Source organism: Artibeus jamaicensis, unplaced genomic scaffold (assembly GCF_021234435.1).
Source record: "Artibeus jamaicensis isolate MK-2021 breed Jamaican fruit bat unplaced genomic scaffold, CSHL_Jam_final contig_415, whole genome shotgun sequence".
Classification (NCBI taxonomy): domain Eukaryota; kingdom Metazoa; phylum Chordata; class Mammalia; order Chiroptera; family Phyllostomidae; genus Artibeus; species Artibeus jamaicensis.
Genome location: NW_026521823.1, coordinates 41032859 through 41086791, shown reverse-complemented (window position 1 = coordinate 41086791; position 53933 = coordinate 41032859). Strand labels below are relative to the sequence as shown.

Here is a 53933-nt window from a genome sequence, read left to right as displayed (position 1 = left end):
TTTTCTTAAAACTAGATATTTTAATTACTGGCTGCCAATTAAAACCCTGCAAAATCATTCTCATTTCTTTCTCTCGACCTGGATGGCGACTGACAACATTCAGGAATCAAACACACGGACCCAAATGAAGCAAGTGCTTGGGTAACGGTCGGGATGTAAAGGAAAAAAAATGATGAGTTAAGAGGAATCAACATCATGTTCCAAGGAAGCAGTCACGTTTCAGCCAAAGCCGTAGGCAAATGTACTCTTCTAATATCCAATAATCCTGACTAATAAGTCTGGGATTCAGTGGAGTGAATGTCCATTTCCATACCTTTTTTGGGGGGAGAGAGAGATGTGAGAGAGAAACATTGATCGGTTGCCTCCCACGTGCGTCCTGACCAGGAATTGAACCTGCAACCCAAGTATGTGCCCTGACCAGGAATCGAACCTGCAACCTTTTGGTGCATGGGGAGGATACTCCAACTAAGTCAATGGCCCAGGAGTGAAAAGTATTTCCTTTGTTTAGCGTTACTATTATCATTTTTTTCTTGTCTTACATTCTCTAAAAGTTACCTTCCAGTAATCATAGAATTTAGAATTTTAAGATCTCTGGCAATGTTCTTAAATTCAACTTCAAAAATATTCTTTCACAAAATACTACAATGCATTTTGTTTACATCACATGGCTTTTAAAAAATTAGATCCATGTTAAACAAGTTATCCATAAATAACTGGAGAAATGAATCCTGGGGGTACTCACCATAGTTACCCAAACATACTCAGCTTCTGAGTGGTTGAATTGTATGTTAAAGGAAAAACAATTCATCTGGATATTTGGATGAGATATTTGGTCATAAAAGTCTTGACTAAGGAATTTTTATTTTTTTTAGAATTTTGTCCTCCTCTTCAGTAGGAAATATTTATAGTTGTTCAAAGTTTCCACAGCTAAAATTCAGAATTAGTATTGTAATATCTTCTTGCCCCCATAAAATTATGTCCACAGATTTTTAAAATAAGCTGGTTTCTTATTCCCCTCTAAAACACAGTTCCTCACTCTCATTTCAACTGTAGATTTGGTGACAATTCTTTATGCACACTGGCAACAATAAAATGCATTCAACAGTATCAAGGCTTTTCAATGGAAAAATGATAGAGCTGGAAAGTAGGAACCAAGACCAAGGTCATGGGACCAGGCCAGATGTGGCCGTGCTAACCCTGAGCTCACGAACTGTGAAACTGTCTTCTGCCCATGAACTTCACCAGAGGCAAACACAACTGTCCAGCATGGCTGCCACTGTCCACCTGTGGTTACTGCGCACTTGAACTGGGGCTCTGATGTAAAACACATCCTGGATTTCAAAAACTACATAAGAAAACAGTGTAAAATAGTCCATCTTCTAGTGACTGTGTGTCCAGGGATAACACCTTGGATGCACCAGGTCAAAATATGCTCATTAAATTAGTTTCGTATTTGTTGTCACTCTTTAATATAGCTTCTAGAAAATTTAAAACTATGCATGTGGCGTGTGGGTGTAACTCAGCGCATTTCCCCCAGATGGCGCTGCAGTCGAGCACCCCTCTTTGCTTCGATCAGTTCATGGGGTGCCGTCATCTCAGTTTCACGAGTTAAACCTGTGTATTCGACTAGTCAAAAACCTGGTTCCACTAAAATCAGTCAGCTCTCCTGGGCCCCAGTCTCCTAACGAAGTCGCTGCTCACAGTCTGCTGGTTTTCATGGGTGTCCTTGCCTAAGCAAATATAAATAGATGTGCACATTTAGGTTTCGATTTCTATCATTTTCACCCAGAAGGGATTATAGGTTCCTATAACTGGGTGACTTGTTTTCCCTATGAGAGGGCACCACGGGGGCCTTTTCTACAGCCACTTAATATGGACGAGCCGTAGGAATCCATCCAAAGAGATTTCTTTATGCGTTGTTTTGCCTACGGAAATTTGCTCATGGGCTGTTTAAAACCCCTGCGGAAGAGCTCCTTACGGGGCAAAGCGGGAGGCTTTGCGGAGTAATTGAGAAACAAGGCGTCTGAAAGGCGAATGTGCTCGTTTCTTTCCTCCTGCAGAAGGTCGTTTTCCTCGCAGTGAAATGCGGCTTCCACGCCGAGACCTCCACCACGCGGCCGCGGCCCAGGTGCAGGCGTCGCTGCTCCACACACGACACCTGCCGTTCTGAAGTCCTCTTAGCTGTTTAAAACGATAGTAGTCCTCCTTCCCCAACACCTGCGAATACTGTCCCCCAGGCTTGGGCCATAACCAGACCACAAGGGTACATAGGTACTGGATATACACACACATACACACACACACACACACACACACACACACACCACTAACTCAAATGGGACTTTCCTTGTTATTATAGTGAATAAATGAAAATACCAGGAGCTGTTCCAATCCAAATGTGTTCACCAGAATCCTCTGCTTGACTATTGGACTTGAAAGCAAGAAGTTCCGTTTCCAGGTTTACTATATTCTTTATTGGCTCGTTTGTAAAATGAGAAAATAGCAGCTTAGCCGCTCCCAACCAAGCAGCCCAATTATCATGATTAAAATTCAAAAGTAAGTGGAAAACATTTCATTCAGTATAAGGAACTCCGTGTGCACGACTTTCTTTTCACCCGCCAAGACGGCACTAAGAAAGGACAAAGAATTTAGAGTTAAGTGATGTGTATGTTTCCTCTCTTAGAACTCGGATCCAGGAAACGCTGAAAACCCCCTCGGCAGCCAGAATGAGCCGCAGGCAGGGGTTCCACGCAGCCTGGTCGGACGTCCAGCGCGGCAGAGCCCAGGGTGGTGTCCCGGTGAGAGTGGGGGCGGCACGGTCTGGAGAAGCGTCAGAGAGAGGAGGGGAAGGAGCGTCAGGGCAGCCCACCGTGGTCTTTCCCAACCACCTGCCGCCGTGGAACAGGAGGAGGCTCAGCCCGTGGGCGTGGGGCTGTCAGATCCTGGGGGTAAAGCCGACCCAGCCGTGGAGGTGGATGAACGAAGGCGTGTTAGCTCCATGCCTGAAATTGTACTTTTTAGTCCTAGTGAGGCTGCAGTCTTATTCATGAAGCGAATGTCCTGCTCACGTGCGGTTATGTGTTTGTGGCTGACTGGGCAGCTGTAACCGTGGAAACAGAGAGCGGGCATCTTGATTCCAGAAAGCAGGCTCCCCGCTTCGGCAACTCGAGCGCATGAGAGGTGGGCCTTCGAAGACCAAAGTTATTCCACCCCAAACCCCCCAAAGTAAAAGGATCACAGAGGCCATCCACGTGGCTTTGAGCTCATTCTGAAACTACAGAAACAAAACAATATGTAGATGCTGACGAAACCTATTCACACTCCAGTGTTCGATGGTGAAGAGTGCCTTAAGCTGGTGGTGGGAGGACAGGAAGCCGAGAAGCGTGCGCACATCTCTGATGTGGGCAGGTGAGTAATCAGAGGGATGCGCAGAATGGAAGGAAATGACTGGACGGCCGAAAGGCCGTGGAAGATCAGGAGCCGTGAGAAGGGGATGTGTCTCTAGGAGAAAGCGGCCTCCGTTGGCAGGAGCTTCGAGAGGTCAAATAGCGTGAAGACAGAATTTCTCTGTGGACAACAGAAATGAAGGGTGGAGTGGGTTACGGGGAGTTAACGGGGGGCTCAGGGCGGAGCAGAGGTTCTGAAGGGCGCCTGGGAGCCTGGAAGAGCGTTGCACCTCCAAGTTTCCGCGGCAAGATCTGTGGGCTCCGGAGACTGCAGCACGCCCCCCCCCCAAGGGCCTCCGGGAGGCGGGGGGACCAAGGTTCAGAAGTGGAAAATGGGCTGAGTTGTTTTTAACATGAAGGGTGATTGTTTAAAATTCATTTTTTACTCATGAGATGAGTGAAGAAGTAGTTGTTCCAGAGTTTAAGACAGAAGGGTGTAGGGACGAAGTCACAAGAGAAGACTAGACCGGGGAGGACAACGCTGAGGTGGTGAACTATGGGCTGAGAGTATAAGCCAGGTGGTTCGGGTGCGTTGCAAGATTGCCTGAAATAATCGATGTTCCAAGTTCCCGGTGGATTTGGGAACAGAATGGGACGCTCTGAGGTACAGTCTGCTCCCCGGGAACGAGAACCTCACCCTGACCCACGGTGTCTGGAAGGGCCTCGCCCGCAGGCCTGTTAGGGGCTCAGTCGGAGAGGAGGGGGCTACCCCGAGCTCTGCGCAGCGGCACCTGCCTTCGCTGCAATAAATCGAATGAAAGCAGTAACTGAAACCCACATCTTTTGTATGTTGAGAATTGTTGCTGAGAAAACAAGGAAGGAAACAGAAATTAGGTTGGTTAAATCAGTGATATAAGTTTATTCCAGAGGAATTAAGGGATCCAGTGAGTTTTTAAGGGTAAGTTCATTTGGAGCTCTCGACTTTATGACAGTATTCAAAAAGCACCATACTATGTAAAATTTTCTATCCAGAAACTTTTAAAATCATTGCTTCTCTTGTATTTTCTGCCTCTTTGTCTTTAAAAATACCGTTTGTCTCCAAAAGACCCCATGCAGGTGGGGCCTTGGTCCATGTGGTTCACGCCTGGAATAGTGCCCGGGACAGGAGGGTGTGCCTGCGACCGGAATCTGAGTGGCGTCCTCAGACATCCCTTCATGCGGTCAGGTTCGCTCGCCGCCCCAATTTCCTCCGTCGGTAAGTCAAGGGAAGAAATGGGGTAAAGTGCGTGTAAAGTCAATGGTGTCCAGAATGAAAGTTTTATAGGAAGTTTAACAAAGAAATAAAGGGAGGAAAAGAAATCTCTTGTTGAACACTAGTTTTCTAGGAAACTTTCACACATATATTTTACATAATGTAACTCACAAAGGTTGTTATTACGTTTTGTAGACAAAGGGAAGAGATTGGGAAGGTCTCGGACTGTGCCCCGGTTTTAAAGGGCAGGTTGGTGGCACAGGATTGATTGTAGCAGATGCGCCCCGCTTCTGGGAGGAAGAAGAGGAGGGCGTGGGAGCAAAGGCACAGGGCGGGGGGAGAGGAGAAGAAATAGCCACGAAAAGGAACCATTCTTGGAATAAACACTAACTCATAATTTTCACAAGAATTAGCTATGGGCTGATTGGAGCCCATTGGAACTCCATTCTCCTCTCAGTGATGATTGTAGCAATTTTGTGATTTTCCCCCCAAGTGATTCATAACTAAAAGATGGTGGGGCTCGGATTCGAACCAGGGTATTTTCAATCCCCAAACCCAGGTTCTTCTGATTGTATCGCAGTTCATGGCAGTAGAGAGGAAAAAATGGCAGAATATATTCAGTCTTATTTAGAGCCCAAACTGATTTTGCAAAGTACTATTCCTTCTGGTTCTTACAGATTGTAGTTTTGGGAAAAGCCAGAAGTTGCAGGACGCCAAATCTGGGCTATAGGGGGACTGAGTCACCTGGGGGATTTAATGTTTTGCCAAAAAACTCTGCTTGAGATGAGGTGCATGAGCGGGTGTGTTGTCGTGATGAAGCTGCCCATCACCAGCTGCCCACAGCTGCGGCCTCTGAATCATCTGAATAGTTTCTGCAGAGGAAGGTCCAAGCTTAATGACAAATTGGATGCAGATTTGTTGCTCTCCTCAGTCATTTTGAATGTGACAACCACACAGTACGCATGTTCACTTAATGGCATCCACACCCCCACTGACGAGTACAGTGAAGTCGTCATTGTTCACGCACGTGTGTTCCAGTCCCCTCTCCTTGGCTGCCAGGTTTGGTTACACCGATGTCACACAAACCGTTCTCGTTAACGAGTGCTGGACTTTTCCCAGACAGACATTGTGTGTGTGTGTGTGTGTGTGTGTGTGTGCATTCTTCATCTGTGTACACACATTCTCTGTCCACCACCAGTCTGTAGACACTGAGGCCGTTTCCATGTTGGGCTGTTGCGAGGAATGCAATGAGGCTGCGGTAAACGTGGGCTGCAGCTGTCTCTGTGAGACAGCGGTTCGTTTGGGCGTCTACCAGGGTCTGGGATTTCTACGTCACAGGGCAGCGCCATTTGTAACCTTTTCTCGAGCGCCCGCGCCGCTCTCCGCAGTGGCTGCCCCGTCCGCTTCCCCTGCGGCCGTGCGGGAGGGCGCCCAGCTCCCCACAGCCTCGCCGGCACTCGCCGTCTCCGGTCTTGCTGGCAAACCATTCTAAGGGCTGTGATGGGAGATTCACGGCGGTTTTCAGTTGCATGTCGCTCGTGGATGGCGATTTCGAGCAGTTGTATATTGGCGTGTCTTCTTCAGAGCAGTGTCTGTGCAAGTTCTTGGCCTATTTTTATCTTATTTTCTATTTTGCCAAAGAGCATTCATTGTTGATTTTGGTCCTGAATATCCCAAAATACAAGCCCTAAAATTTTGGATACTTGTTTGGTTGTATTCACACTTTCCTTTACAGAGAAGACAGACTTTTCCACAAAATGGCGCTTTTCCCAAGGGCTCCCAGAGCTGCAACCTGCCGCAAGCGCATTTTTGGACATGTTAATGTACGTTCGCTCCAGTTAGAGCCTAACATTTTCCCACCTCTATGTTCTCAGTTAAGTGCCTTGTTGACTTTGAGCCAGTGACCAGGGAAATATATGCGTGTTCATCCAGCTTAAACGTCTGATACACTAAAAAATAATAATACTCTTATTTTTTAGTTTTAGCATTGTTTGACATTCTTGATTTCTGGGCTTCCAAATTATTACCCTAATTACTATATTCCTTAATTAATGTGTCAGTAAAGCCAAGATAAGTCACTTGGCTTCTCTTCAAAGATTTAGGGGCTGCACAGCTCACTGAGACGAGACCACCTTAGCTCCCCTGAGATTGTGTCGACAAGTAACAAAGCCAGGATAAAACTTTTAAAATATTTTATTTATTTATTTTTAGAGAGAAGGGAAAGAGAAAGAGTGGGAGAGAAACATCAGTGTGTGGTTGCCTCTTACACACCCCCTACTGGGAACCTGGCCTGCAACCCAGGCATGTCCCCTGACTGGGAATCGAACTGGTGACCTTTTGGTTCACAGGCCAGTGCTCAATCCACTGAGCTACACCAGCCAGGGCAATAAAAATACTTTTGACAAAGTTTTAGTAATCAGGGCCCTAACAACTGACTTTTGACTTATCTGCGGATTCAGTGTTAAACCCTGACAAACGAGAGCGTCTATACTTAGGGAAGAGATTGCTGTGGCCATCATCCAGCTCACTGGGGCTTTTAAGCATCACTACACGAAATGTCTGGGTCGGTGGTCATCCGCCCTGCCTGCACTTCACCCTGACCTGAGGAGATTTAAAAATGCAGGTAGCCTGACCATCGCCCCAGAAGCCAAAACCAATCGTTTCCCGGAAAGCCAGCACTGCGCAGTCAGGACTGAGAACCGCCCGTTCAGGTGATTCCGGCGTGGAACACGCCAGCTGGATTTTGTTGTCCTCTCAGTTCGAACAATTGCTTTCAGGTTCTAATTAAGTTAGCACCCAAACATCTTGACTAGATAAAATACAGAGAACACAAACGTGTCTTGAGATCAGTTCAAAGTAAATAAAGCAATTTGATCAGATGATTCTTAGGATCGTGTTACGGTGTATTGTATACACGTGGAATCTAAAGAGTGAAGTAAGGGAACAAAATAAGACAAACTCGAGGATGCAGGGCGCAGACGGACGGTTGCCAGAGGGAAGGGGTTTTGGGCGGAGAAGGTGACATGATGAAGTGGCACAGATTGTGCTCCCAGAACAGACCGGGGTACGAGGAGCAGCACAGGTACAAAAGCCAACCGTGATAACCGTGTACGTTGCCAGGTGGGAACTCGAAATACCGGGGGGAACACTTTGTAAAGTACCCGATTGCTAACCACCATGCTACACACAGGAAACGAATACAAAATCATATTGAATGTAAAGCGTAGTCGAAAAATAAATTTAATAATAATTCGTGTTATGGAACCTCACATGGTTACCTTCCTGAAAAGCAGGAAGGTAGGACGGATTGAGTCTGGGTGTAGCCTGTAGCGAGGTAACGACCCAGTTCATTCAGTTGGAACACAGGGAGCCCGTGTGAAGTCCGAGTGGGGAAATGCAGCCGGGGCGTGGCCCCAGGAAACAGCCCTTCCCCCCCTTTCCAAAGTCTCCTCCTCCCAGGCTCCCGAGCTGGGTGGGGCGTGACTTCCACCCGACGAAAGGCTTCTTCTTCTTCTTTTAAGAATTTCGTCTGTCGAAGTGTGCTTTCTCTGAGAAGCAGGCAAAGAACTCTCCTCCACCACCAGCGGTTATTTTTGAAGGTAAACGTGTGCTGACCTCATTTTGTTCGACACGAGATTCTGGTACAACAAATTAGGAAAGAGTCTGAGTGAACATTGGAGATTCGCAGCCTGCCTGTCCCTCAGTGGAGGTCGTTTTCTCTTCATTCTTCTTTCATTCCTCTCCATTGCCTTTGTGTTAGATAAAGATGTATATTTACTGTTAAAATTGAAAGGGACAGCAACAAAAGTAAATAGAGTAAAAGTATTAAAGCTCAAGCACTTGAGGGAAGGAGACAGTGATATACCAGTATAGAGGGACGTGACTCAGCCACGAACAGGAGTCAGTCCTGTCATTCGCAATGACACGGACCGACCTGGAGAGCACCGTGCAAAGGGACGTCAGTCAGGCAGAGAAGGACGAACGTTGTGTGATGTCACATGTAGGGAATCTGGAAACACCGAGGTCACAGCCGCAGAGAGCAGACTGGCGGTTGCCAGGAAACGGGGGCGGGGCAAAGGGGCACGTTGGGCTCTGGGATGAATACGGTAGGATCCGGGGGGGTTAAGACTCGAGTGGTGACCGCAGTTAATAAAACGGCCGGGTTTACTTTAAAGAGGTCGGGAGAGTGAGGCTTGAAAGTGCTCATCGGAGCGACAACCGAAAGGTAACCGTGTGCGGTGGAGGATGGGCTGGCGGGCCTTGGGCGGTACTTTGTATCGGCTCGTCGTCTGCTGTGCCTTAAACTCACGTAGTGTTCGGGTGAATTGTATCTAAATACAGCTGGAAATAACAAATAGAGAAAGAGAAGAGAAGAGAATTTAAACTTGTTTAAATTCAAGTTTACAGAAAGCTGGGTCAGCTAATTTAATAATGAGAAAGCAAAATTCAAAACAACGACAGTTATCAGAGTTAAAGATTTACAATTCATAATTCTCCAAGGGTCAATTTATAAAGTAGACAGAAGAATCCTAAAAAAAACGTACTCAATATCGGAGCTTCAAAACACATGAGACGAAAATGGAAAGAACCGGATGCAGGAGGAAGCTCATCAGAGGATTTTGGAAAAACCAGGAAGAGGCTCGTCTCCCCCACGCCCCACCCCAGACCCCCCTGGGAGGGGGGGCCTGTCAGGAGAGGCCACGGGTCTGCTCTCTGCCCCTGGGGTTTCCAACAGGGCAGCTTCTGGGGGAACCTCCCGCCCTTTGGCCCCACCTTTTAAATGGGAACCCAGCCCCCCCAGTGTGCTCACCTGCTTACCAGATCCTGGATGAGCCCTCTTCCTCCTGGAAGCCCCCCAGGCTGTTAGTGCCAGGTAAGCTTGATTCTTATTTATTGGTAATGGCACGTGTCATCGGTCTCAACATCCCAATAAATTCCTAAGCAGACAATTATAGTGCCCCCCCCCCGCCGGGGACCAGGCAAAACAGTTCTCAACACTCCTTCCCCATGAATTAACACTACCCACCAATTCGATGTTAATGACACTTAACATTATTGAAATGGCACATTTATGATATGGCACAGACCGTATGTTGGATCAGAAAAAGTCACAGTGAATATCAAAAGACTGAAAGTATATGTAGGGTGTTCTATGGCCAGGTGGAATTAGATAGAAATCAATAACAAGACACATAGAGAATATCCACGGTTGCATAATACAAGACCAATATTTAAAATCAATTTTATTCATATGTATACTAGCAATGAACAAGTGAATATTTAAACTGAAAAACTTCTGTTTGTGATAGCATCACACAGCATAAAATACTCTGTGAAGTTACATCTTAAAAAAACACCAATTTAGGTTTAAAAAAATCGCTAGAGGTTTTTCTAGCGACCACCAGGGGTCAGACTTTTAGTTGCGGCTCCAATACCAAAGTCTCCCAGACTGGAGTCTTGCGTCCCGATTTTCAAATAGCTTCTAAATTTTCTTGCATTATTTAAAGTTGCTTCTTTTTAAAAAGCTCAAAACCTTCCCTGCTCGTGTGAAGAGGTGTTTTATACTATCTGTGATCCCAACCACAAAATTCCGAAGAGCAATGCGAACCCAGACACACGGGAAGAGAAAGCGAGCTCAGAGCGGTGATTGTCTGACAATAAAATGAACTTAAAGTAACCGTGAGCGGTTTGTGCTTCCTCCTGCAGTACCCGACGGATTTCCAGGTTCACCAGAGCCGGTCTGTCCCGACCACCAATGTGCTATCCTTCTGCCCAGGACGCGTGGGGCAGAGGGGCCGCCCCCACGAGGAGCTGGGCCGACTTGGAAGGAGCAGCAGGTACCCAGGGCTGCGCGGAGGTCCCCACGCTGGACAGCCCCACGGAGATGCTCCGCTGACGGCCACCCCCAGCCCCCGCCCCCCCCCACCGGCCCCCAGCCCGGCCTGCTGGGACCCGGAAGTTTTACAATCGTTCATATAAAAGACAGTTATTTTTTAATTTAATTTTTTATTGATTATGCTGTTACAGTTAAGTTGTTCTATTCCCCCCCTTCATTCCCCTCCACCCTACCCCCCGTCCCCACCATTACCCCCCTTAATTTATGACCATGTGTCTCAAGTTCTTTAGATTCTATGTTTCCCATACTATTCTTGCCCCCCCATCTATTTTCTATCTACTGTCTATGCTACTTATTTCTGTACCTTCTCCCCACTTCTCCTCCTCCCACTCCCCTGTTGCTAACCCTCCTTGAGATCTTCATTTCTATGTTTCCACTCCTGATCTAGCTGTCCTTTTAGTTTGCTTTTGTTTTAGGTGTGGTTGTTAATAACTGCGAGTTTATTGTCCTTTCACTGTTCATGTTTCTTTAACTTCTTTTTCTTAGATAAGTCCCTTTAACATTTCATATAATAAGGGCTTGGTGATGATGAACTCCTTGAATTTGATCTTATCTGAGAAGCACTTTATCTGTCCTTCCATTCTAAATGAAAGTTTTGCTGGATAGAGCAATCTTGTTGTAGGTCTTTGGATTTCATGACTTGGAATACCTCTTTCCAGCCCCTTCTTGCCTGTAAGGTCTCTTTTGAGAAATCCGCTGACAGTCTGATGGGGACTCCTTTGTAGGTGACTGTCCCCTTAGCTCTTGCTGCTTCTAGGATTCTCTCCTTCATTTTAATCTTGGCTAATGTAATGATGATGTGCCTTGGTGTGTTCCTTCTTGGCTCCAACTTCTTTGGGACTCTCTGAGCTTCCTGGATTTCCTGGAAGTCTATTTCCTTTGCCAGATTGGGGAAATTCTCCTTTATTATTTGTTCAAATAATTTTTCCACTGGTGGCTGTGCCTTTCCCCCCTTCTGGTACCCCTATAATTTGGATGTTGGAGCGTTTAAAGATGTCCTGGAAGTTCCTAAGACTCCTCATTTTTTTGAATTCTTGCTTCTTCACTCTTTTCTGTTTGGCCATTATTTGCTTTCTTCTAATCCACTCCATTGATTCGAGTCCCAGTTTCCTTTTCATTGCTATTGGTTTCCTGTGCAATTCCATTCATTTCAATTAGTTTCGCCTTCATATATTTGTCTAATTTGTCGGTATAATCAACCAGTTCTGTGAGGATCCTGATGACCAGTGTTTTAAACTGTGCGTCTGAGAGTTTTGCTATTTCTTCATCGCTTAGATTTATAGGCTCTGGGGCTTTGAGATCTTCTTGAGCCATTTTTGGTCTTTTCACACCCGTTAAGTATGAGGAGCGGAGCCTTGGACTCCCAGGTCGCTGGGTTGTGACGCTGTACGTGGGGGCGTGGTCAGAGCGGGGAAATGGCGACCCCCTCTGCTGCTTCTCACAGCTGGGTGATGAGAAGCTATGTAGCATGAGGGGGGTGGGAATGCGCACCGCTTGCCGCTGGGGCTGCTGGGTCCCATCCAATCGCCCACTCCCTCGCTTGTCTATTCCCGCAGGGATGCGAGACCACAGTCAACCCGCAGCCCTGCTCCCTCGCTGTTTCCCCGCGGTCGCTCGCTGAGTTGCCCACCAGGTCCAACCCTGCGCCTGGATTCCGCGTACCTGAGTCCGTCGGACTGAATTTTCCTGTGCTACCCCGCTCTGCCAGCTGCTGGTTTCGCTCCTCTTACCGGTCAGGCTGAAGAATTTGTTGTTAACGGACTTCTGAAAAGTTCAATTTTCCGTGTTCTGGCTGTGTTTTCTGTTGCTTTTATTTTGTCGTCTCTAAACTTGGTTGTGTGAGGAAGCACGGCGTCTCCACCTATGCTTCCATCTTGGCGGAAGTCCTCTAAAAGACAGTTATTAACCTTTGGTTGTTTGGCAATTGTATAGGCATGTAGAGGGTTTAAGATGACCTGCATTTGCATTTGAATGAAAATACAATCCCTGTTGCCTGTGCGTCTGGAAGTGTACCCTGTGCTCTGCCCACTAGATGGCTCCAGAGAAACGCCAGTCGCTGCTGCTGACCAGCAGGGCGGCTGATCTGCAGCCAGGGCTCCGGTAGGGAGGCACAGTTGCCATGGACGCACAGTTGCCATGGTTACTTCAGTCACCTGTAAGATCTGTCCTGGGCAGCACGCCACCCACATTTATTGACAAACCCCTCCAGCTTCCCTTCTAAACGAAGGAACGTTTAAGAGGCATCACTGATACTCACGGTCGGGTCAAACCAGCCACTTCTGTCTCCGGCACGATTTCATTAATTCAGCTCTGTGAGGCCGGTGGGTGTCTGGAAGCTGGACAGGAGTACAGGGGGACCCTCTGGAGATGCATTTACGAGGGGGCTCAGGAGGTCGCACCCTTCCTAGGCTCTACAGTGGGTCTGAGCCCCTCTGAGCCCCTACGGTGCCCTTCTGACCCCTTGAAGTCGGGCATTGTTATTGGGTTGCATTTCAGCAGTACGCATTTTTATAAAGGGAGAAATTGCAAAGTTTAAACTTTGTTCAATTCGAATTCCTCCTACGGTTGGCTCAGCCCGGCATAATCTAATAATTGTAAGAGGGCGCTTCCCTCGCTGAAAGGAACCGAGGGTCACGGTCTCTGTCAGGACCTCAGCCCCCAGTGCTACAAACCCAGGAGCCAGGCAGGGTCGGGACAGAGGGGCCGGCCCGGGCGGGGCTGCCCCAAGGATGTGCAGCCTCGACTTCGAGGCCTTTCCCCAGTTCACACGCAGGCCAGTGAGCAGGCCAAGCGGCCCTGGCAAGCGGGGAGACCGCACGGTGACAAGCAGAGGCTTGGCGACTCGGGGCAGATAACCAGTCTGGGACACTCAAACTGAGGATATTCTGTCCTGTGAAACCGAACTTGGCTTGAGCGTCCAGGGTTTTGAATCCACAGCTGTGCTGAGTGCCGGCCGCCTGCTGGTGACATCGCGTCCCAGGGCCTTCCCAGTTGCTGGAGGCGGAGAGCCCGCCTGTCAGCTGTGGGGGCCCTGATCAAGCGTGAGCCTCTCTGAAGCCGGGTTCTGCTAAGTAGTTGCTTGCACTGGTTCCCACGTTATCACATTTCTGGGCCGGGCTCAGCCTTTTAAGCTGCTGTGCTTTCACATGTTTTCTCATCTACCCTAAAATGTTCCTCCTGTCGGAATATTCTCCATCCTCCAAATGTGCGCGGAGTTTGCAGGCGCACCCCAGCCTCGTTTTCGGGGTCCCCCCCAGGGTGTTCCCATCTGGCCCGTGCATGTGGGCTGAGCTCCGGCCCTTGCGGACGTCCGAGGGGGCTTGGACAAGTTCCAGATGAGATGCTCCTGGATGTGGCACAGGCACCCGCGTCTGACACTCTGCAGGGAATGTCTGTGTCCTGGGTGCGCCCGTCTCCTGCCTTTTACCAAACGCGGCCCCGCACCTCCTGTGGGAAGGGACGAGCCCACCCTCGCGGCTCATCCTGGGCGATTGCCTGTCCTTTCACTGAAGGTCAGTGGTCACGAGGAACAAGGGGTCACAGTTTTCCGGAAAAGAACCACTGTGTTCTCAGTGTATCGCAGGCTCTGTGGAAGCAGGTGACGTGTCCGGAAGTCGCTGATTCTTCTTCGCTCCTATAACCATCGTACGTTTATCTGTCTTTCCTCTGGGCTGTATCTAAAAGCCCTTTTACTTTTAATTCGTATGATCCGTGTCTGTAGCTCTTTCTCGCTCCACCCCATCACTGGCTCTCCGATCAAACAGCACTGGATTCAGGCGGATTTTAGCTTCATCACGGCAGAGCTGACAGTTACCCCGACTGATGTGTAAAAGGCTGCACAATAGTAGTGAGCACGCCACCAAAGAGTAAGTCACTATCTACGGGGTGACGTTCGTGAGATTTCTCCATTCTGAGCTTGGTTTATTTTTCTGTAAGTCCCACACTCTGTTATCATGTCTTAACAAAATAAGTAATTGACATTATAATGCCTGGCCAGTCTAGAATTGAAGACTTTCATATAATTATGTCGTCAATAACGTTCTAACAGATAATTTGCTGAATTAAGTAGAAATTGTTTATGTAAGTTTTCACCCTACTCAGGAAGCAATTACTGATGCCCTACTGTGCGTGCAACATGAGAGTAATGGAACCCTACTGTGCAGAGCATGCCTGCAGCATGCAGGTGACGTTAGAGGAATTTCACCCACAGAAATATAAATAATAGGTTAATTCTCTCCTTCCCACAGGCAAAGAACATAATTTACCTTTAATGACATCTTCTCTTTGTCTCTGCCTTTTTTTTTTTTTAAATCCTCACCCTAGGACGTATTTATTTGTTTGGGAGAAAGAGAAAAAGGGAGAAAGAGTGACATGAGAGAGAGAAATAGCCATCCATCCCTTGCCGCCCATATCTACCCCAACCGGGAATCGAACCCGCAGCCTAGGTATGTGCCCTGACCAGAAATTGAACCCACGACCTTTGTTGTCATTTGAACCAACTGAGCAACTGGCCCTGATTGAATTACTGTTTTATTTTCTCCACCTGGTGACCAAACTTTGGGACCCGAAAAGAGCCAGCTGAATCACATCTCAGAATTGCAGTCTCGCTGCAGGCTTTCTTAGCAAACGAGCAGCGAGTTGAAGAATGATTTATTCCCCGCAGCAAGCTCAGTATGATTCTCCCGATAGGTGGGTTCTCTCGGGTCCGGTCCAGCCCCCCGACGGCCCTCCTGACTGGGCAGCACGGACGTCTGGTGTATACTTTCTCCGCATCGCCAGCGGGGAAGCGAAACAGAAGTGCCTTCACGGTGGGAGCCCTTTGCCACGAGAAATATTTGAATTACGTCCACTTTGAGTTCAGGGTAGTGCGTGGCTTGTTTATTCAAGGAGACTCCTTGCGGTGATCATTTTGGCTCATGGTCGACTTCTGAAATTCAGACTTTCTTACACCCAGAATGTTCTGCAGATTCGGCCTATCTATCCCAGCGTGCAGTGGGGAGAATGCACGCCCTTGGCCAGGAATTGCAGGGGGAAACCCTGAGAGCCTGTAGTCACTCCCGATAGAGTCAGAAGGATACTGCTGGCAGTGTTTGTCACCTGTTTTCCTGTTTCCTCGTCTGTATTTAAATGTCCTGTACAGCCCGGTCAGTAACGCCGGTTTCCGGCAGGGGCACCTCATTCCGGGCGTTAGCGGAGGGAGCCGGGCCTCCAGATCGCCCGCATCGGGGGAAGCACGCGATGAATAAACAGTACAGCCCGAGTGTCTTCCTCTTCTGCTTTGTTTCAGGAGTTGGGGACACTTGCCAGAAGCGGGTTCTGTTAACTCTGTCTACGCCTGGGTACTCCTGGCTATTAAAAGAAGCAGGAGGGACCTGGCCAGCAGGGTCTGTCGCAGGGGAAATGTTAAATACACTTCCCAGCTGTTTCTGCTCAACAGCCCGACGCTCCTGGGTCAGATTTACATCTTCCTTTGTTTTCTGGTGAAAATAACAGTAACTGTGCACTTCTGACGTGAACTGACCGTGACAAGAGGTGGCGAGATCACACAGTGACGTCACCCAGCTCAGGGACAGGTGCCCCTTTCAACCCCGAGGCAATGTTGCATCAAAGACCCGTCTGCAGCGCACGGCAGAATAACAGGGAAGGAGGCACTGCAGGGGCTGGGTGTCGCCATGGGGAGCAGTAGCCGCCACCTCCGTGTCGGTGTCTCCTGCCTCGTGAGTCAGAAGAGGCTCCGGGCCCAGCAGCCCCAGCCCAGCAGGGTCAGCTGGCGGCTGGCGGCCGACCTCCCTGCTCAGACTCCCTCCCACGCCCGGCATGTATATAAACGCCGAGCTCTCCGAAGCTGCCAGTCCTCTCGGGGAGGTGCTGCGAGCGGAGGCTGACATGACTCCTTCCCTGCCCGCACTGGCGCTGCTGCCGCTGCTGCTGCTGGGGGTCGTTAACCCCGCAAACGCCAACGGCCATTATGACAAGATCTTGGCCCACAGCCGGATCAGGGCCCGGGATCAGGGGTAAGTGGGGGGTCAGGGGGCTTTCTCCCCCCCTTTGCTCGTGGTCTGGACGAGTGGACTCCTATTGTTTCTCCTGATGACAAAGTTAGGAGGAGACAGGAAGCACTGAATAGTCTGTGGTTCTCGGATGCGTTTTGAACTTGAAGGATTCCTCGCAGCATAACTTGTGTATAATCGCTTTCTAGGAAACGTTACATTGTTCTACTCTAACCTCGAACAGGGCATTTCCTTATGGTACGGCTGACTTGTGTTTTTACTTTCTCCCAAAAGCAGCTGGGATGAGGTCTTCCAGATGAAAGCATCGGTGGTGGTTAGAGGCTGTCGTTAGGTAAACAGCATTGAGGTATCTCACAGGATGTTAGAGAAGCTTTTACTTAACTTCTGTCTAAAAATTAAGTAATTGGTAATGTAGTTCTCTGGCTTGTTTTAAGCACTTAAGACGCTTCTAAATTTTAGATTGGGTAAAAAATGCAAAACAAGTTTATGCTTCTTAGGAAAAATGCACCTACAATTGAGAATTTTATAAATTATGCCCTAATTTAGTGTCTTAACCGCACAGTTTCTGAAAGGGACCTTGGCACTTCCTCCCGTGTCTTAGGGCCTTCCAGGGCAAGCAAGACTTCTGTCTCTTTAAGAGGGAAAAAACTCTTAAAATTCTGGCAGAGGAAGTTCTGGTCTATTAGTTCCACTGAAAAACTGAATTTCCCTTGTGTGGCCACGTTACTGAACGTTACCTCCACGCAGTGGTGTGATGACTCACCGGAAAATCACAGAGTGAAACAGTGATTTCACGGTCATCGCTGTGCAGGCAGTAGTGCAAGGATCTGACCTCTGCTCTCTGACCTCTCACGGCTCCGGGGGCCCCGCAGGCTCCCCCACCCCGGGATGAGGCCACCCTTAGCTTGCAAAGGTCGATGGACTCTTTAGGTTGAAAGTACTAAGACACGTGAAAAGCTCCGTGGAGCCGGAGGCTCTCCGCCCCATCAGCGGGACTCCGGGACACTGGCAGCTTGCTCTCAGCGCCTGTCCCTTCTTCGCTCTCGTCTTCCCGGTGGCTCCGTGGGACCAGGAGTCAGGCTGGCGCGAGGCTAGACTCCCACCTTCGAAAGTCAGGCCCGCTCCTCGACTTTCTTTTCTTTGTGCATCTCCCCTGTGATGATGAAATAAAACGAGTTGCCATCGGAACATAACTCTCTTTCTTCTCTCCTGCCGCTCAAGCCCCAACGTGTGTGCGCTTCAGCAGATTCTGGGCACCAAGAAGAAGTACTTCAGCACCTGCCGGAACTGGTACCAGGGGGCCATCTGCGGGAAGAAGACGTGAGTCCCGCCGTTTTCTGCAGGGCCTTCCCTGGGGCGCACGCTGCATGTTTCTGGAAATACTCCCCCAGGTGGCGAGGGTCACACACACGAGTGACAGGTTCAGCCTGCGTTTCTCCGTGTACTGGGGGACTCTCATCCTGGACCAGTGTCAGGAGGCCCAGAGGCAGCTCATCACAGGCACATGGCAGTGTGACGTGGTGTAACGCGGGGTCGGGTGCGGGCCAGGTCATTTCTTTCTGTTTTTTTTTTTTAAAGATTTTATTTATTTATAGATAGAAGGGAGGGAGAGAAACATCAGCTGGTTATCTGTCATGCACCCCAACCACCAACCCGGCCCACAACCAAGGCATGTGCCGTGACTGGGAATAGAACCAGCAACCTTTCGGATTGCAGGCCGGCACTCAGGCCACCGAGCCACACCAGCTGGAGTGGACTCTGTCATTTCCACCCGCTCTTTATGCCGGAAGAACAAACTGCTCTAAAATATCAGAGGTTTTGAGGCATAAATAAATGTTTCCCTACAGTCATTTGGAAATTATCTAAAGTACTCCAACTGACGCCAGCGTTTTCATCAGATTTCAAGTTTTAAAGGATTTGAACTTTATCTCTTTATTTCATTCAGCCATTCTATTCCAAGCTGGGGTCCCAGGGGTCCCCAAGTTTCCCAGGGGTTCCCAAAGCCCACCCAAATATTCACTATTTCAAAAGTCAAAAAGACAATTACTCTTTAACTTAGTTATAGATGTCACTGATTAACTTACAGTTGGAAACCATGTTTTATTACTCGATAGACATGCTTATTGGTTGACTGTGTTAATAAGTATTAGCAGGAAAAATAGGACCCTGGGTGTGTAAACGTGAGAACTGTGTAGACGGTCCCAATTCTTCCTTTCGAAATGACGCACTGCGTCATAGAGTATGTCACATTGGAGATGCCCCCAGTCAAGACAACGGTGGCGATGACCCCTTGCTTCCCATCAGCTAGGGCACTGGCCACAGTGCAGACCCCTGGAGCGGCTGGGTGTGGGGAGATGGGGCAAGGGAGACCTGCTTAGCACATCATTGTTAAACACTGGTTACTCTAAATACGGCGGGAGGGTCAGAGGGTTATGGGAAACCTATTCTTCAATTTAAAATATTAGCACAGATAGTAAGTATGGAGTCATTTCACGAGTCTTCATTTCTTTTATGGATGAAGTGTGGATTTCATACTTACAGAGTTTCTGAAGGTAAATTGAATGGATGGATGTGAAATTGCTAAACAATACACAATATCAATTGTCCTTGTGTTTGAAGTATTTTAAACAGATGGATATATGCAGATGGGGAAAGGAGTGGCGAGCAGATGCCTATTTAAGATTTGTAGGACTATTTTTATTTCCAAATAAAGATCACGCGTTCAAGACCCCCTCCCCCTGAAGAATGCCACGAGCCATTCCCACTCACTGGCTTCACAGAGTTTCAGCTGGTGCTACTTTTTAAGCTGGGCATCATTCCCATTAGTTTCCAGACATCAGGTAGACTTGGGAGTCATTCGTGTGTTTATAGTTACAATTATAAGTCAGCAGTGGCAATGAACTTGACCAGAATGTACGGCAGGCCCCGGCTGGGAACTCCTAGGCTGTGGGTTCAAATATCTTTCTCCTTTTTCTTCTTGGTTTACTATGAGGCACCTTTGGGACGCACATTTGCTACATGAGAAAGGACCTGTTCCCTGAAATATTTAGGGGAAAATCTCCACTATATTCTCCCTGGAAGTTAATACATGTGATGTAATCTTATATTAACCATATAAATATATTAGAGATGCCAAGGCTTGCGCCAAACAGATGCCAAGATTCTTTCTTGCTTTCCATGAAAATTTTTTTTCCTGTTTTGAAGCCTGGCTTGTTACCAGAAATACAACAATGTCCCCTTTGTTTAATTGTATTAGCATATTTTGCCCCAAGTAGCTTCATTTTTTCACAAACACATTTATACCTGGGCTCTGGAATAAATGTAAACACCAGCTGCTCATCTCAGATAACCAAAGACGTCAGTAACTCTGACAGGAAGCACGCCTGATCTCCGTCTACTGTCAGCTGCTCAGATTGCCAGTGACACCTTTAGGACTTCACTGACTCAGTGGACAGAAATGTCTGTCTTCGGGGTGCACGGCTGCTTTAGAAATTTGGGGGATGAGTAGAGTCCTGCAGCGCCTCCTCTGCGCCCTGTGTTGCGTGTTCATCACCCGAGTCCCGTCTCCGTCCTAATAGTGGTCTCCTTCCGACCTGCAGGACCGTGCTGTACGAGTGTTGCCCCGGGTACATGAAGATGGAGGGGATGCAAGGCTGCCCGGCAGGTAAACCGCCGCTGCTGAGTGAGACGGGGGCTTGGCGTGTGGGGGGCGACTTCGAGGAAGCTTGCAGAGACGTCAGCTCCGTGTGTGTCTAGCATCCTTTAAGTCTTAGCTGTATCCCCATATATTCATACTGATGTTAATCATTAATTTATCGTGGTGGTAAAGTAACAAAACATGCTTTGCATGCACTGAATTCTGGACAAGGCAACAGAAGCTTCAACTGAATTAATTCAACTTTCCTTCAAGAACAAAAATTCTCTCCACCAAATTCCTCCCCTTGAACTTGTCTAGAAACAGGTGTAACTGGCCGCTTGGCTGAGGACCACCCTTCCTAATCGGACAGCTCTGGTTTTATAATGGCCCCCTATGGGAAGCTGGTTTCCTAAAACTCTGCCAGCTCAAGAAAAAAATGGCTCATCTCCTTCCTCTTTGAAATGACAGCTCTCCCGACCGCCAACTGTCACCCCTCCTCCGGCCACCCTCTCCCCCACCAGAAGCCCCTCCTGTCTGGGGGAGAAAGCCCACCCAACTCGCTCTGAGGCTGCATAGCCTTGGGCTCTCTCACCGGTGTGGACGCCACAGCCCATAGACGCCTGCAGCCCAGGCGTCTCGGTCTGACTGTGAACATCCCAGACGGGGCTTCATGAGCCACGTGGGTCGAAGCAGCTGAGAGGATTTGCAGGCAAAGACCTCACTCGGGGGGGCCCTGAACTTTGGTTACTGTAACTAGTGGTAATGTCCTATCCGTAGCTAATAATTTATTATGCAATTAGTTAAAATTGGTCTCCGGCCTTTTTCACACGAGCGATCTCAAGACAGGCCTTTCTCCGCAGTTTGAGCGGGGGGCTTTCGCGGAGCCTGGGAGTGTCGGCTCACTTCCCCCATCCTGTTGAGGTCTTTTAACTCCTGATTTTATAATTTAATGTGTTAATGATGCCACCCAGTCTCACTATAGTCACCAAAGTGATGGTCACTTGTCTGATGCTATTGTACGAACCAGACTTATTTTCGAATGTGACAGAGTTATAAAAATGAGCTGGCCACACCAGTCTTAGGTGGACAGTCATATATTAATCTCTCTTCTGGAAGCTCAAGGGAACTATTCTGGCTGTGCTGAGACTTTGACTTATTTTCTCCCTCAAACGATAATTAAAAGAAGTAGGTGTACATGTTTTTCAGCAGCCAAATCTGTAAAAATTTTGTTCCTGTACCTACAATATTATACTGTTTAGGAACTTTAAGGCAACATGACTGAATATGTTACCTTTGCCATGAAACAATCAGAAACATTTACTGATAATTATAACAGAGCTATCATTACTGGCATTGAAGGACACCTGAACAGACTCAGTGTTAGACCAGGATGGTCATTTAAAATTCATTTTCCTCACAGGGATGTACATACAGGTATGTAATTTTCCATAGTATTTCATTAATTGGCACCCAAAAGGCCAACTTGCATGCACAGTGGGTGAGTTTTACTGCTAAGATGATCAGTATTGTGGAAGTTCGTGTAGAGTTTAGACGACTGCGAAATACAGCTGCCGAAACGAAGCCCTAAGTCCGCCTCCTTGCTCTCCGCTTCCAGTGACGCCCATCGACCACGTGTACGGCACGCTGGGCATCGTGGGGGCCACCACCACGCAGCGCTACTCCGACATCTCCAAGCTGAGGGAGGAGATCGAAGGCAAAGGCTCCTTCACGTACTTCGCACCGAGTAACGACGCGTGGGACAACCTGGACCCTGTAATTCATCCTTCTTTCTAATACGATGATTGTGGCTGGTATTGTTACTTCGTTTTCATTGCTTGGTTAACTTGGAAGTTAACAGAAGTTTCGTTTTTTTGTGTTGTGCGTGTGTGAAGATGCATAAAAGGGTGAGTTTTAGAGGGTAAGGAGTAAATCATTTTAATGTATCCATAAATGAAATTACTTCCCAGTGCCTCATGGCCCAGGAAAAAAAGGGCCCGCCAAGAACGGAATGAATGAACACTTATTATTATTTGATTTTACTCCTTTTCTCTTTCCTTCTGGGCTCCGAAAAGGTACACGTAATTTTAATTGACATCTCTAGTGGAAAGGTAAGTTAAGCCTGGTGACATCTGAAATTTATTATGTTATATTATATAGGTATGCTTAATTATTATTTTAAGTATACGTGGGAATATTGGCTGTTCAGAGGTTGACAGATTTATAAACACACACGTGAATATTCAGATGAAGCATTGTAAACAGTGCCTCTGACTCTCATGTGTTGTGAATGGTCTGGTTTACAACGCACCAGGTTATGGGTGGACCCCCAAATCTGTGAAGCTGGCCTGGGGATCTACTTCCCTTTCTAGGTGATGTGAAGGTGAGTTGGTGACCGCCACCAGAGTCTGATAATGCCTGGTCAGACGTGGGCAGACTCTGGCGGACAGTGCCACGGTGTGTCCACAGTGCGTGGAACCACCAAGACACGGCTCCTGGTGGTGTCTGACCTCACCTCCCACGGCCCTTCCGTGCTGAAGGGCCGGCCGTAGGGAAGTCTGCCCGGGGGTCCACTTGGCTCTTTGCACAGACCTCCGATGACATGAGTGCTCACTTGGGGCAGTGACCCCGAAACCCGTGTTTCTTGGACTTGCTGTCCTTGGGTCCACGGGGGGGTATCTCTAATATCCACTGTCATGTCGCTCCTTGGGTACAGCTTTGTATCTTTAAACGAAAAGGTATCTGAAATATATGCCACTTTTTCTCCATAAACAACTGCTTTTCTGCTGGCTCCCACCGCCCCCCCCCCCCGCCCCGTAACTGACAGTGGGAATCTCAGTGTTCAGACTTGAAAACTCAGAGTCACCCCGCTGCTCTCTCTCCAGCTCTCCCCGACCACTCTTAGTCATCCACACTCTGTGCTTCCCAGTCTCCCTACCCTGTTTCTGCCCTGCGCCACCTCCCTGTCAACCTGCCCGAAGCCCAGTCTAAGTATCGTGACCTGAGGCCACGCCATCCCCGGTGGCTGCCACGGCCCGTTCAATCCGCACGTCACTCGGGCTCTAAAGCCGTACCTGTTACTGTCGCCCAGACTTCTCCCAACGTCTCTCTTAGGCTTCTCTGAGAAGCACGGAAGTGGGTGCGAGCCCCCCCGAGGGACACCTCTGCTCTCCTGCTCCGCCTGCTCCGCCGCTGGCCCTGGCCCGTCACCCCACCTCTCCCATCCCCGTGCCCCTCCGGGGCCCGTCCCCAAGCCTCCAAACGCTGGCCTTCCTCATTTGACCCCTGACATCATCGTTTCCTCCTCCTGCCCTTGACCTTGCAAAGTTCATGTTCACATGCTGCATGTGACCAGGATCTTCAGGGGGAGACTTCGCCTGACTTGTCGTTCCACGTCCCGTGGCTCTGTGCACCCTTCGCCACTGGAGAAGGAAGAGGGCGTTTGAATCTTAAATTTGCTTCTGAATGAACACAAAACCCTTGCTTAGATTCAAATACTGTAAACACATGAATGCTTTTTGTTCTATTGCTCACTACCATTTAAATATCTGATAATTCTCTATCCCCATAAGCCTTTACATTACATCAAGATAGTCACCTCATCAATACATGGATTTAAAGTTCGTTTCGTCTCTAAAAATGCCCCTGCACCCTACCAGATTCAGGACCTTAACTGAGCACCTGTGCCGACCAAATTCCTTAGTCGACTGAAGTACTATGAAATGAGTAATGCCGGTTTTGTTTGCCCAGCCGGCTGATGCAATGAGAAAGCAACGAGAGCAGAGATGGTGTAATTATCAGCCTATTAAGAATGAGCCACAATAAAATGAACCCTTGTCACTTTAATTTTTCCTAGGACATTCGCAGAGGTTTGGAGAGCAACGTGAACGTTGAGCTACTCAACGCTTTACACAGCCACATGGTCAACAAGAGGATGTTAACCAAGGACTTGAAGAACGGCATGATCGTGCCTTCGATGTACAACAATTTGGGACTTTTCATTAACCATTATCCTAATGGGGTAAGTTTCGTCAGGAACAGGGAGTGTCTGAGCAGCACTGCCCTCAGTCTCTCGGCGTTGTTGGTTGAACCACTGATTTCTACTAAAGAGTGATTGTGAGGGCTCAGTGAAATCGGCATAGACGCAGATGATCTAAGCGGGACATTTAGTAGCTATGTGTTTGAAAAAACAATAGCCAGAGAAAAATAATAAGTAAGAATTTATCAGAGAATTTATCAAAGAGTAGTCAGCGAATGAGAATTCCTGTCTTCAGCCTCTGGCTACTATACTGATGTAGGTTCTTGTGTGTTTGATAAGAATCCGTGTGTGAAAGCTACAAGTTCGTGGGGCTCCTTCAACAGCCCAGTGTCCAGGCACAGAGAGGGTCAACAGTTAGGACGGTATCGGGACAGGATTCATTATGTTTCTGCAGCGAGCGTTAGTTTTCCTCTCTCGGAACTTATTTTAGGGCTAGGGAGACTTTTTATGCAAGTTAGTACTCTACATTAGAAAGTTGCTTATTATCTTTATAAAAGAAAGAAAAGAATACAAGCAACAATCCAAATGAAAAAATTCTTCTGTCTTATGCTTTCCACATTCAGTGTAGCTGGACTGTGTTCTCCCCTGGCTCTGTTTTCTCATTTTTTTTACACACAGCAGTGCCTGGGTCCCCCCCCCCCCCCCGTAGCACTGGCATTCAGAACGCCCCTGCCTGCGGGTCCACCGCACCAGCACGGATCAAAAGTGGGGAACGGGCCGTGGTCCCTGTGGACGATGGGCAGCTCTGACCCCGCACTTTGATTCTCCCAAACGCTCCCAGGTCGTCACGGTGAACTGCGCACGCATCATCCACGGGAACCAGATCGCGACAAACGGCGTCGTGCACGTCATCGACCGCGTCCTCACGCAGATTGGCACCTCCATTCAAGACTTCATCGAGGCCGAAGACGACCTCTCGTCCTTCAGGGTGAGTGTCTTGGGCCGTTGCTCTTCCTTCTCGTCCCCTGCCCCGAAGTAACAACGATTAAATGCTGCTAAGAAAATCTGGCAGAAAGGCAATACAAAGGTTCTCATCTTACAGAGGAGACATCGCCTCCCCTGAAATCACATCTGTGTGGACAACAGACACAGGCATGGTTAGCGCTGTGGCCGTTGTGTACTTAGTGCGTTTAGAATGTGCCCGTCTTGGTGGCTGTATGTACGGCTGGATGGCGCCGTGCTCACCGCCTGAGAGATGGAACCGGAGCAGACTGCCCAGTAGGGCTCCGCAGAAGGGGCTCACCCCTGTCAGCCCCTGTCAGCCCCTGTCAGCCCCGGCCAGGCAGCTGTCCCCTGCGCCGGGGCCTGTGCTGCCCCCGCCTCTGAAAGTGCGTCTGTGTTCTAGGCGGCCGCCATCACCTCTGACGTCCTGGAAGCCCTCGGACGAGATGGTCACTTCACCCTCTTTGCCCCCACCAATGAGGCTTTTGAGAGACTTCCACGAGGGGTCCTGGAGAGGATCATGGGGGACAAGGTGGCTTCTGAAGGTACGAGAATGGTGTCCCACGTGAGAAGCTCCCCTAGATTTCAGGAGGAAGAGCGTCCCCGTGTTGTCGGCTTTCATAAGCAGAGACAAAGTTTGAGTTGGGCCATAAAATCTTAAAACACAAAGTCCTGGAAAGAATGTGCAGAGTCACTGAATAATTTAATAGTTCAAGTAATTAAAATCATAATTTCAAAAGATTGCTTGTTTGTGCTGTTCTCTAGTACATAAGTAGCCATGTTAAGAAGGAGTAGCAAGTATTGAAAAGAAATATCAGATGACCGGATTTTAATGCTGTGCACATATTACAAAATGCTCTTAGTTCCAAATTTACACCAAGGGTGTAACCGAGCTGAGAAAATTGCATGGTCCTCTCGGGCCATTTACTGATACACAAAATCGGGCTTCTTTCCAGTCTCCCTGTTTTCAGGTGGACTTTACATTGAGACTAGTGTATTTCTCTTACTCAGCCTATTCCAAGACACATTGAACTGAGCGAGGGGACACGTGTTGAAGGTGCGGATAGAATAGCACCAAATGGATCCCTTGAGATTTCTCGAAGGAAGCGTCTTTCTCTGGCTGCGTCCTAGGCGTCTTTGGGGAGCGAGCTGTCTGCTTGAGGCCTCTGTTCACCCCTCCACAAATTAGGTGCAGCTACGTTGTGATGAGGAGTGAGAGTGCGGGCGTTGAGGACCCGACAACTTTACAAGCTTTCTGCACAGAATATTTTGTTTGTTTGTTTTGGCCTCCACATCAGAAATTACTGTCTTAGAACAGTGGGAACTTGATCTAACACATTTTTTTGCAGTATTACACAAATCATTTTGTGCAACTGATCTACTGGACTGAGCTTTTTCTATTGCATAAATGATGAGAAACATTCCAAGAACTTGCACAGATGTTAAAAACCTTTGGTTGTTAAAAAAATTAAAAAGATAAAAGCCTTTGGTGGTTCCTGAGATGAGACGTGTGTCTTACGTTTTTAAGGAGCCTCGTTGTCACAGCAACACCCGTTTTGAAGGTCCAGGGCCAGTCCCCCTGACAGGGACGCGTTCTCGTTCTGCTCTGTCCCCAGCTCTCATGAAGTACCACATCTTAAACACACTCCAGTGCTCAGAGGCCATCATGGGAGGAGCGGTCTTTGAGACCCTGGAAGGGGACACCATTGAGATCGGGTGTGACGGGGACAGCATCACGGTGAACGGCATCAAAATGGTGAACAAGAAGGACATCGTGACGAACAATGGCGTCATCCATTTGATCGATCAGGTCCTCATTCCCAATGCTGGTGAGTGACAGTGTCCTGTCCTGCTTCCTCTTCTTTATCAATCAGGCCACCTCCAGATCAGGGCCACGAAAGACGGGCGGGCAGTGTGAGGAAGGGCGCACGGAACCCAGACGCAGAGTAAATAGGGAAGTGGGCTGGTTGCCCCGTTGGTAACCCGTGGGGCCCCGGCACCCCCTGTGGGGAACACTGGTGTCCTAGGGTTCCTATTACCTAATATTCATAAGGCTCCCACAGGGCCAAAGGTTTCTTAACTACGCAAGGAAAGATGTAACCAAACAGTCCTCTTCGAATAAATGAAAGAGTCGTGGTACTCACGAGAGTGGCGTGGAGAGGCAAGTAATAGAGATTCACCCAAAGTGGCACGTGAGGAGTCAGAAAGTCACCGGCCCCCTGAAATGCCGTGTGGCTGTGAACCCCCGAGAAGGGGGGCTGTGTTCGCCAGTGCAGCAAAGAGCTTCTAGACAACAGCCAAGAGTTGACGTACGAAGTTCACAGCGGTGATGATGGTAACCGCGACGCCTTTTGGGAACCCTGATGGTTTATTTTACAGCCAAGCAGGTCCTCGAGCTGGCGGGGAACCAGCAAACCACCTTCACAGACCTCGTGGCCCAGCTGGGCCTGGCGTCCTCGCTGCGGCCGGACAGGGAGTACACGCTGCTGGCCCCCGTGAACAGCGCCTTCTCCGGTAGGTGCTCCCCGCCCTGCCCGCTCTCTGCCCCCGCGTGCTCACGCCGCTTTGCTTCGCCGCGATTGTTTGCAACGAGAAATAATAGATACACTTTACAAGGTGTCGACTGGGTTTTGTATTGGCCATCTCTACCGTGTGTTAGCACAACACACTCTGTGAGAACGTCCTGCATTTCAAAGCGTTTTATTATAACATGTAATCGTGTACATGGAGTGAAAGTTGGTGATGAGGGATATGTACTTACTCTCTGGAGAAAACCACGTTACCAGCGCACATAATGTATTGTAAAAAAATAAATTTAACTTTGTTACTCAATGCCTACATTCACAGGTATGTTTTGCATCGCAGAATTTGACAGTAGGATGTTAAATTACAAATAAATAAAAACAGGAGAATATTCTACACTTCCATATTAAGATGTGAACTGTTATTATAAGTGTTTTACCTAGTAGCTGCTATTCAGGAACAGTGTCTAGATTAATGTAACCTGCTACGATTTCCAGAAAAGTGATTTTATTAAGACATATTTAAATCATGAGGCATAATTTAATAACTATAAAACAAGTACCACAAGTACCACCTGCTTTACAACTTTCCAAATGCCAAATTGTGACATAGGAATTATTCATAAAAAATTTAAATCCCTAGAAATGTTCTGCTCTTTGTAACAATGAGGTTCGTATGTGTTCACATGTACCCACCTTTAAGAGGTTGGGTGCTTTGATTTTTCTCTTCAGATATAAAGATAAATTTACAAATGATTCTTCTGTCATCTTTCATATGATTAATTGATCTCAAGTGCTCAGAAAAGTTCTTGGCCAGCGTTAGAGTTTATCTTGTGCCGGTGACCACATGAAATGCGCGTCCCTCACAGAACTGAAGCAGCCGTGTGCGCTGCACGGACTCCGGTGGGTCACTCGAAGGGACCGCTCACGGAGCCGCGGTGGGCACATAAAACCCATGGCCTTGAGCACTTAACCGACTCACATGCGATACGAGTGTAAGGTCCAGAATGTTGATGATGAGAATTGACCATTTTCCTGGATTTCTCCCACCAGGAGAAACTTGAATGCTTTCTAAATAAAATCATCTTTTCTTCTTAAAAACATATTCATAGATGACACTCTGCGCATGGATCAGCGGCTTCTGAAGTTAATTCTGCAGAATCACATACTGAAAGTGAAAGTCGGCCTTAACGAGCTTTACAATGGGCAGAAGCTCGAGACCATTGGAGGCAAACAGCTCCGAGTCTTCGTGTATCGAACGGTAAGTGAACCGGAAGGTCACGAAATACCTACGTTGGCCTGAATGTCAATGGCATTTGTCAAAGAACATTGTTACAGCAAAGGTTTCCCACAATTTTTTATGAAGTGTTAACAATTAATACGCATCAAGAGATTGGGAAACTGAGTAACATGTGCAAAGGCAGAAACTTACATAAGATTTTTGTGTGTTAATAATTCAGAAAGTCTGAACTTGGTTCATTATACATAACTTTGTTATAAAGCATTAATTATTTCGATTCCGGAAATCACCAAAACTTCCCTAAAGTAAGCTGCTTCTTATCTTAAGTAGAGCTGGCATACAGATCAGTTCTAGGTGTACAATACGGAGATTTGACGTTCCACACCTTGCAGTGTGGTGACCACACTACGTCCGGTGACCGTCCGTCACTGGGCAAACTGCCGACCGCATTACTGACTGTGTTCCCCTCCACATTTTTCATCCGTCCTCCCACCCCTGACCCTTCCAGAAACCATCAGTTTTATCCTTATTTCTATGAGTCAATCTTGTTGACAAGATTGTTCCATGAGCAACCCAGAAGAGGGGTTGCTGGGTCATATGATACCTCTATGCTTAATTTTTTGAGTTTTTGATAGTAGCCATTGGACTGGTGTGAGGTGGTATCTCATTGTGGTTTTGACTTGCATTTGCCTGATGAGTAGTGATGTTGAACACCTTTTCATGCATCTGTCGGCCATTTGGATGTTGGTTTCTAGAGTTTGTTACAGTTTACAAGGTAATTTTTATAGAGAATCAAATTTGCAGGATGGTCTTTTACTGCAAGATCACAGTTCAGCAACTGAATCTCTTTTAAATGATGTTCAAGATAAACTTTTACAATCACATAAAGATCTCTGAACTGTATAAAACAGTCCTAATGTACTTTATCTGAGGAAAGCACTTTAGGAAATAGCGCTTGTCAGAATCACAGTGGGACCCACGGTGCTGTTGGGCTTCGGTCCCGGAATCACATGCAGCCCTGGCCCGAGTGTCCCTCAGGAGGTCCAGCGTCACCTACAACTGCATGGGACATGGATGCTCTCTCTCCGGCCCCACAATTCCAAGGAACATGTTAAAGGGTGCAGAAAATGGGCTGCAGTCTTGATCATACAAATACCTTTATCTGTTTAAAAGTACTATAACTAAATCATTCCGTCTCTAACTGATGGGATCTCACAATCAAGAAAATATAGTCAATATTTCTGAAGACCGCAAGAGAAACTGAAGTCAGGAAACTTCTGGTTAAAGGAGGTCCTGAGAGTTGACTTTCCCTAAGAGCATTGGGGAGATGGTTGAGAGTGAGGAGAAAAGGTGGAAAATGTAAAAGTGGAATGCTAGGAGCTTTTGTTACTCACACAAATACCTGCCTGACACTCAGGGGAGTTGACAAGTGACAGAGGTCCTGGTGGAATAAGAAGTGTGACGTCAGGGTGTGCGAGATCTTGGAAACAGGACAGAGGTGCTTGTTCCGGCTGCAGAGGTCCGCCTTCCTCCTAGAAGGGTCGAGCCAGACAGTTAGTTGATTTCCACAGAGGAAATTTCGAACCAGGAAATGGAGCCGTGGCTTTCTCTCGTTGGCCAGGCCGTCTGCATTGAGAATTCCTGCATGGTGAGAGGCAGCAAGCAAGGCAGGAACGGCGCCATCCACATATTCCGAGAGATCATCAAGCCTGCGGATAAGTCCCTCCACGAGAGACTGAAGCAGGACAAGCGCTTTAGGTGAGTGCGGTGCGCCTCCCTGCTCCGGCGTGCGCGTGCGTCCCAGGGTTCCAAACAGCTGTCGGCGTTCAGTCCTGCTGAGAAGAGAATTTGGAATAGGGGCTCTAGGCACGTGTTTCCAAAACTAAAATATGTTCTCCACGCTATTTTGCTTCCTGGTGCACCGTAGTATAATTCAATGAATGAAAAAAATTAATCTTATGAATTGAACTACTCTTTACAAGTTATTTATAATTAAGTTTTTAACATGATAACATATACTAACAAAGGCTATTTTGTGGAATAGTAAATGAGAAAAAGAACCATGTTGTTTATTTGTTATGAAGTGTGACTTTGTTAAGGTTTAGAGGATAAAAAAAAACAGAGTTTAGGAAACGTTAAAAAGCATTATGAACATTTAAATTACTTCCTTATGAGAAAACTTTCTAAACAGATAAATGGCGTTTGAAACATGTGAAAGCGTACAAACTCTTTCCTCATGCTCCCGCAATACATGGAAGGCCCCCGATTCCGCGCATGCGGTGAGCGCACCGTAGCCAAGTCTGAACCTAACCAAACGGCCGTGTGTCCTCTCCCTGCAGCGCCTTCCTCAGCCTTCTAGAAGCTGCAGACTTGAAAGAACTCCTGACGCAGCCTGGGGATTGGACTTTATTTGTGCCAACCAACGACGCCTTTAAGGGCATGACCAACGAAGAGAAGGAGGTCCTGATCCGTGAGTCGGGGTGAACCCCACGTCCGCCCCGAGGTTTCAGGGGCTCATCAGGCTCAGCCCCAGAAAGGCCTCCTTCATATTCCTGCCTGGCCTTAGTTTCCTTTGACTTCACTTAGGCTGCGTGGAGGGTCCCTCGTCCATGCTCTCGGTTACCTGTGTATATTGTCACGTTGCTGAGATAGGTGTTCACTTAGGTTATGAATTGATGTTGACTTGAGAGGATGGTGTGGAAATCTCTTTAGTCTCCAGAGTGTCCAAAGGTCAAAAAGAAAGATGGCATGTTATTAAATAAATACATTTCCCCCCAGGCAACAAAAATGCCCTCCAAAACATTATCCTTTACCACCTAACGCCCGGAGTTTTCATCGGAAAGGGGTTCGAGCCCGGCGTCACTAACATTCTCAAGACCACGCAGGGGAGCAAAATCTACCTGAAGGGGGTAAGTGCGCCGGAAGGGGTTCCGGGAAGCGCCCGCTCGTCATCTGCCCACCGTGTCGCCCCTTTTCCACCGAACTTCTCCCCGGCCTTGTCCCCTGTCCTGACAGGTGAACGACACGCTGCTGGTGAATGAACTGAAATCCAAGGAGTCCGACATCATGACCACGAACGGCGTCATTCACGTCGTGGATCAGCTCCTCTACCCCGCAGGTTGGTGACCCCTGGGTTTGATCACAGACTCGGTCTTGTCAGGCAGAGACCCAGATTTTTATTTCACACATTCATGCCAACGTTTTTTGATATTCCTCTTCACAGACACGCCTATTGGGAATGATCAGCTGCTGGAAATACTTAATAAACTGATCAAATACATCCAAATTAAGGTACGAAATATCACTGGATTTATTTATAGCGTGTTGAACGTAAGATACTAGAAATACGCACACTAGTGAGGAGACAGGCCCTAGGCTTGGGTTGCTTTCTATTGGTTACGCGCCGCTCATGAAGAAATGCCAGAAATGTTTTAGGATTTTATTCAACAAACATCTACTAAAATCTCCTTGAGGCCAAACAGTGTATTGAATGCTATGTGAAATTTGAAGCTGAATCAGATATGGCTCTTTTATCAAAAAAGTTTACAGCCCAGTGGAGCGGATAAGACATGGACATAAAAAATACAATTTACCTGTCCTCAGTTGTCTTTGCTACTGAATATATAAAAAAGATGAAACACTAGTTGTCACTAATCACAATAGGCAAAGGCATATTTTGCCTCTTTATATTTGTAGGGTCAAAGGGCCAGAAAGCATGTGAGATATTACTTTATAAATCCCTTCATCTTTGGATGAACTATTCTATAAGTTTGGGGAGGAACCAATCCAGTAATTTGTAGGCCATCTCGCTCGTAGCGGGAAACCGGAAGCTGATGTGCGGGAAGACCTCATCCCTGTTCAGTGTGATGAGAGCTTCGCTTTGTCCACTTCAGTAAGAATTAAAGCAGTGGCGTGATTTTGCCACTAAACCACTACGTTTCCTGTTACTAAGTCTAAGTGTTTCTTTTCAGTTTGTTCGTGGAAGCACCTTCAAAGAAATCCCCATGACCGTCTACAGTAAGTACACAGTGAATATTTATCTGTCCCATAGAGGAAAAAACTTTTTAAAAAAGTACAGTTTTTGTATTTCCACATGGAGGCTATTGATAATCTGGTATGTAGATTCCAAACAGTGGCCATTTCAACCGCACTTGAAACAGGACTTGAGGTCAAAGACGAGACCTCTCGGCCTGAGCTGGTCCTTCCAGCTCCTCTTCGGCTCTTGCCCCGAAGCGGGGGTGATAAGACACAGGAAGGGCAGGGAGCCTGGCGAGGGGCAGAAGGGGCCAGACAGACAGGAGAGGGAAGAGGTGGCTGCGAGCTCAGGCGGTGCGGGCGCAGAAGCACCACGGCCTCCAGCCCGCAGTCCCCAAGGCAGGGCGGGTCACAGTGGGCCAAAGACTCCCGGTGTTGATGAGCCAGCCGGTGGATAAAACACCTTCCCCATCCGAAACCGGACCGGGGGTGAAAAACCGGCCAGGCGGTGAACGTCAGCTCTCCAGATCCGAGGGCGTTTTTCCCCCCCGACTCTGCCAGATGATCAAAACCAGACCTGCACTAAACAAGCAGAAAGGGTGTTTCGTTCTCACAGACATAACTTCTCCTTCTTTTCAATGCGATGTTCTTCCTTTGTATTTCTTTCTTTCTTTCTTTCTTATAGCTTTCAGAGCAGAAATTCTTTTCATTTTGTTTTGGCTCTACAAAGAGATGCTCAAAATGTTAGAGCAGCTAACACAAGACTTCAGTTCCCCCATTGAACCTGGGTAGAAATTTATTCCGTTTTGTGCCGTGAGCATCTGCCACTGAACTCAGAAAATCTCCCTTCAGACTCACACTAGGTGCGGAAAGGAAGCGGAGACAATGTGAGGAGCAAAGCGAAGTGTTTGCCGCACCCGCTGATTTCTGTTATTAACAATCACATGTGCAAATCCAGTATCGAGCCAGCTCCGCCTTGTCTTAAAGACTCAGTGGGAATAGTCATGACTCGGCGGGGTGCACGTTTCAGGTGGAAGCGCGAGGTGTCGTCCGGGTGTGCGTCCCAGGAGACTGACACTTCCTTGTGGGCTCTATCCCTGGGAGTGCAGTGTGCCATCTCTCTCCACCGAGGGTGCAGGTAGAGCTGCCCCACGTCACTTTGCTCATCCTGCTTCGTCCGGGGGAGGTTCACCGCTTGCCCCCTCTATCTATGCAATATCTGGCGTACGCCGAGCCAGCATCTGTCCCTCCTTCCTTTCCCTGGGCTGCACCTGGGTCCTCACTCACAGAGGACCCCGCACTTGATGAAATCATGCCAGGCTGGTGGGTGTCGCCTCCCCACTCAGAGCCCTGGGGACAGAGCTGAGGTTCACACGATGATGCAGATGTTTCAGTCTGCCCCGCGTAGGGACGCTGTATTTAGATGTGTTCTTTAAACAGGTGGAGACTAATGACACTGAAGGTTTCATTTTTATGTTTCTTTATTGACTGGTCTATAACATTTCTTTAATTTCCTTGCTATATATTATTCTTGTCCCCCAAATGCCATACATTTAAAACATTTTTTTGTGGGAGGATCCCCTTTAGCTGCACTGTCAAACACAACATTTGCAGCAAAGAGAAACGAAGTCACTACTGAATCCCCAGCGGGTGACCTGTCAGAACTGTTTCAGTCTTCCGAAAAGCAGCACTGAAACAAAACTAACACCCAGCCGAACGCCCTAAACTTCCAACTCTTTAACCTGAAGTAAACACTGAAGATACAAGTAATTAACCCATTTTGATAGTAGCAGCGGATCTGGATGCTGGATCTGACCCTCACGGACAGGTTTGTCTGGGGGGGACCGCCCGGGAAATGAGGCAAGGGACGCGCAGGTCGGAGGTAGCTTAGAGCTCTGTCGCTTGAGATTTCAAGACAGAAAATCTGAAATAAGTGAGCCATGGCCGCACGTCAGGCCTAGAACCCATCGTAACTCAAAAGCTGACACAACTGAGCATCTCGGAAACCCGAGGTGAGCGTGCGACAGAAACCCGAACTGTGCAGTGCGCCCCTCTCACACACCCGCACAACCTGCCACGGCGGCTCCGGCAGCTTGGGTGTGGCCTGCTCCCTGCTGGCGCCATCTTTAAAGAGCCAGTAGCTCTACGGCCCCTTTATTGTTTAATCTGCACGAGCAAAAGCCAACCACAGAGCTGGCTGCTCTCTCAGGTGGGAGGATGACATACATTCAAAATACACACCTGTACATTTTTTAGAAAGGTGATGATGCTAAGACTACAAACTAAAAACCAACTGTAGCTTAAATTATTAATCACATTATGTTTGTTGCATAGCGCTCATATCCGGCTGGCTGAGATTTACTTTTACTATTCAGTACAGTGAACTATTTTTCATATTTTCCTCTCTAGATGACTGTTGTAAAATGCATGGAAAATATTTTGTCTTTTTCTTTTATTTTTTTCTACTTGAGAAAGAATTTTACAATGCAATTTGAGATATTATGAATTGCATGACATTAATCGTGTTTGTCTTCTGTTGCTATGCAGCCAATATTTTCAAGGAGTGCAAATGAAGGTAAAGAGCTTTAGTGGTGCAGTTTGAAACGATAGATTTCTAGGTAGACTTCCTCACTCAGTGAGTCTTTATTTCGTGGGAGCACACCCGAGTCGCTGGACCTCAGACAGTCCCCCTCCTGGACACGAGAAGACACTCTTAGCTAAGGGGCCACGGGTATTTCCTCCACCTGCTGCCTGAACGTATTACTGTGTACGACACCTCGGTTCTCAGTAAAGACAAAACAAAACAAAAAAAGAACAGTTTCATTCAGGTTGTGCTTTTTTAAAATTTTTATGTAAACATCATTCATGTTCCACTTTCTATACTTTCAGCAACTAAAATTATAACCAAAGTTGTGGAACCAAAAATTAAAGTGATTGAAGGCAGTCTTCAGCCTATTATCAAAACTGAAGGTAAAAATCAATGTCGTACATGGTTCCTCTTACTGGGAAAAACGCCATGTAATGGACTGATTCCTATGAACGTGCCTACATTCCTTTTGAAACTAACATGCTCAGTATTTCCATACCGATGGCATGCCTGCGTTATGGAAGAGCACGGAATGCAGATTACCTGGCAGAGTACATGCTGCCACTCTAACAGCTTCAGTACATTTGCTTGTTCTGTATGAGGAAGCCACTGGGCTTCCGATGAACCGGATTGGCTGCTGTGGTGGCACCGAGACCCAGCTGCTCAGTAAAGAAGTCAACCCCGGGCGTTTCTGCTGCGGTCAGTCCCCTTCGGAGAGGACACTCTTCTTGTAGCTGTATCTCCCACCCCCACCTGGGTCTCTTGTACTGTTACAAGAAGTTCTTCCAAAGAGCGCAGGTGTTTTTCAACCAACTTAACAGAGCGCAGAAGCTGCATATCAATGAAATCTTTTAAAGCTACGCCCAGGATATATTTTGAAATCAGACGAGCAGAAACAGATTAGGGAGTAAATCGCTGGTGCAGTGAGTCCAACCTTAGAAACCTTCATTCCAGCCCTGAACCTATGTATGTGGGCACATACATATTCTTATCGACCATACGTATAGTTGCCTAACCCAATATATTGGGTTAAACGCCTCTCCTGGTTGTTCTCCCACCAGCACGGTACACACCACTTTCCTCTTGCCCCTGCCGTCTATGTCAGCCATTCCTAACATCCTTGATGCCTCCTTCGCTTCATGTATTTTCACCAGATCTCAAAAACGTTTATTTCCACGTGTGCACACCTTAACACAGTGACTGGACAGACACCTTGGTAGCCACTGGTCACTGTCTAGCTCTAAAATGTCCCTGGCATTTCCTTCTTGTTGTTTCAGTTTTTGCAGATTTATTGACGTCCCACTAAATAGATTAGACTGCAAGGCACAATTGTGAGATGCTTCTTACTTTTAAAAAAATGATATTTAACCAAATTCTTGCATGAAGGATAAATCACCATCTGCCCAATTCAGCACATGCTGGTTGCTCAGCCCCAGTGCCTGCGACCCTCCCAGAGGCTGGGGGTCAGTACAAAAACCCATTTTTTTGATGGAAGACCTATGCCTTCTGAGAGCTTAACTGCAGAGGATATTTCTGAAATATCAGCTTAGGTTCTTTTAAAGAAATGTTAGCTTGAATAATTTGTTCACTCGCTTCCTGCGCTTCAACTTTTTGAGCAGACTTTCCTTTTGAAATATCGATGCCTCAAAATCCTGGCCTTATGTTTTCATAGTTGGCGTCCTCTGCCATGGACCCAAGGGCATGGTGTGGGACCCTTCTTGTTTGAAAGAATTATATTTTTGCTTTCATTATTCTAAGTTGTTCAGACTTTAATTCTGGGTACTTGGCGGTTTCTGAGCAGACACATCTCTCAAAGGCAAACACATGTACTTGCCTTCACGTTGAAGGTCATTGCAGTACGAGTTAAATGTACTGAACCGTATTTTTCTCCTCCTCTGTGAAGCAGTCTTGACTAATGTCATAGTCAGCTTTCTAACATTCAAAATGATTTTCTGTGGGAGCGAAATCATTTTGCCCATCAAATGCAACACGTTTGTTTGCATTTGAAGGACCGCCTATTACATAGTAAACGTTTTGCATCATTTGCATGTGGAAGGTAAGTACTCAAATTCGTTTTCCTGTAAAAATAGAAATTCAGTATCTTAAACTTAGGCATAAACTAGGCATAAAGTTGGGACTTTTAAATGTTCACTCTTATGCCCGTGAAATTAAAAGGTGTAAGATACTATAATTAAAATTGAATTATAATTTTAATAAGGAAGGAGTGATGGACAGTCCCAGAATGGCAGAGACCCACATGACCCATCGTTAGAGGAACGCAAATCTGTACCTACTCTGTGACTCGCGAAGTGTAGTCACGCATACTTCGTGTGATCATAATTCCCAGCTGTGAACCTATGGCTGGATTTACATATCAATCCAAATGCTACTGAAGAAGAAAGTAATTTTAGTAGCACCCCCAAAGGCTGCATCAATTTTTCCCCATAAATATTGCCTACTTTGAAGACAATGGGAATGTTTAAGACTGAAATCTTAAAGCCTGAGTCCGCTTTCACGTCCGAGGGACGTCCCCGTGGAACCAAACTCCCCCTCCGGGCAAACTGAAAGGACCGCGTTAACCTTGATTTGTCCCCACAACAATGTCGCAGGACCCACCATAACCAGGGTGAGCCTTGACGGGGAACCCGAATTCAGGCTGATTAAAGAAGGTGAAGCAGTAACGGAAATCATCCACGGAGGTGTGTTTGTGCAAGGTTTCTAGCTGATGATAGCGCTGGTTTCAATATATTCCCCACCTGATGTGTTGCCCTGCCTTTGGTTTTGCATAAATTGTGGGGGTACCTTTCTCTGTTACGGGTTCTTACGAGCCCATCCAATCAGATCCAGTTCACCTACAGCGGGTCTGGTAGGAACTCATTTAACTGCTGAGTCACCGGGCCCAACAACACTGCCATCGCCCTGCACACCCAGTCACGATGATGGAACAGAATGATGACAATAATGTCGGCACGAGGACATGGCGGATTTAGAAGAAGTGGCCGCCAGTGTTAGAGTAACACGGAAGCCACCGTGGGGATGACCACAGGGCTCCATCCCAGCATCTCGGGCTCCTCCCTGGATCCGCCCTGACTGCCCAGCCCACAGGGGTCAGGCAGGACACACACGTGACCTGGAGCGTTAGCGCTGCTTGGCCTTGACTTCCCCCCGGAGCCGGGACACGAGGACTAGCGTTTAGACCCCTGCCGATCAGAATGTATTACAATTAGATCCTAAATGGTATTGTTTGAGAGACACATTTTCTCAGGAAAACGTCTGGCTGTGGCGGTTTAGCCACCGTAAGAGGTAAATTAAACACATTTTTCTTCCCCCGCTTTCAGAGCCAATTATCAAAAAATACACCAAAATCATTGACGGCGTGCCCATGGAAATCACGGAAAAGGAGACAAGGGAAGAGCGGATCATTACAGGTGACCCTCCGTCCCGTCCGCGGGGCCCTCCCCCGCCCGGCCGGGTTCTGAACATCGGACCAGGGCGGTTGCCCAGGCAACTTCCTTTCTTTTCTGGCAGACGTAATATTATTCTGATTGTGCGATCTCTGCTGTTCTGCTGAGTTGGGAACTTACAGACAACTCTAGAAGCATTTGTTTTTATCATGTGTGTGGTACACACAGTGTATAACACACTATTGCGTCCTAGAATGAAAACCATCCCCCCCTTTGGTTTTCCATTAATCTTAACGTCTGCACACCCACGTACCAACAGAGAGGCAAGTTTGTACAAAAGCCATTCATTTCAGAAAACCCTGGTATCTAGTCCCCCACCAAGAAATTAGCCTAAAATTCTGGACACAGCTACTCCATAAATATTATCATATTTAAAGGTTTAGACGAGCAGTCAGCAACTGTGGCCCACGCCACCTACTTGGCTCCACCGCGTGGCGTGCGGAGTGTCCGCTCCTTTCTCCGACGCCCGCGGCTGTTTTCACAGCACAGCGACCAGGCCGAACGGGTGCCACGCAGGCCGCGTCGCCCGCGTCACTGCTGGCTCTTCACAGAGGCGGTCTGCCTGCCCCTGGTTCAGACTTTCTTTTTTGTCTTTGCTTCAGGCCCTGAAATAAAATACACCAGGATCACTACTGGTGGCGAAGAAACAACGCTGAAGAAATTGTTGCAGGAAGGTGAGCACGCGGTAAAACGAGACCGCGACTTGCCCTCGGCTCTCGGTGTCAGAGTCTACTAAGCTCGGAGACCTCAGGCATGTTTGCTTCTGTCTGTCACCTCGTTGTCTAAGTTCCATAGCAACACGAGGAAAAATATAAACATACGAACGAAAGCCCTGTTGATTGTCATGTTACACAGGGTCCAGCACATAGTGCCCCTTCTTTATTACATACGATCTCATAGTTCAAAGTCACAAGTGTGTCATTCTGTAACGTAACACTATCACACTCCAGCACACCATGTGACATGGAAGTGAGATGTTCACATCGCTGTCCATCTCGTGGGAGACATTCACGTACCCGACCAACCACACGCAATGGCGTTACTTCTGCTGGACCCTGTATTAGTTGTATGTGGTTCAACAGCTTCATGGGAAAATTGGTTTATCAAAAAAAAAAAAGCACTCATCCTGGCCAGGTGGCTCAGTTGGTTGGAGTGTCATCCTGTACGTGAAGAGGCTGTGGGTTCAATACCTGGTCCGGGCACAAGTGCGAAGCAGGCGATCAACGTCTCTCTATCAATGCGTCAATGTGTCTGTCTCCCATCAGCGTCTGTCTCTCCCTCTCTCCCTCTCCCCCTCTCCCCCTCTCTCTCTTTCCTCTTCTCCCCTAGTGCTTCCTCTCTCTCTAAAATCAATGGCCATGTCCTCGGGTGAGGACCGTTTAAAAAGCACTCAACACTGGGGAAGAACCAGGTCCGGCCTTCGTTGCTGGGCAGCTGTGCTGTCCATCACATCGCATCTCCTGTCTTTTCATTACATAAACCAACCTCTGCTATAAATGTGTATCCTCTCAGAGGTCACCAAAGTCACCAAACTCATTGAAGGGGGTGATGGCCACTTATTTGAAGATGAAGAAATTAAAAGACTGCTTCAGGGAGGTTAGTAGAAGGGAAACAACTAACCTGTTAACAGGTCTGTGACCGAGTTCTTCAACTTTTTAAAGACTGCGCGTTCGTGATCTCTTTCTTTAAGTTGGCGTCCTGTGTTGTCTTAACAGATGGATTAGTCCGATGGCGGCTTCACTAATATGTGTAAGGAAATGATTAGTAATTTGAGCAGTCTTTAAAAAGTACGGCGTCAACTTGGGGAGCACTGAATATTTTTTTGCTTTGGTCACATAATTGTAAGGCTATTTTAAGAATGTGAAAGGGGGAAACTTTTTACACTGGTAATGATTTAAACAAACCCAAATCGACATACTTTTTATATTTTTCAAAAATGTATTCACTGCCCCCACAACAATAATAAGAGGCATGTTTACGGGATCCTTAAGCTCGTAGAGCTAGAAGCAGCAGTGCATTGATTAATTTTCTGTTCTTGGGAATGAGTACATGTTCCGTCTAACAGCTGAATGATAATCTGGACCTGGAAATGTCAATTATTTTGCATATGAAATTAATCTTAAAGTACGGAATGTTCTCTGGAATGTTCTGTCTGTGGCATTAAAAGGACCTTCTTCTAAATGCAAAAGAGAAAAAAAAGAATTCAAAACCCTATGCAAATTCTAAATGGCCATTATTTGAAGAAACAGTAAATGTTATAAATATAATTTGGATAATTTTTATTTGAATAAATGAATTTGTAGTTTGTTTTGTTAATGATGGAATTATTTAAATCACACCTTGTTTTAGAGACACAAGTATTTAAATTACATAGAAGAATTAAATAGTCTTCTTTAATATACTATGAATTGAGATAACACAAAGTTTAGTATTTATCCAAAGTGTGGTCCAGATGGTTTTTCTACTTAAAATTTTAAAAACTATCAGTCTAAGAAAATATAAACTGTTTTCTCGGGACCATGTGTAACCACTGTTTCTTTATTCATTATTTTACACGGAGAAAATCTCTGGTGTAGTGTTTCAACTGTTCATCAGTAGTAACCATAAATATTTTTTATTCAACCAACGATTGACTTTCCCTCAATGGAAAGATGTGTGTCTGAAATCTACGAGATTTCCTTCCGACCTGCAGGGAGTATTTGCCCAGCCAAAGCTCTAATGGAACCAAAGGTTCCCGTCTCCAAGTTCTAATACAGAATTCACTCACCCACCTCCAAATGCTTAATGCTCTGTGAAAAAATGTGAATTTGAGGGAAGAGGTGAAGACATCATGAAGATTAAATTGAATTCTTTTTTTTTTAGTCCTTGCCACATCAAGCAGCTTTGTAGAACAAAAGTAGTGCTTTTTAGAGAATGCATCGGTTAGTAGCTAAAGCTGTGTATATTGCTTTAATTTATTTAAGCTTAAACTTCAGGTAAGTATGTTTTTTTCCCATGAATAAACTCCCATTCACAAGTCCGTGATAAACAGCGAACTAAGTACTTAAGAACTGCTTTAGCCAAGAGAAGAAGATAAACCTGTTACGAGCTAAGAATATGGTCTTATAATTTTAGTTACTAGATTTTCCCTAAACATGTTTCTGTTTAGTGCAGAGACTAGTTCCCTTGGCTCCCAGTGTCTAGTTTCTCCATGAATCTGCAAAGTATCGCCTTCCACACTGCCACAACCTTGAGTTTTTATCAAAACATTTCCAAAGCTGTTCTGCTTAGCAGAGTGGTCAGTGTGGCTACGTGTTTCCAGATGTGGACCAGACGTGCTAACACGCTCTCCATCCCTGCCAGATCCTTGCCCTGTCCCTGAGTTGCATGACTTCTTGCCTAGTTCTCACCAGACACTGATTTACAAAGAGGTTCATGTGCATGAAAATCACATCACGCAAGGCTGACTTTTCTTCCTTTGAGAGAACAGATAATAGACCTCTGTCCCAGCTGTGGTTTTTATCTCCAAGCTTGGAGTTTTCTGTCAGAACTGCATGCATTGTGGTACATCTAGTGCCTTTTGGTGAACTGAGTACATTGCCCAGTCACTTAAGTCACTAGGGACTAAGGGGTCCTTTTGCTGCTAACATTGTAATTTGTCACTCAGGAGCCTCAGAGCCCTGAACTGGAAAATGTCCTCATGAAATGTGTCAAAATCTTTATTCTTATCTCAGGTAGAACTGCATTTACCAAAACTACTAAAGTAATTAAGGAAGAAGATAGAGAAAGGAACCAGAAAAAGTCACAGGGGTTTTGACAAATCTGCCTGTGTAACCCGTAAAGATTCATGGCCTTTTTGAGAGCAGGGGGTCAGGTTGTAGATCTGACTCCCGGTCTGGGCTCTGACTCAAACTAACTTAAATAGCTGATGCTGTTTTGCCCTGGTTCCTTCTTCTGAAAGTCGGGGGTGGCCATGCCCCCAGCATCTGGAGGGGCTAATAAATGGAAAGGGTTTGGAGTAAGGCCAGGCACATGGAAGCTCCCAGTTGCGTCAGCTCTTATCAGTATTTTGGTCAATTAACACTAATCTGATCAGTATAGCAGTATTTTCCTCCCTGTTTTAAATTTCCGAAGCAATAGTCACATAAAAACGAAAATCCTGCCCATAGTTGAGCCACGCGCTCTGCCTGTTTCGCGGGACACGAGGCGGAGAAGGCGCCTGTGCCGGGCCGTGTGTGTGTGTGTGAGGCGGCGCGTCGCCCACACTTCGGTCTCCACCACGCCCGGAAACCGCCCGAGTAGGGACGAGAGCCGCTCTCCCCACAGATGGGGACGATGCTTCTGCTGAACTTTATATAATGTGAAGCATCCCTTCATCGTAAAGACAAGGTTTTTCCAGAAAGGGTGAAAAAAATCATCTAAGATCCTTGCTGGGTGCGAGAGTGGCGTGTGATCTGGGCCCCAAATGCTGAAGCGAGTTGCTTCGCAAACACCAAACACTCACGGTGAGGTGTGGAAGCAAGTTTCCCGTGTGTCTGTCCCCGGTGCAGAGGTGTCCCGGATACACGGTGCCCTAGTCCAGAAGAAAATCTGCACTGTCACGTGCGGTTTGTGCAAAACTTGCTACTTGTCCACTTGACCGTGGTCTCCTGTCTGAAGTCAGCCACGATTTCAAAGTTTTTCTAATCACAACTGTTTACTTTTAGACACACCTGTGAGGAAGTTACAAGCCAACAGAAAAGTTCAAGGTAAATTCAGTGACTCTAATGATGTGCGTGTGTGTGTGACGTGTGTGGCCATGTCGAGAAGAGAAGCGAGCTTGGCATATTTTATAGACTTGGTTGTCCGACAGAGAGAGATGTTAGCCAGCGTGGTGACAGAGTGCTTTGATGACAAGAAGAAAGTGAATTGTTCATGGTCTGCACTGTTAGTAAAATCGAAGCACGGTGAATATTGAGAAGAAAGCGCTTCTACTCACCTAAATGCATCTACTCATCTAAAGTGCTTGATGCATAAAATCTTAAGTCGAGTTAATGTGAAAACACATCCTTAAATATCAGAGCGGAGCAAAAGTGAGTGGAGGCCAGATGCCCTGAACGGGGCTGTTGAGATGGGTCTGCAGCGCGAAGCCTGAACACGGTGCACGTACGGGAGACCGTTAGTGTAACTACGCACGAGAGTTTGGTGCAATGTGTGCATCACATATATGTGCCTGCCACCCATTCACCATAATGCTCTTCACGACTATGTTTACGTGTATTTCCTCCACTTCTAATTAGGTTCCCTCACATTCTGATACGTTCGAAAATCAAAGATTCTCCTTGTGGAATTTAGAATAAATGACAAATTGGGAATTTCTAGAATAATTACATCCCAATAGTCTGAAGAAGTTGCAAGTCTTAGAAATGCATTATGGGCACATCTGATTGGCAACTAATCCAAAACAGACATTTGAAATTAAGTGGTGAATTTTTAATGAAGAATTTATTGGGAATTTAAATTTTCTCAGGAACCAAAATGATCATGTTAAATGATCATTTTCATATACCTTTAAACAAAGGATAACCTTGATTTCATCATCAGAAAGGAAGGATATTATTAAGAAAGTATCCTCTGAAGTCTGTTACAGTAAGAAAAATGGTGTTTTATAGATAAAGGTATGCATAGAATAGCCTGTCGTTGAAGATTCGTTGCATACGCAACCTGGCGTCCTCCCTCCTTCCTCCTCAGGGTCCAGAAGACGATCGAGGGAAAGCAAGTCTCAGTGAGCATCCAGACCAGAAAGCATCGTTTCCACACCCCTGCCCCTGACCCTACGGGAAGATGACAAGCAAGTGCCACAGTGACTTCAGGAAACAAACCAGCACCCCCCAAAACAATCACCGACCAGCGTTGAAACTTCATTTCTGTTTGAATGCAGAGCAGGAGGGGAGTTGTGGGTCAGCCTCCTGTGGGTGGGAACTGAGAGAATTAGAACGCATTTCAGACTTCTACGGCTTGACATTAAAGATCTGGCCGACTTTGCGACCCTTCCGAGAAAACCCCTCCGCAGCCTCCTTACAGTTCAGTCTCCGGGTGCAGGCTGCGTCCCCTTCAGAAGACGGAGCCTTGAGTTGATTGAGTGGGTATAAAAAATGCAGGCGATCAGCCACCCCACTCCCCCATGGAAAGCTAAGTTATGGAAAAGGGTGCTCAAGTAAAAAAAAAACATATACAACTTTTACATCAAAAGGTTTTGCACATTTCTAATGCAATGTGGGTTTACCGGTAAATTATGCTATTTCTACAACTCATTTTGTACTCTTGAATGTTTGTCATATGCTTACTGCAATGCCTATTTTTATCTCAGACATTCCCGTAAGACCATTTTCAGGTATAAAGAGAATTACTCCCAATTGGGTAATTCACAAAACTCAAGGTTTAAGTTAATACGTGGATTGAACATGGGAACAGGACTTTATACCTCTTTTTATATCAAATACTCATTAAAGGAAGTTGAATAAAGTTGGCGTTTCTTGAATTTTTAAAATGACTGTGTTGAAAGAGAATCATTATATGATAAGGCAATTATTAAACGTGAACTGGGTTCCTAGTACAACCCCAGAACTGCAAGAAGCTGTCAAGATCAACAGATGGTTAGTTACCATCTTCCAAGGGTAGAGACTAATCATCAGTAACCCACAATGCACCACGGCCTCTAATCAGCACCAACAAGCACAAACACAGGGACTCATTTGTCCTAAGATTGGGCTGGACATCGGGGGCGCCGCAGAGGTACTCAGAGCCGAGGCTGGAGCGACATCAGGGTCCCCTGATGGGCAATAAGGGGAGGGAAAGTATTGGCCAAGGATGATAGGGGTGTCGGATTGATCTCCCAGATCTCCGCAAAGACCGTCCTTGCTTGGACTGGCTGATCCGAGCGCGTTTAGGAAACAGTTGACGCTGCAGAAACTTGTGGTTGTGTAATGAGATCATGCCCTGCAGTGGAAGTCAGTCATGGGAGGCCGTACTCCTGAGGGAGGCCTGCTGGGAGACGCCACTGTGACCGCGCTTACCCGGCTTGGGTCAGAGGCCCCGGCTACAGCCCCCCAAGGACCTGGAAAACTCCGGGGTAACAAAGTACTGGTTCCTCATCTGGAATGACTGGGGTGAAGAAGCAGGACGCACCTCTGATAGTACTGCTGGTGGGGGCATGTTTGGAGCCTTGGTGCTCAGAAGGCTTTCTCGTCTGGGACGGAGGTGAGATTAGTGGCCAGTATTTAGGGCCCCTGCCAGGAAATAAAATGTTGTACCAACTTTAGACAGTCTCAGGACTTCCGTCTCACCCAGAGGGGGTGTGCCTGCGACCACAAAATCCCGCAGAGGAGGTGGACACGGGGTGATGGTAGAAAATACCAAACTGTGACCAACACGGGCAGTGGCCATCTCAACACGTAGCGTGTGGGTCATGGTCCCCACATGTTAATTGACTAGACAAACAGTAAGTATATTTCTTCACTGAGCCCCCTTCAGGGTTTTCACTGACGATGAGGCCGAGTTGGACTTCGAAAATCGTGATCCAGGACCGTAGGAATGAGGCTGAGAGGTGAGGCCTTTTAAAGACTTCTGACTTATAGGTGCGCTTTTTTTTTTGAAAGCACAGAAAAAAAAGAAATCAGTAGGGACCTGTACGCATGCAAAGTCTGGCACATCTTTCTGGTCAACTACAGAGTTAGGTGACATGTAAATATATTTTTCTTTAAAAGAGAGATTATTAATAGAAATAAATTCATAATGCAGAGGATATGAAAACAAAGAACGAAACCACAGAATAGGAATTTGAAATAGACATACACAACATATCAGTCCTACTCACTCTCTACAAACTGAAGAGCGGCGTGTACTTCTGCACACACTATTAAATCCTTCAAAAATTCTGAAGTGTTTTATTATCCCGTTTTACACAAAAATAAAAGAGGCTTAGTGAGTTCACGTGACTTTCACTCTCATCTTGCCCTGTGTTCCTAACTCAGACGACCAGCGCGCCCCGCACCCCTCCCATGGCAGGTGCCCATCTGCCGCAGCAAACACAACGCCCTGACCCCACCCCACCTGATCTCAGCCCTTTTTCTCACTCCGCTCAGGAAGAAGCTTGTAGCAGGTTTGGGCACAACAAACCGAAGTCTGTGTTTTAACATAAGCCCCTGAAGTCGACCCCATTGCCCGAGGTCCGAGGCACTAACTTTGAGAAACGTTGCTCTATCGAGATTTCTGCTGATACCGCAGGTCTCCCAGCCACCGCTGGTCGGCTTTCTGTCGCTAGAGATAACAGCATGTTCTAGACTATTCTATAAAGTGAATTACAGGGGACGCATGGCTTTGTCAGATTGGCTTTTCCTTGGATTAATTAATATGTAGGAGTCCAATGGCGGGTGTATGATTAGAATTTTGGAAAGTCAAATTGTGTTACAAAGGAGTTTCTACTCGGCTTTCCCAACAGAAGGTACAGAGTTCCAGTTCCTCCTGCCGACGCTCAACATGGTTGATCTTTCTGATTTCAGCTATTCCAATAACTGTGCAGCAGTATCTCGTTGTGACATTAAAGCTACATTTCCCTAATATAGGATTTCCATGCATTTATGTGACATTCTTATATCTTCCTTGGTGAAGTATCTGTTCAAATATTTTGCCAATTTTTAATTGGGTTGACTTTAAAAATGTATTATTATAGAGTTCTGAGATTCCTTCTGTATTTTGGATTCAAGTGGTTTACCAGCTCCATAAACTGTAAATATATTCTCCTGGTATGTGACTTATCCTTTCATTCTCTTGATAGTGTTTTTCAAGGTACCAAAGTCAAATTTATCCTATTTCTTTCCTTTTATGAATTATGCTTTTGGTGTCATATCTATGAAGTCTTTTGTTAATCAAAGGTCAACAAATGTTCTAATATGTTTTCTTTTAGAAGTTTTATTAGAGTTGTTTTACCTGGAAGTATATGATTCATTTTGAATTAATGTTTGTTTAAGATACAGGTGGAAACCAAGGTTCCCCCACTGTGGACCGTTATTTTGTGGCACCGTTTTCTGAAAAGACTGTCTTTTGTCTATTGATTTGCTTTGACACCGTTGTCACAAATTCACGTATTTGTGGTAAATACGGATTCAACATTTTGTTCCCATAATCTTTTGCTCATCACTATTCCTACGATACCCATTTTTTTATACCGTAATTTTTCATTTGGATCACTTACTACGTTTTGCCTCTCATTGCCCCTAGTCTTGCTGCTCTGTTATCAGAAACCCTTCGAAGTTCCAAACACAGTTACGTCTCACTCACCCTTGTGTCAGGTCATCCCTAAGCTGTCGGGATGGGGACTGAACTCCTTCCATCAGCCGCTCACGGGGACCTGGACCCCGAACATCTGCTCCCTCGTGGTTCACCAGGCCCCAAACCCTGACGAGGTCGTCTGTACAGCCTGACTCTCCCCTTCACACTTTCACGTGCGCTCGGGCTACACACAGGCTCACACTGCTCTCTGCAGTAACCCCAACACACACACCACCCCCGCGAATACACACGCCGCCCGCATCGACGCCCCTCATCCATCGGGCCGACGTCCAGCCGTCTTCCAGCTCCCGGCTCGGGTGCCACCTCTTCGGGTAAAGCACTTCTTCTGTTTGCTGGTTTTTGAGTCCGAAAGCACAAAGCACGTTTTACCCGTGGCCACACTCATCCTAATGTATCCTGTTGCTGGTCTTCTCACCAGAATGGGAAGAAAAGAGAAGGTCCCTGAAGGCCAGAGCGAAGGGTCAGGAACCTGGCACTCTCAGGACACGGTGCAAGGCCTCTCCGGTGTTCTCGGCGCACGGTCCTAGGCTCTGGCAGGAGACCGGGAAGCGCGTGGCCGGGGAGGAGGGGACCTGCCGGCCACAGGCAGCCTCAGGCCCGGCTACCGACCTGGGTGCTGCTGTTCCTGGGAAGCAGAGGAAAAAATGACTTCACCGTTTTGTTTGTGGGTCTGACTCATACCTAATTAGAAGGACACTTTGTTTTTCTTAGCAGAGTATATACTAAGAATTGCAGATGTCAAATTTTGGCACATGTGCAATAAACTTACCAAACAAAAATTTAAAATTCATTACTTGAACCAGATAGACAACTGGAAGAAAATAAAAAGTAACAGTTAATGATAACCATATTTTCTTCAAAACAGGCTGCACATTTTTTTTTAAGAAAACTGCTGTTCCTTATGGTTTGGCTAACCACTGAGAGTTCCGACGTGGCGTATCTTTTGGTTTTACTATTAAACATTTTAAGAAATGTTTAAAAGCTCTTTGCCCTTTAAAAAATGTGGTAAAATAACAAAAATATCCTTCGGTGCAGTCTTATGTATACATTTTTAAAACAGAGTAGGCCTTCGAAATAGCTCTTCACCTCTTTTCCCTACTGAAGACATCTGTTCATACCTTGTTTTTCTTTTTCATGTATTTTATTGATTATGCCATTACAGTTGTCCCATTTCCCCCCTTCACTCCCCTCCACCCTGCACACCCCCTCCCACTTGCATTTCCCCCTTTAGTTCATGTCCATGGGTCATACATATAAGTTCTTTGGCTTCTACATTTCCCATGCTATTCTTAACCTCCCCCTGTCTGTTTTCTAACTACTGTTTATGCTACTTACTCTCTGTACCTTTTCTGTTCCTGTTCTAGTTGTTGGCTTAGTTTGTTTTTGTTTTTGTTTTTGTCATAGGTTTGGTCATTAATAACTGTGAGTTTGTTGTCATTTTATTGTTCGTATTTTTTTATCTTATTTTTCTTAGATAAGTCCCTTTAACATTTCATATAAGGGCTTGGTGACAATAAACTCCTTTAACTTGATCTTATCTGGGAAGCACTTTATCTGCCCTTCCATTCTAAATGAAAGTTTTGCTGGATAGAGTCATCAGGGGCTGGATAGAGCCCCTTCTTGCGTGTAAGGTCTCTTTTGAGAAATCAGCTAATAGTCTTATCAGCTGACTCCTTTTTAGGTAACTGTCTCCTTTTCTCCTGATGCTTTTAAGATTCTCTTATCTTTAATCTTGACTACTATAATTATGATGTGCCTTGGTGTGTTCTCCTTGGGTCCACCTTCTTTGGGACTCTCTGAGCTTCCTGGACTTCCTGGAAGTCTATTTCCTTTGCCAGACTCAGGAAGTTCCCCTTCGTTATGTTTTCAAATAAGCTTTCCATTTCTCGCTCTTCCTCTTCTCCTTCCGGCACCTCTGTGTTTCAGATGTTGGAATGTTTAAAGTTGTCCTAGAGGTTCCTAAGTCTCTCCTTGTTTTTCTGAAATCTTGTTTCTTCAGTCTGTTCTGGCTGAATGTTTATTTCTTCCTTCTGGTCCACACCATTGATTTGAGTCCCGGTTTCCTTCCTGTCACTGTTGGTTCCCTGTACATTTTCCTTCATTTCACTTTTCAGAGCCTTCACTTTTTTCTCTATTTTGTGACCATACTCAACCATTTCTCAATCAGGATGTGAGCATCCTGATCACCAGTGTTTTGAACACTGCACCTGATAGGTTGGCTATCTCTTCATCGCTTAGTTATATTTTTTCTGGAGTTTGATCTGTTCTTTCATTTGGGCCATATTTTTTTGTCTTGGAGCACCTGTTAGGTAGTAAGGGGCGGAGCCTGAGGTGCTCACCAGGGCGGGGCAACCTACTTGGCTGCCTCGTGGCTCCGTGTGTGTGGGAGGATCCAAGAAGGAGCAGTGCTGCTTGCTTGGCTCTCGGTCAGTTTTCAGTCACCTCCCCCACTTGCCGTAAGCAATGTGGGCCCTTCTGGTGCTGATTCCCGGGTGGGTGGGTCTACGTATGTTCTAGAACCCTGTGGGTCTCTCCAACGGACTCTCCTGGGAGGCTGGGAGTTTCTCTTGCCTCCACAACCCCCACAGGTGTTTTCAGTCAGAGGTTTGAGGCTTTATTTCCCTGCTGGGACCCTGGGTTGTGGGTCTGTCTCGCTCCCCAGTCGTTCCTCCTGGTTTATCTGCACACGAATGTGGGACCCCAGGGCAGCCAGCTGCTGCCTCGCCTCGAGTCCTCTCCGCCTGCTGCCTGGCTCCGCCCCTCCTGCCGGTCTGGGTGAGTGTTTCTTCTTTAATTCCTTGGTTGTTGGACTTCCATGCAATTCAGTTTTCTGGCAGTTCTGGTTGTTTTTTGTTTTTAAAGTGGCTGTTGTCCTCCTTTCGGTTGTTCGAGGAGGCACAGTGTGTCTGCCTACGCGTCCACCTTGGCCGGCAGTTGGCCTTCCACTTCTGAAATGCCCGCTGCGCCCGTCCCTGATCTCTCCTGGGCCCTTGAGCCTGTCTGGTTTACTTGCCTGTGGTCGCCACACCTGGCCTCCGGCCGCTAACCCTTCCTGCACCGCGCCGCACCCTCGCACTGCATACTCGCCTTTCCTCCTGTTCCTAAACCAGGCCGATGGCTAAACAAGAAAGCAGGCGAGGGACCAACTTCCGATTCTCCTCAGAACGGCTAGTCGCCTGGGTCCCATTCAAGACGATTCTCAGGTGCCCCACGGTCAGGTCACACTAGTTCCCAAACAACAACAAACAAAGCTTCCTTCCGAGAATGTGATTTGCCTGTCACAAAATACAGTGAATCTATGGGATTCATTTGTTATTATTTCTAGGAGAAATTAGGGAAATGCAAATGATTAAAACTAAGTTCAGCAAATAATTTTTCTAGCAAGTTCCTCTAATCATGTCTGCCCTTTGAACTATGAGTTTGAGATATGTGGGTTTTGAGGCAGGTTAGCAAGAGACTAGGAAGATTCCCTGGTAAGTGGAGCGAGGTCACTGAGGTCAAGGGCAAGGCTGAGAGATTAACATCCAGATGATACATCCCAGGAATCTGCCCTCCCTACCCACCCAGCAGATGGTTTCAAACACCATGGCCAGGGAGGGGGATCGGAAACCCACGGAAGGCCAGGCTGACCCCAGATTAGAGGTGAAACTCAGCAGAGGAGGACCCCAAAGCTCTCCACACCATCGTGAGAAAGAAAACACGCATCCCAAGTGAAGGGGGAGGGGACCAGTGCCGTGGCGCCTCCGGAAGGGCCCTCGTGCGGGACAGGCACCCCCCAAGCAGACAGTGCAGTCAGAGTTCGGCTGCACAGAGCTGAGAGCCAGCCCCTCCCCTGAGCACAGAAAAGTCCTGGGACCAATCGACTGTGTGCAGCACTCAGTCCTGTGTGGGCTGCGTCCTCTCGCAGGACTCTTGCCCCTCTCGCAGCCGGCGCCCTGGCCGCTTCCTTTGTCTCCGCCTGAATACGGCCAGCCCGCCGGACTCGGGTCTTCAAGGTTTTCCCACCGGAGTCAAGCACCTGAAGGTCACGGGTCACCCACCGGGCACACTTCGGACCAGTGGGTGACCTGTTCAAAAGGACCGGGCCCTGGAACAAAGCCATCAGGTGACATACTTCTTTTCTTTCTCTTTCTATATGTTTTATGCTTACTTTTCATCTTTGTTTTATCCATGGCCAGGGTCACTTGGGGCAGACAAAATCTTTATTTGGATAATTCAGGCAAACACGAAGTTTTTAAAACTGTGTTATCAAACACCTGGATTTTTATTAAAACATTTTTTTCTGATAAAATTATACTAATCTTTATAGCATTTAATGTAACGCAGTAAATTGATCATTGGAATAATTATATTAAAAAAGTCAAGACCACATCAGTTTTTCGTTCCACTGGTGCTAACAAAAGTCAGAGGCAGCGGCTGTCACGACAGCAGCAGTCCCCACTGTCCTGATAAGCTCCGGCCGGTCTTTTCAAGACATGACTCTTCTTTCCTGTGAACGGAGAAAACAGCCAGACTCTTGAGTTCGATCCCTGTACAGACCTCTAAAAAACCGCAGTCCTTCTGAACATTCACTGAGATTCACGAGCCATCATTTTAAAAACAATCATTACTGAGTTCTGAGCTCTTCTGTCTCGGTCAACACAACTGGGACACCACGTGGCACTGACCCACTTCCAAGTCCCCGGGCGGTGGGGCAGCCCTTCAGGCCAAACCCTGAGAGCATAGGAAGGACCAGACCAACAGCCGTGAATGCTTTGGTAACACACACACACACACACACACACACACACACACACCAAAAACAAAAAAACAACAAACAAAAAGTAAAAAGTCTAAAAATTATATCAAGAAAGCCAGCACCGATTTGGGGAATGCCCCACTTAACACAAGACCCAGACCCTGCTAAGAGCTCACAGTGCCAAGCACATCATAAGTTGCTTCAGGATAAAGAAGGCATCTCTACCTTATTCTGTCCTAAAGAAAAACAGATGTTGCTATAAAGATCTATGATGTGATTGTGAGTAACTGTCAGAATGACACAAAGCAGAACTGATGGTGACCAGAGGGGAGTGGGAGGGGGTAACGGGGAAAGAAGGGGAAGGGGCGAGTCAAGGACTCTGAATAGAGGACCCACAGGCACGGACAAAGGGGGCGTTGACTGTGGAAGACGGGGTGGGCAGGGCCGGGAGAGCAATGGGGTAAGAGGAGGGACAACTGTAACTGAACAACAATAAAAGAGAAAAGAAAAGAAAGCAAGTTCATTACCTGCATAGGTTTAAGGGGGAAAGGTGTTGGACGGAGTTTAGAATAATCAGAGGGGTAAAGAAAGTTGCCAATCCCTCTACGATACTAAAATCCTAGAAACTCTCAGGTCTGTTTGCCTGCACTTTGACCTTTTACACTGTAGTTGTCAAGCGTTTTAATTCTATGTGTAATGTAGACACAACCGTAATTGTTTTGTATAATGAATATTCATTTGTTTACCAGTGTATGCGCTCTCTCATTGTTCTTTATTCCCTTCTGCTCTTTCAGATTTTTAACTTCTTTATGTCTGCCTGAAAAAACAAATTTCTTTAGTTTTTTCCTTTGGTTCAGTCTGGATGCCAACATATGGCAGTCTCTCAGCCTTTTTCTGAAAATGCTTCATTTCAATTTCATTTCTGAAAGATATTTGGT

The 53933-nt window shown here is 46.8% G+C and overlaps 1 protein-coding gene across 7 annotated transcripts; it reads left to right on the top strand.

Moving 5' to 3' along the window:
* The first annotated feature begins 16234 nt into the window (after positions 1-16234).
* Positions 16235-45432, top strand: POSTN (periostin). Of its 7 annotated transcripts, XM_053665589.1 has the most exons (23): positions 16235-16548; positions 17767-17865; positions 20145-20209; positions 21798-21955; positions 24036-24200; positions 25000-25146; positions 25564-25705; positions 26777-26989; positions 27540-27674; positions 28795-28943; positions 30544-30680; positions 31262-31392; positions 31701-31831; positions 31938-32040; positions 32146-32213; positions 32894-32939; positions 35787-35867; positions 38094-38183; positions 38823-38912; positions 39551-39622; positions 40461-40544; positions 43634-43675; positions 44658-45432. In XM_053665589.1, exons 1-23 carry the CDS (start codon positions 16352-16354, stop codon positions 44693-44695), a joined length of 2583 nt encoding a protein of 860 aa, XP_053521564.1. In that variant the 5' UTR covers positions 16235-16351; the 3' UTR covers positions 44696-45432. The 7 variants fall into 7 exon arrangements, 6 of the variants coding, with proteins under 6 accessions (XP_053521564.1, XP_053521568.1, XP_053521570.1 ...); XR_008391689.1 differs by lacking the exon at positions 40461-40544 and having other exon boundaries at positions 39551-39699; positions 44658-44703; XM_053665593.1 differs by lacking the exon at positions 38094-38183.
* Positions 45433-53933: the final 8501 nt, after the last annotated feature.

What these genes read in the sequence shown, in the direction of transcription:
- POSTN (XM_053665589.1), top strand. Translation starts at nt 16,352, where the DNA reads ATGTATATAAACGCCGAGCTCTCCGAAGCTGCCAGTCCTCTCGGGGAG. An exon ending in AGAGAAGGAGGTCCTGATCC is followed by an intron (nt 31,393 to 31,700) that starts GTGAGTCGGGGT and finishes ATTTCCCCCCAG; the next exon opens with GCAACAAAAATGCCCTCCAA. An exon ending in AGCCAACAGAAAAGTTCAAG is followed by an intron (nt 43,676 to 44,657) that starts GTAAATTCAGTG and finishes CTTCCTCCTCAG; the next exon opens with GGTCCAGAAGACGATCGAGG.